The 72,089-nt window shown below is 33.3% G+C and overlaps 2 protein-coding genes across 4 annotated transcripts; one reads left to right on the top strand and one right to left on the bottom strand.

Moving 5' to 3' along the window:
• Positions 1–35,158: 35,158 nt before the first annotated feature.
• On the bottom strand, positions 35,159–67,550 carry LOC133174242 (serine/threonine-protein kinase fray2-like). 3 transcript variants are annotated; one of them, XM_061309321.1, is made up of 6 exons: positions 45,790–45,895; positions 42,108–42,161; positions 40,105–40,168; positions 35,833–35,933; positions 35,456–35,535; positions 35,159–35,267 (listed from the first exon to the last, which is right to left on the bottom strand). In XM_061309321.1, exons 1-6 carry the CDS (start codon positions 45,862–45,864, stop codon positions 35,237–35,239), a joined length of 405 nt encoding a protein of 134 aa, XP_061165305.1. In that variant the 5' UTR covers positions 45,865–45,895; the 3' UTR covers positions 35,159–35,236. The 3 variants fall into 3 exon arrangements, 2 of the variants coding, with proteins under 2 accessions (XP_061165305.1, XP_061165306.1); XM_061309322.1 differs by lacking the exons at positions 40,105–40,168; positions 42,108–42,161; positions 45,790–45,895 and adding exons at positions 65,582–65,645; positions 67,422–67,550; XR_009719098.1 differs by lacking the exons at positions 35,159–35,267; positions 35,456–35,535; positions 35,833–35,933; ... (1 more) ...; positions 42,108–42,161; positions 45,790–45,895 and adding exons at positions 63,731–63,810; positions 64,094–64,194; positions 65,582–65,645; positions 67,422–67,550.
• On the top strand, positions 51,315–53,336 carry LOC133174020 (uncharacterized). Its single transcript, XM_061309062.1, has 2 exons — positions 51,315–52,881; positions 53,074–53,336. The coding sequence occupies exons 1-2, from the start codon at positions 51,315–51,317 to the stop codon at positions 53,334–53,336; spliced, it is 1,830 nt and encodes a 609-aa protein (XP_061165046.1).
• Positions 67,551–72,089: the final 4,539 nt, after the last annotated feature.

Below are 72,089 nucleotides of genomic sequence, written 5' to 3'. Positions count from 1 at the left end.
AACTGGATGTAAGAAATCAATGATTATCAGATAAGCATATTGCACTTGCCCATTTGTTGATTCACTTAAAAATTCAGAGTGTGTAGAAAACTTTTAAACATAAATTTTTGACAAAACCACGCCAGCATATGTCCATTACTGCCTACTCGTCCTCCTCTATAGATTCCTGTAGTACTGGCATAAATTTGGCTCTGGGGATCACTGGAGACAATGAGGGAGACCTCTGTCCTGGAGTCACATTAGATTTTAAACTGTCCATCCACGTTGTAACATCGTTTTCATCTTTTGTCTGAAACCCAAGCGACCTTCCGTCGACACTGTCACTATACACAATGATCTCATTACTGTTTTTGCCACCTTGTTGTACGCATGAATGTTTTAAATTAATAAATACGGATTGTGTAGAGATTTTCCGTCTGTTTTGAAGTATAGCATAATGTTCGAAGCTATTTCTATACACCTTTACAGACACTGGTATCCTATAATTCTTGTCACCGATTTTCTGTATCAACACTAAAGATCCAGATTTCACCAAGTGATCCTTGTTATCAAATTCATTTAAAGTATCCTTGCCAAGGCTGTCCTTGTTAAACATTTTCATATCCACACAAATCAGTCTGAGTATTTACAATGTGAAGCAATTTATAGAGCGAGGAAAAGTGACGTATGCTGTCAGACCAATGATAGCGAAGTAGGCGTTTCTTTGTAAGTCTTAGTTTGTTTTGAAAATGCCATGCTGATTTTTTTTCTTTTCAATTAATACAAAATGCATTAAGTCAGTTCTTGTGATTTAAAGGGTTTCATTAAAACGTAATATTTGTTTATTCTTTTCATTTCTTTTTATTTTGTCGTTTTAAATCGGAGAACTTTCATAAAGAAGACAAAACCTAATATTATACTATATTGTAGATATATTTAATTAAAAATAATTCGGTAGTTTATTAACGTCCTTTTATGGGGATAAAACCTGAAAATTATTTGTTGATTTCTTACATATTAATTTAACAAATTACTCTTTACAGTAGTTATGTCTTTTACTGATTCATTCTGTCAATTTATTTTAGAACGTTTTCTTATACATTATATAATGGATACACAATTATATACTTTTAATATATATATATATATATATATATATATATATATATATATATATATATATATATATATATATATATATATATATATATATATATATATATATATATATATATATATATATATATATATATATATATATATATATATATATATATATATATATATATATATACTTTATATCTTTTTTAATAAGCTTACATTTCTTTTTTCAATAACTAATTAAATAATCAATAAGAAATTAAAAATTGTTTGTATGCTTGTCCTTATATCCTTTGAAACAGATCAGTCAAAATACGACTAAATGATAGGTTATATTCCTTTTCTAAATCTTATCTTATCTATCACAATATAGGTCAATCAATTATAAAAAAAAAAAAAAAAAAAAAAAAAAAAAAAAAAAAAAAGACCACTGCAAAGAATATACTGAAAAGGGAGGAAACCAAAATATTCCATTACACAAAGCACAGTAAAGACTGGATCATTAAAATATCAACAGAAAAAAATCAAGTTTGCGGTCTATAATTAATACAATTCAGTTACAATTTTTCATTTATATGAAGGAAGTGAAAGGAACCTAAACACGAATCAGAACAATGATCGACCCGCAATGGTGTTAAACTACGACCTGGAATCAAAGAACTGCATACTCAGTTCAGAATTATAAAATATTTAAATCATCGATTAATATGTTGGTGAGACAAATTTTGATATGATGTTTTTATGGTTTCTTCCTGTCATTTGTGTATAAATAATATTGTAGTAAATGTACTTTTAACATTAACAATCAATGCTAATTAAATACGACTGTTACTTTCTTATTTATGGCTTTATCCATCTTAATCATTTTATATTTCCACAAGAAATATTTCTTGGCTTTTATAATATCTGGAGACATTACTCTTAATATCGACATTTACAATCATTGAAGACTACTAAATTATTAAAGATTTCGAGAATCTCGATATTATGTGAATTTGCCTTGCTTACGGAGATCCATTCATTTCTTGAGAACAAACACTCATCTAAGACATCACAAAAGGCTTATTTTTATTATTGATTGAAAATACGAACACATATTTAATTGCTGTGGTAAAATTTAGAAATCTATTTCAAAATTAAGGATTACATGTATCTCCCCCATGCATAACTCTGATCCTTAGACATATTTTGCTCCAGTGTTTGGTCCCCCTTTTTCAGTCTTCAAAGTTTTTTTTTTATTTAAATATTTCGGATTTACAACGTTTAGGCATGAGCATCACTAAAGAGACATAATTTGTCGAAATCTGGTGCATCAAAATTGGTACCGTATATGATTTACATTGAATAGATAGGAATATCAGCCAACATATGCAATGAGTTTTTTTGAAAACCGCATTGATTTTTTGCACTATTTAAAATTGCGATTGTAGAAATAAACACACTAAATATGAGGAATTTCTCCACAATTGAAAATCTGTTCTAAGGTACTATGAGTTGAAATAAAGAATGATCAATCCCGTACGTTCTGTGAATAAAACAAGTCGTGAACAGGGCAATGCCACAGATCCTGAAAACAGGCACCTATCCCTTGTCGACCGGTAACATCGCTATAGACCCTCTGTATTGATGTAAAAAGTAAAGATAACGAACAGGGATCGATAACAAAAATATCTAAGCAATACAATTCTTGAAGAGGGCTTAAAACACGGACCCCTGGAAATTCCAGAGGTGGGATCAGGTGCCTAGGAGGAGCCTCTCCTGTCGACAGGTCACACCCGCCGTGAGCAATTTACACAAATCAGGTAGACGGAACATTGTGCAGTCAAATTCAGTATAAAAACAAAGGTCTATTAATTTGTTTGAAACAAGTCAGCCAAAATACAACCCAAAGATATCTTATATTTGCTAAAATGGTCATTATAACGACCTTAAAATTTACGAAATGTTTACATTAAACGAGGTTTTTGAAATTCCTGTAACATCAACTTATCTTTCAGTAGCCTGCGTCGGTTTAAAATTGATACTCGGAACATGCTCTTGAGTATCGAATAAGTTGGGGATATAAAAACACCGTATGCAGGTGATAGCGGGATATTACTACTAAAATAAGGCAATTTGACGATGGAAAAGTTGAAGTCAACTCGTTTGTCATACAATTTAGTAGTTAGTTGACCCTTATCGTCTATAGTCAGTAAAACATCCAAATATAACAGAGATGAGGCAGAATCGTTTATTTCAAATTCACTGGGATATATCGAATCGATATATGAATGAAAATAACTATTGTGAATTGATAATACACCTTCGATATATCTAAATGTCGAGTTGAAGGCCAAGCAAGTGTTTTCTACTTCTCATGTAGAGGTTTTTGAATAAAGTCTACTTCCTAGGGATATAAAAACAGATCGGCTAGAAAAGCGCACAATTAGTGCCCATCGCAATTCAAACAGTTTGTTGGAAGACCTGATATCCGAAGACTACATAAATGTTGTCAATGAAGAACTCCAGCATTCTTGAAAATAGGAACTTCAGCATCCTGGTGAACAGAGTAATCCAAAGTAAAAAATAATTGATAGACAAATATTGGCCGATCATCTGGTTTGAAACTTGTCAGTCAAAATCCATCCATAAGTAGGTTGTATTTGCAAAGAAAATGAATTTGTTTGCGAAATATTACCTTAAATGAGATTGTTTGAAGCCTTTGAAACAAATCATCTCCAATTCTAATTAAAAAAAATATCGTGTTGAAATGATAGGTTTAGAGTATATGCAATGAACTCGGACGTAAAGCATACAAATACTTCTTTAGTTACTATATATGTTAAAAGTGACAGGCAATGAACTCGAAATTATAACAGTCGCCCGCGTGGCGCAGTGGTTAGAGCGTCACTTGCCTCGGTTTAAAAATTGATTATGCTCGGAGCATGCTCTTGAGTATCGAATAAAATATCTACAAACAATAATCAGATCTTTGTGTTGAGTTTTATGACTATGGATGACTAACAAATAAAAAAAGACGTGGCTAATTGCCGAAACATTCAATCATTTTATGCTTACAACGATCGTTTTACCAGCTGTCATTAAGCATAGGATAGTTCTGTAAATTACATTGTATTTAAGTGTAATTAACATAACCAGCAAAGAAAGGATTTGCCCATTAATTCAAAATTGTTAGCAATAGTCTTTCTTAACACATCAGGTCATTTTGTTCAGATGAATTATGAAGGCTTTTTATCTTTACAGACTTGTCTTGTTTTTACACAGAAATAGTGAAGGGTATTACTATGAGATTGCCTATTAATGTCCATAGGTGAAATGCAGCAAATCCTTGTTCATCATATAAACTAAATGACTAGTATTTCAACCGTGGTAAACCGTCCTGTTAACCGCCCAATGGGTTACTAATCACCGAGTGTAGTTGCGCACGCAACATTCAAATGGATCATAAGTAGGGAAAAGGAGAAAGGTTTGGCCAAGGTGACATACGCTATTGCTTGCAATAGCAAAATTTCTAGTTCCCAATTACATTGAGTCTTAAATCATTATAGGAAAAATCGAGTTTATTTTAAATTTATTCATTAACTCCTTTATCATGCTTTTATGTATTTATTTAACAAACTTCCAGGGGCCAGAGGTGCATTAATATGAACTTCAGTATACCTAAGAGGTATTTTAAGTGAAGATAATGAACAGCGATCGATCTGAAAAAGCCTACAAACAATACAAGTCTGCGAACACGGAATAAAACAAGGACCCCCGTAAATTCCAGGGGTGAGATCAGTTGCAAATGATACAATAGAACATAATCAATATGATTGACAATTCATAAGAAAAGATTGCTCAACTAATTAAGGATTCAATCTCTTGGAAATACTGCTTTCTAATCTTGCTGGCAAATACAATCTGTCTTTCATAAAAATTATTAAGTGGTTATCTTCAAACTGACCGTACCAGTCATGGTAGCCTAGTGGTATGGCGTTTGCTTCAAGATGTGGAGACCGGGTTCGATTCTAGTCCGCCCATACCTAAGACGTAAATATATGAAGTGACTGTTCCTTTGCCAAGCGCCCAGCATTAGCAGTGAGAGTCAAGGGTCTTTCAGATGGAAAAGCTACATGAAGCAGGTAACAACAAATATTATACAACTTTTTGATTTTACTTTTGTAGTGTTTGTTACCCTTAACTTGTTCCAATCATAAACACCTCTGATACACGTCTTTGTTATATTACAGATATGTAGAATACGTCCATAAATTGCTTAACTATCTTACCATAGAATGGAAATTCTCCCATTCAAAAAATTATAAATTCTATGACCAAATCCTAAAAACATAATGATGTACGCATTTAGTTATAATGTAGAAATACTTCAATTGAAGGCATGGATTTAATTCATATTAATAAATATTTCAAATTGATGTACACGACTTTGATAAAATATGTTAAGATGACATGTGAATTATCATAGCTGACACTACATGTCTACATTTTAGATATTTGCATCATCGTTTTGACCGTCAATCAGAGAAAAGATCCTTTATGAATAAAATAAAAATAAAGAACAATAGATAGAAAATGATAGTTTTTTTTTTACTACGTTTTGACCTTGATACCTCTTTTTTCTAATTTACGAACCTGAGGATTGTTTTCCTCCTTGCAGAAGTGGCTGGAAATGTACATTGATTGATTGATTGTATATTGTTTTACGTCCCATTCGAGAATTTTTCACTCATATAGAGACGTCACCGTATACCGGTGAAGGGCTTCAAATTTTGACCTTTACTCGGCACTCAGGGCCATTGAGCAGTGAGGGATCTTTATCGTGCCAACGCCTGCCGTGACACGGGGCCTCGGTTTTTAAGGTCTCATCCGAAGGACCCGCAACTTTCACTTCAAAGTGCCGAGTGCGTGGCGAAGGAACAGTTGCTACCTATTTTTTATCGACTTAGGTCTGTCGCGGCCGAGATTCGAACTCACGACCTCCCGATCACGGAGCGAGCGCTCTACCGACTGAGCTACCGTGAACGGTGGGAAATGTACATGTAGAAAAACAAACAAAAATGCAATAAAGATATAAAACAACAAAAAGATGGAACTGAAATACAAAGATTAACAACGACATTTGGCATTTGGGGTCATTTTGACAATATATTCCAGGCTGCAAGTAACAGAAAGTTATTTTTTTCAATTTGTTCTTTTTTTCAGAATTATGATATGAATATAATATGCACATGATATTTACATAAAACTGACATGATAAGAATATGATATTGAGCAACCTTTAAAGCATTATGATAGACAAATGTTTGAAATCCACATGATTTCTTGAATAAAAGTCGTATGAACGATAATAATTAAATTTATCAAGAAAATGACGTCATACTTATTTCATAAGCAATGAAACTTTAGCTTAATTGGAACAATAGTAATATAAATATTACTTTGCTGTTTTTCATTCGTTTTGCGTCAATTTTACAACAATTATTTCTGGTGACAGACATTGACGTGTTTTTTTTAACTTATGCCACTCGTATTGGATTCACAAATTAAAAAAAAAAAGTTTTAAAAAAGTGCAATAACCACGTTTTTAGATAAATAATTAAACATGAATATTCTTAGAGTTAAAAGGGCTTCTGAAAGCGAATATTCCACTATAGATAACAAGTGTATATAAAATTTATATGATTCTATTGAAAGTTCAACTTCTACTATAGTGTAGATCACATCTGCCGTGTTAAACTTGTAAAGATTATGTCAACGGAGAAATTCGTAGGGAGTGAAATATGAAAATAATGCCCTAAACATTGTATGATGGATGTCAGTCAACATTCGACCTAACAATAGATTGTGTTTGCAAACAAAGTCATTATATCGACCATAGAAAGTGTTAAATGCTGACTTAAACGAGATTGTAGATACCCTTGTATTATCAAAGAATTTGTCAGTAGCCTTCTTTATTTGATAAATATTCTTAGGTAGAACATGCTCTTGCATATCGAATCAACTCGGAGACTAAACCCCATATGCTGTATGATCGCATTCTTCCTTGTTTTGCCCTCCTTCGAACTTTACGAATTAAGTAGCATTATATTTACTCTCGATTTCATATGTAATACTTAATACCAAATAAGTATGCCTATATCGGAAAAATCTGTTTTCAATATTAAAAGTGAAGGTGTTATAATACCTATTGTGGTCAAAAATTTGTCTGTAATAATTGTTGACCTGTATTTCATCTTTTTTACCTTATATTTAACTTGATTATATGAAATGGCTTTCATTTGCTTATCTGTGTCTGTTTGATTTGTCTCTTTCTTTTTTCGCTCAATAAAGAACAGCATATTTATTCAAAGCGGTTAACTATCTGCTACGTTACCGAGTTAATATCAACACACAACCTATATAAAATATTCCTTATTTAATCATTAATAATCCTAGGATTAATAAGATTGATTAAACACATCATCCCTTCATATCACACATATGTTCCCCCAAAATGTCCTAATTGATATGAAATTCGAGAGAGATTAATGTTCTAAATCCCAAAAGGATTCTATAGAAAAGTGATTCAAAGTGATATAGTATAAAAAATAATCAAGGAATTATTGTTTGTACCGTAGTTATTTTTTGTGGTTAACTATATTATCTACTATCGTAGTAAAATTTGTTAGGGGAAGCTTGGCAGACTTGTTAAAAAACAATTATCACAAACATGTAAAGGTAATTACATATCCTTGTTTATCTCTTACAGACATATTTTCTTGATTTAAGAAATAATGTATCATTTTTAAACATCTATCGGGATATAAATACGGGTTGGTCACGAGATCAAATTCCATAAAGCCCGAAGGATCTCGTACCAACCCGTATTTATATCCCGATAGATGTTTAAAAATGATACATTATTACTTATATTTACATTTATGACTTATTCATATCTTAAATTTTCCTGATTATAATCTTTAACGCTTGAAATGTTTTATTTTTTAAACTCAACGGCACGTATTTGATCCATTGATTGCGCGTCGACCCTTTATGACGTCAGTGAGAAATTACGTCGAACGTTTATGACGCGAGGAACCCGTGTTTATACGGATATAGATACGTGTTGCTTATAATAGTGTTATATAAAAGAAAACATTAGCAAATGTAAATATTTAAAAATAAAATCATATCTTTCCTGGGAGTTCCACAATAGTTTAGTCAATGATTGATAGAAAATTTGCCTCGCCAATTAAACATCAATGAATTTATAAATATTATTTATTATTATTTTCTTCAAAAGAAAAAGTATGAGCGTCTTAATATATTCAATTACTTATGAGTGAATTTTGTTAGTAACTGTGATTAAATTGTTTTTCAAACACACCTACAAGTGTCAGACATGCAGTCAGTTAGTGTTTAAAACTACTTATATTTAGGTCAATTAAACAACTCTCCAACCTGAAACTCAATGAGGTCTCCACGTATATAAAATAGGTCACTGATATACACGTAGGTAGGTAGGTAGGATATCAGTCTAATTTCCAATTATCTATGGCACCTAATCCCTCACGGTGTTTTGAAAGGTCCATATTTGCTCTGCTCCAAATTTGTATTGTACCTACGACCCGCATGTCACCTGTTTTAAACATCCTAATTTCATATGATAAGAAAGAATTTGAATGTTTTTCGTTGATGAAAATTTTCAGTGCAATGATTGTGCATGCACAAATAGAATAACCGATCAACTTGTAATTTGTCAAAAAAAATTACCAAAAGAGCTGCAAATCATGACAATATTTTAATCAGAGTATAGCAGCCGCTGTCAGCTGTCGTACTGTAAAGATACAAATAATCAGACTCAGTTAAAATTACAACGGACCTTATTTCATCAAAGAAACTCCAATTTATTATTGACTTGTCCAAAACTCACTTTTGCTTTTGACTTTCGACTCCAAAAAATAAATCTGAGTTGTATTGCCATGTACAATCTTATTTATTTTCCATGATTTAAAATTTTCGAACATATCGAGTTACGATGGGGTTAGAACTACACCTGCGCCATTTTGGTTTTTACGAGAAATATGGGACGCCTTTAGCTTAACCTCTCTTGAGCTTTAATCGTTCCCGCAAAATTGGTTAAAACACCTGACGAATTAATGCCAGCAAATTTTGCAATACCGTCCACTATTCTTCTGTGATTGTCAACTTTGTGATTTTCTCACAGCAGCGTCTTTTTTGCCCAATATTTTGCGCGAGATTCGCTATAACATGCTATGTTTGATACACTCTTAAACTACCTCAGAACTATAGGAGCTTCTGAATATAACTCCATATGATAGACTGTAGTCTATGTAAACATTCTTCCAACTGGCAGTTGTGTCCGATAGCGTGCATCCGAGTAATGAACAAAAGTTGACTTTAAAATTTTACTTCGCTGAAATTGTATCTCTTGTTACGTCATTTTTATGGTCAGTATGCTAGACATTCGAGATTCTGACGTCAGGGTTCATTTTCAGAGTTCTTACGTAATAAAATTTACAAAGTGACGTCCCAATATGTGTATATTTCTGTGATCTGTCCAATGATATCAAACTCAGTAATTTCCGTTGAACAATTTATATTTAATCAAACAGTTCTCAGAACTTTTCAAATGCCCCTCTTACTAGTTTGGTCTACTCAGTTGTCACAAAAATGATTAAAAGATTTTCTCATTAACATTTTGATATTATCAATAATATGAATTTGGGTCTTTCTGAGCCTGTTATATTTATTACAAATTACAGAGTTTAAAAAAGCAATGATCCAAATAGTGTAAGACTTGTCTAGTTAACATGTCATAAACTCGCCACTGACATGACTTTGTTTATTGATTTAGGTCAGCGAAAAAAGTAATATGTTTCAAACACCTAGAACCTCCCTTGTGGCCTAGTTTTGTCAAAACATGATTCTTTTCATTTATTAAGGTCACTAGGTAACAACATACCTCCAACTATCAATTTCAGTTAATGAGTTTTATTGTAATATTACCAATTATATTAAGCAAAATTCTATATAATTGTATTTCACGACCCGGGAGGTGTGATGATTGTGAAATAAACATACTTCGTGACATAAAATTACATAATTTGTCATTATATTATGAGAAACATATAATCATGAGTAAAACACATCATACAAATGTGAATGAACCTAACCTGATTTCTTAGACATATTTATGTACTTACACAAATGTTCTTATTCATCTTTGATAATTAAAATTACCCTGTGAGAAAAATTTATGTAAACATACATTTAATGCCAATGCATGGTTTCATTGACTCAGTATACTAGTTTAGATGATAATGGTAATCAAGAATGTAAATAACTTAATTAATAATTGGTTAATGTAGAAGGGGATGATAGCAGACAGTCGCATAAATTCAGTAAAGAACATGGGTTGTGGGTAGGATAAAAACACTGACCTCTGGATATACTAGAGCTAGGACCAGGTGTCGAGGAGAGGAAAAAATCGATCACTCACAACTGCCATGAGCCATTGATCAGGTCGATGGAATAAACTACAATTATTGTTTAAAAAATACATGCGATGTCCTGATTGTAAATCTAAAACTTCTGACAATTCAGTATGTAAATATTAGCTTGACAATTTTATGAAAAATGTCAGTCACCATTCGACTTAATGATAGATTGCATTTGCCGAGAAAGTAATCGTATCAATCATAGATTTCAATGTTGACTTTATCTGAGACAATGCTGTTGATAACATCAACTTTTTTGGCAATAGCTAGCCTTGTTTAAGAAATTATACGTACAGAGATTATAGAGCATACTCTTGTGTAACGAATCAACTCCAGACATAAGTACTGACGTGAATTAAGGAATCTAAAGTAATACATAAAAAATCATAGAATATTTTCCATTTTCATCAAATACGTTAAACAAGTAGTTTAAAGTAAGCCAGATAATAAAACATTTCCGTGCTTGAAACGTTCTTGAATCAGGTGCAAAACCTTACAAAATTTTCCGATTTGTAATATGTAACTCTCCATCAATTCAATGATATTGAGAAGCCTTTTTTCCAGCGTCAATAATTTAGTATTCTGTATGAAAATAATTGCAGGATAGATTCATTTAGAAATGTTATTTTAAAAAAATCTGTGAGAAGATTTTAGTTTAGTTTTTCCAAATTTATTTGTTCACAGAAATTAAGATGATTATATCCAACATTATGTGTTCTATGGAAGTACTTGTAACCTAAACCTATGATGAAGAATACACAATGAGTGCTCCATACCTGCATTTTATAAGTGTCTCTCTTATTAAATTGCAAAAATCTGGCAAAAGTATGCTTTCGTACTTTCTGAGAATAGTAAGCGTGATTACAGGCTTAATAGATATTATGTTGCAGCGATTGTAAAGAAGAAATACTGAAAAAAGTTTCTCATTTAAAAATTAATTTGAAGTCTTCAGTTTGGAGGCAAGGACTTCCTACATCTGTTGGAATTCCTATCGGTCTAATTGACCCTTATCTACCAACTCTTGTTTTAAATTCTTATGAAGAAGAATTTATTCCAGCATTTCTCTATAAATAGAATGTTACTTAGACGACAATATTTGAGGAACCTTTGAAATGAGATTTCTCAAATTTCTATACATAGAAAAAAATCTTGAAAAAAATCTTGGTTTGGACTTCAACTGTATTATACATTTAGATATATCTCTGATTTTTTCAAATTATTTATATTTATTTTCATTTATACGTTGACACTGTTAGGAAAACTTGAATATTTGAACGTTTTATCTCCACCTTCCCTTTTCCATTCTGTGGTCGGTATAATAATCTTGTACAAGTACAATTCGTCGTGAAGTTGATTTTTCACAAATATGTTGACTTATACAAACTGTATGGCCATTATTTTCATACTGTACTCGTAATGTCTGCCAATTGTTCCGTTTACCCGATCATGACAGCCGCTGAGACCGCCAGACAGGGGATGCTTACTCCTCTGTGGTACCTGATCCGACCTCTTATTTGTATGTCCGTGTTTTCTCTGCTCACTATTGTATTATTTCAATGGAATTTTGAGCTTTGTTGCTCTTCGTTATCTTCAGTTTTTGTGTGTTAAAGAAAATGTAGGATAAGAACTAAATCTTCTTAGCCTACGGAAAAATAGATAAATGTTTGTCGTTAAATTTCTCCACTTTATGTTTTGCAAGTGACAAAGGAAAGATTTGAACTATGGATTGAACTTTACACTGTTTTACGTTCACAAGTGAACATATTTCACAACTTTCAGGTAATCGTGAAAAAAATATTAAGAAAAATTGCATGCATTGTCTCTCAATTCAACTTATTTATTACTTTAGATTTGTTTCATATTAAAAGGTAAATTGTATATTTATTTTTCATCAATTAAAGAAATGTCACACTTTTCATCAATTTATCTGAGTAGTGAAAAGCTCATTCTTGTGCAGGATTAACGATTGAAACAATGACAGACTACTGTGCATCACAAATGTAAGTAACAGTGTAAGAATTTTATAACTTGTTGAGAAGCTGCATTATAGATTACTTTTAATCTGTACAAACTCTTCTGCATAATGAGAGATTTAAAATATTTTGAAAAGAAACGCCACTTTCGCAAAGCTTGAATATTTGTTTATTACACTATTCGATGTGTTTCTAAAATGAATAATATTTAAATCACTTCCTTTGTAGAGAGATATTTAGTCGCACCATACATAAAAGTCACCCAAATGTTTTAATAGACCTGCTAAGTAATAGGAACTAACAAAGTTCTTCATAGATTAAAAGCAAGTATAATGCATACGTTTTTCATTGTAAGTAAACAAAAGATTTTAAAATATGAATTTTGATATCCTTTCTCTGTAGAAAAAACTAAACTATTTGATATATGTTAAATCACAGTACATCGCAAATGTGAAATCATACTATTTATGAGTACTTTAAAGAATTTTACAATTTGGATTTCGAAGGATTTCAAAGAGCTACATTATCAAAAGACGATCATTTTCACACTATACGAAGATTTATATAATGGCACTGCTTGGTGTAAGGCAATAAGTATTTCATCGGAGTGACTTACAAGCAATAGATAAAATTTTGTTTGCTCTGAATGTTTTTGTTTTTCATCATTAAATTGTCCAAAGCATTAACAAATTAATTTTACAAATAAATGGGCAGTTTATACACAGTCTATATCGGGGAGTAGCAGGCTTGTTTCCTTGTAGCGTTGAATATAATATCAATAAACGTTTCATAACAAGGGTATTAACAAATATTCAGATGAAAGTATGTTGTCAATATTTCCGTAAAATTAATTTGGATACCACAGGAAGTCTGTAGGTGTACGAGGGGTTATCAAAAGGTTCGTGGACTAGCGCCACAATATTAAAACCACTTAAGGTATATCAATAAATTTTTAAGCATTTAATTAATATCATCTTTTCTATCTATATAATAGAGTTGAATCATAAAATTTATTTTTAAATAAATATATAATGTTTTTGTAAGCAATGGTATGTCCAAGCGGCGCAACCTCGAACATGACTTTTTTTCTACCGGAGCGTAACTGAGAAAAACTCTTTTGATATGAGCATTTGTCATCCAAAAATCTCTTTCATTCACGTATGTGGTATGACTATTCTTCCGTAAAATTTGCAATAATTGCCTCATTCTTTAAGTTCTATGAAATTTTATCGTAAATTTTATATGGAATGTCCAAACAAGTAAGGAGTTGAAAATGACGTCATAAGGGGGAGTGGTTTCTTTTTCCAACATTCTATAACGTTTCATCCCTGAAAAAAGTGTATAGACCTAGAAAATGTTTGAACTGGATATAGGGAAATAAAATGTATCCAGAGTACTTGTTTTTAATTGCCGAAAAAGATTCCGCGAGAGGTGAGATGTACAGTTAATGTCGATTTATAGTGAGGGTGTCCAAAGTCAGTCACGTCGAAATGTGACGTTGATCATGTGTTGTAGATATTAAATTCCGACGAGCAAATTATGTTGGCCTAATCGAGTGAGGATCTTTCCCTAAGTATAAATCCATTTACAATATTATATGCATTGAAATCAGCTGTTCATGACATTATTAAGTCATATAAACAAGGCATAAATCCGGGGAATATCATCAAGATAAATGTATTAGGTAAAGGGAGAGGACATTGAGAAACAATAAGATTTCCGGACGTCATGAAACTAAACGGCGACAGCGCCTGGTGATCATATAATGTCCTTTTTATTTAAAGATAATTTAGCAAAATATACGGGGTTTATATCTGTGACGAAGTTGATTTTTTGTATATATTGTTTTAATTTTGGTTTTAACGGGTTTCCTTACTATTGAGGTTGTTTTGTTACGAGTATATAAAGGGACCGGTTTTGTCAGAGTGGTCAGATCTAGTTTGGTGTCCGGTAGCGTGACCAGCCGGAGATGTGCCACGTTTGCTGTATCCCCTGCATGATTATACAAGTGGTGAATATATTTCGGTGAAATATAGCACTGAATTTAACGAGTAGCCATATAACTTGTTAGAAGGACTATTGCAGCGTGTGTATGCAGTTCTAGCCGGTAAGAGTGTTCGAATAATGTAAATAGTTGGTTTATTGTTATAATATCCGGTTTTCAGTTGTAATTTAGGTAGGTTTTGTAAAAGTAAATTCATTTCAGTGCGTAAGGTGCTGAGAGAATATTGTGCACATAGAAGACGAGCTGAGGGTCAGTTGACGACTTTTATAAGCGTTTGAGGTCAGTGGGGAGTGTTGGATCGAGGGCCAGTCGTGCCATGTCCAATCGTCGATGCTGAACAGGAACCGATGTTGGTAGGATAACCGCAGTGGGAGGCGATAGACCCGGGGCTACGGTTAAAGAAACTACCACGTGGTGACGAGAGAACGGTACAGGACGTAGACGTTCCTAGATGAGTGCTAATGGCGGATGCACGTGTGGTGTGACTTCCGATGAACGTTTATAAGCAGTTGTGATATAGTAACTATTGAGCAACTTTCAGCCGTTTAAGAAAAGGAAATTATTTTTTGAAGTATATATAATTATTAACTAAAATTATTTGAGCTTTTTCGAAATATTATTATTCAATTTTGATGAATTTTTCATTTGATATAATATCTGATACTTACTGAATCAGAATTGTAGAAGTTAATATTGAATTAATGTAAAGTATCGGAATTGCTGAAAACTGAGTTCACAGTTTACTGTTACATTTATTTCATTTTCGGTGTGTGAGCCTGTATGTGAGAGTGAGTGAGTGACATAGAATTTATCTGTTTTCTATTTTATTTATTTTGTGTAAATAAATTTATTTGTTTATTCTGATTGATATTGTTTTCCTTCTCAACTCTACATAATCCAAAAAGAACTCATTACAATATCTCTTAGTTGATTCTATACGCAAGAGCATGCTCTACGTATGTATAATTTCTAAAACGAGGTAAATTATTGACAAAAAAGTTGATGAAACAAGAATATCAGCTGTCTCGTTTAAAGTCATCATTTCGTAAGTTCTATGGTCGATACAATGACCTTGTCAGCAAATACAATTTGTCATTGAGTCAAATGCTGACTGACGTTTTTCATACTAATTGGTAGGCCATTATTTACTCACTGAATTGTCGACGGATTTTTCCGTTATTTCCCGATCATGACAAGGAGCACAAGGCGGGTGTGACCGGTAGGCAGGAGATGCTCACTCCTCCATGGCAACTGATCCCAAATCTAATGTTTTGGAGGCCCGTGTTTGCTCTGCTCCTATTTTGTATTGTTTAATGGACTTTTGAGCTTGAATACTGTTCGTTATCTGCACATATTTCATTTTGTTAAACCATTATTTAAATATATAAATATTTTTATATTATATAAGCATAACGAAATTGAAATTTGTTCAGAGTCTATGAAATTTAGGCCATGGGTCAGTTAAACTTAAAGGATTATCTGCGCACATATGAAGTGTAAAATTGGTGTATAATTAATATAAATCGTACTTGTAACTGTAAAATAAAAATAACCTGTATCGAAAGAAGATATTATTTTTCCTTTGTTAACTGAGAGTGTACTTGAAAGAAGTAAATAAATGATCTTTAAGTACTGAGGAAAAAGTGTTGTGTTCTTATCATATGAAAATAGCAGTTTCTGGGTACTTCAGCAAACACAGGAAGAAACAAGATTTTTCAGTTAAAATGAAAAGCTGCTTTTGAGTGACTTTCCAGTGGCCATTCAGACACTGAATGGCAGGTACATTTCAGTGACCTAGAAATATATGATAACATCTGTTACTTTTGTAAATTGTAAATCATCATGCATCTTCGAATAATACATGAAAGCCTGCAGTTTGATGGTACAAATTATAAAATGTTATAATCATATTGTACTTTTAATATTTTAACATCGATATTCGCTCAATGTAAATAACGACTTAAGCATATTATTATTGTACTAATAGTATGGCATGATTAATACGACTTAATGTACGTTTCTTGTCTGTAGGTCAGTCAGTTTTGTTCCAATGCTTTAATTTAGGATTCAAAGATTAGCTTATTTTATTCCCTTGAGTTTTCTTTTAACTTATCAATTGCGTTACTATGTTACTTCCCTCTCCTGACAATTTTATCACCCAGACGTTCCTGTTTGAATTGATCAGGCTGTCGTCTTACATGGTACTTTGTTTAAATATATTTGAGAATTGGATGCTGAAATTTGTTTATAATTGCAAGTCCACAATTGTTTTTTTCAACTGCTTGAAAAATTTCAAAAGATTTTAAATTTGTCAGTTATCTATCGAACTTTTCTTAAATAATCATCCACATACAATAAAACACATTATAGCAAATACGCTTATAATGAAGTGATGCTTACAGCAAAGTGATTCTCATTCACTGTGACTTTAAAATATATTGTAAACAAATAGGAATATAATGAATTACGCTTATGTTCGCCCTTGGCACTTCCTTATAAGTGTGTTTTACTGTATTCTATTTCATTTTTTTCCAGCAAGTTTATGAGCGATTGTACAAGAGTTCTTAATTACCATAGTAAAAGGTAATATTAAGTTCAAAATGATGTTAAAATCTAAACATTTTCTTCCTTTTTTACGTCCCTTAAAAAATTGTTCACTCATATTGAGACGCCATCAAGTGATATTCTTACAAACTAACTTGATATAATTAAGACTTGTATAGTACCTTGTTATAATATTGAATGCACATACACTGCTATCTTATTTCCGTTAAGGTTGTATTTCTTTTCCCTTTGTTGGAAACATGTGATGGTGGGTGATTTTTTCCTGGCTTTCAAAAGATGAAGTATAGTGTTACAGCAATTATAAGAGGAAGCATAAAAATAAAACGTCCCATCGATCTAAAGAGGATATTTAAGATGTATTTCATATCTTTTCCAATGCCACAAATAGAAGGTTAAAAATAACTCTTCAATGAGATGGTGAAAACATGTCTCGAATATTAACAAATTTTTTTTAAAAAAAATGTAATCGCTTGTACAGGGTACATATGTTGCTAAACATTTAGATATTATACTGGTTGTACTTTCTTCCATGAACAATAAACTGCTTATGTTTTTGAAACCTTTCAAAATAGTTTCCAATTTGATAAGTTGGAAAAAGGTACAGGTTGAAGTGAAATGTGAGATAACGAACAGTTATCATTCTCAAAGTCCAATCAAATAATGCAAATTCTGAGCAGAGCAAACAGGGTCCTCTGAAAATAGAGATAGGGTCAGGTGCCATGGATTAGTGAGCACTCCCTGTCGACCACCCCATCCGCCGTGTGCTATTAGTCATGATCAGAATAATTCGTAGACAATCATGTTTGAAACTAATGGCCTACATGTAACAAATCGTATGAAAGGTGTCAATCAATATTTGATTAAATGACAGATTGTAGTTGCAAACAAGGTCATTGTCTCCACCATATAATTTGCAAAATGTTAACTTTAATCAAAATTCTTGATATCCTTTTACATTGTATCAGCAACTTATTTGTCAAAAGCTGTCTTTCTTTTATAGATTAATCGTAAGTAGAACATGTTCTTGCGAATAAAATATGGAGATAACGAACAATATTAAAAATAGAAAGTCCATTGAAACAATAAAAATTAGGAGCAGAGCAAACACGGGCCTCTGAAAAACAGAGATGGGATCGGTGAGGAGCGAGCATCCCCTACCGATCGGTCACACGGATTTAATCAACTGCGAGATATAACCCAATATGCAGGTAATAACAGTATATTGCTATATAAATGAGGAAAGTTGACGATAGAAATATTAAAGTCATCACATTTATCATAAACTTTTGTTGTTAGTCTGTCATTAATATCTTTTTCTAGTAAAATAACTAAATATGAAACAACTTTGTCAGACTCTGTGGTGTCCTTTATTTCGAGTTTATAGGGATATATCAATTCAACGTAGGGATGAAAATGAATATTGATAATTAATACAACGTCGTCGATATATCTAAATGTCAAATTAAAGGCTACAGCAAGAAATTGTTCTTTCATATAGAAGGTTTTAAATAAATTTTGCTTCATATGAATATAAAAAGAGGTTTGCTATTATAAGATTTTTCACATCTTTTTAAAAAATATTTTAATATCATTTTTTAAAAGTAAAGTCAATTGTCCCTCCTTGTAATGTTTTATACGTAAATGGTTCGTAAACATTTATTTTTACAACCATTTTGTCACGAATGTCGTATGTTATGCTTACAAATGATAAAATTATTTTCCAGACAGACTTATGGGCCTTATTTTGTAGAGATTTCAGACAAACTATAAATAGTTGAATCAAGAATACCGGATATATTAATTTCTACCGAATAGACAAGAATCAATTTAAACTAAAAAGCACTACATAAATTTCATACATTCATAATACTTATTTCTATCTCCAAATATTTGTTTGTCAATAATTACTGATCATTAAATGGTCGACTTTATTCGTATTAAATGTTTTACTGCTGTCTGTATAAAACATTTTCTAAAATTGATGTTTGTTCTTTCTTTGATGAAATACGGAGATAAAGAACAGTAATAAAAATCAAAAGTCCATTGAAACAATACAGATCAGTACCAGAACAATCACGGACCTCTGAAAATCATCAGAGGTGGGATCAGGTGTCATGGAGGAGTAAACATAAGTCATGCGATTGATTAATCCTACTTAACTGTAATACATGTACCTCCGGGCATTTATATGCATTTTCGTGTCCTACCTGAGACAGCAAAAGTGGCAGAGTTGAGTTTAAAAGAAAAAAACTCATTAGATGTACCGGGATGTACTGGAACCTGAAAATTAAAATAACTAAAAGGTTTTGTGAAAGTAAGTGAAATTCTTCCTTAAATTTCTAGTAAAAAAATTAAAAATATTCTTTTTTGAAAATGATCTATACATTTGAAGCATTGAAAATCTCAGTGTGCGATTGGGTGTCATAAAAGATACCATTTGAAGAGCAATGATGCAATTGAAAACCATGTCAAAACAGGCTGACAGGAGAGCAATTATTATTTTTCAATTCTACCCACTTTAATCACCATATCATGCCAATAACCCGCATTATCATATAGTCTATAAATAGTCCCCATACAAACCCAAAACAAACGCAATACAATTGTTTAACGTCCCTCTCCAGAATTTTTCACTCATATGGAGACGCCACCACTTGCCGGTGGAGAGCGGCAAATTTTTGACGTATACTCAAGGCCATTGAGCAGTGAGAAGTGAGAGATCTTTTTCGTGCCATCATCTACTGCGACACGGGATCTCGGCTTATACAGTCCCATCCGAAGGACCGTTTGATGCATTGCAATAGGTAGGAATGTATTGTTTTATTACATTTTCAACATTGAAATACAGCCATTTATCCCTTGAATAAAAAGATATTTTTGAAAGTGGTGAGAAAGTATAAATATTGCATGTGACAAAACTCTCGTCTTAATTCCATTCACTGAGAGCGTTACAAAGAAACCATTCTCCGTTTTGGGTGTTAGATAGCTAGGGCAAATAAACCATTCTGATAATACTGTCAAAGTTTCTCCATATTGTTGTTAACATTCATGTTTACAATTTTCAACCTCGAAATTGATTACCTATGATTCCTCACAACCGCTCAACGATGACGTCACAGCTTACAAACTTTGTTACAAGAAAGAAAATCCAATATTATTAGGTTGGATATGAATCATTAGGTTTAACTCTTTACAACTTACTGAACTGTGACGCAACATACACTTAATCTTCACGTCATGAAAATATGACGTTACCTTTTCCCCGCAAGCACTTTATAGCGAGGTAAAAGTTTCTCTAAAGTTTAGCGTAAATAATTATGAGGTAATATTTTAATAAGATTATAACTTTTCTTATTTTATGAGATTTTAGCAAGTATAAATAAGAAGTGAATTGGCATTAAATTAAAGATTAAATTTACTTTTCAAAGTGCGTGAAAAATGCGTGATTGCGGGGAAACGGTATATGCGTGATTTTGCGTTAGAAATAGGAAATGGTATATGCGTTAAAATGCGTGACTGCGGGGAAGAGGGTTAAATAAATTTAAAAAAAAAGATTTTGAACAAATGGAGGATATTCAATGTTTTGGAATTTGATGTGGAGATTTTTACAAGTGGGACGAGATTTATTTTCATATTTTAACGAGTGCAAAACACGAGTGAAAAATAAAGAAAACTGTCTAACGATGACAATAAATTCCATATTCAGCTACAAAACATTGTATTTTCTGTTTATTATATTTCTATAAATTTCCCTTTTCCAGTATCTTTTTTGTATAGCATTGTCATCATAGTTGAACGATTGAGTTGGCATAGCTAAGCGATTTTTCGATTGAATGAATTTTAACAACAATTTAGAGAAATTTTGGCGGTTTTAATCTCTGCATGATGGTTTATTTAATCTCGCTATCTTATGACAGGCTTAAAAGTTTTTTTAACACTCTCCTTGAAGAGGATGAAAATCGAGCGTTTTGTCGCACATCTGATATTATTTTCAGTCTGTGAAAAAATATTATTTTAGCATTTTTTCAATTTTTGAAAAAGATATCAATTTTATTTGATTAAAAAATACATTATTTCACTATTGAAACTATATAAAATTGGTAATATGTGAAAAGGTTATGCTATTGAATACCGATAGATTGGAAGTTTTATTTGTTAATATTACAGGGATTTCTCAACCTCGTTTAAATCAGCATTTTGTAAATCCTATGGTCGTTATAATGACCTTGCTATCAAATACAACCATAATTGGGTCGTATTTTGGCTGACTTAGTGCATACGAATTGTAAGGTCTCTGTTTTTATATTAAGTTTCACCACAGTATATTCTGATCAATGCATAGAGCCCGTGGTGTGGCCGATCAACCGGTATGCTTATTCTTCTTAGGCACATAACCCCGTCTCTGGAATTTCCTGGAGTCTGTGTTTTATGCCCTGTTCGCAGATTTGTATTGTTTTGTTGTTGTTTTTTTTTTTTTTAGCTCCAACACTGTTTTATCTTCATCTATTTATCATTTCATGCTTGATACATAACAGTAAGTAAGAATAATTTTTAATTAAACACTATTCATTGCTACAGAGCATTAACGAAAATGATGATATACAAAAATATACCATTGAGAATATAGACAGGATATTCACGTTCATATTCATAAGAAGGGATAAAAAAAGGATAAAAACTTCTCCGACCAGAAAAAGCCGAAATCACAGGAAAAAAAGAAGTTTCTAACATATCTTTTTGGATAATATTCAGGAAGAAATAAATATTGAAAATAGTAGGAAAACAGTACAAATAGGAAAATCTGAAAATCTCTTCTCTTATGTACTTTTTATTTTATTTACTTTTTAATATATATATATATATATATATATATATATATATATATATATATATATATATATATATATATATATATATATATATATATATATATATGACGTAAAATGACTTAAATTTCTAAACATAAGGAAAAAAAAATTTGATAAAAATCTAATTCTGTATAGATAATTGTTTTTCTTTATTGAAGAAGACGTGACTGTCCATGAACCTTTTAGACAATCCAAGTCCCAAGTATTATCTTATTGCTGAACATAAAAACGAAATTCTTCCTTAGAAATTTCGTGATCTATAGGTACTAAAAAGTCTAAGAATAAATACATTTTAAGATAACTATTTTTAGAAATTTTGGTCACAAATAGTTTTCGGAAGTTTTATAAAAAGATATAGATAATGGTTTATTATTTGACTGGCAGTTTGGGGTTACATCACACATGCAGGAAGAATTTCATTCTTTAAGTTTATTTAAACGTTTAACTAATTGTATTTCTTAGCTTTCTCTCTTGAAGTGAAGAAGGTATGCTATAGACACGAGATATGGTTCACTGACTAAATGTTGCTTGAATTGAAAACTGTATTCATTTTTAGGTAAATTTTTTAAGGTATAAAATCTTTAGCTGAAACATGAAACTCTCTGAGTCATTATTTCGCTAGGTAAATGTTGACTTTTTTCGTAAATATCGGTATTTATCGATTTTAAAATTTTTAAAATTTCCTTCAAAGTATTATATAATATATTTAACTTTTTAAAAGTAAGAAGGTTTCCAATCCAGGTTGAAGCCACCCACATATTTATATGCTGTATTACTCTTAAATTGAAGTAGTACATGACATGTTAATCATAGACTTTATTTTCCCCAAGTGTTGTGTATTTAATAACTATTATATGAATATGTAATGCATATAATTTTTCAGATTTCATAATAGATGCAATGGTAGAGTACCGTTCACATCAAATGTAAGTTACAATTCAATAATTTTCGTAATTCGCTGTCGAGAGCCTTTCTTTCTTTTTTTAATTTTCGCGAAGTTTGTACGTTTGTAATGGATTGTTATGAATGAATACCGTACACAATTGCATAGCTTAGAACTCTGACAACGGGTGCTTATTAAAACTTAGCTGTCGATTTTCTTCTCATGTATTTTATTGTAAGGAATTGACCGAAATAGATATCGCCTTTAGCATTTCCTTCCATTTATGCCAAAATAAACTACTTAAGAATTGTTGATTGAGAGAATTAAATGAAACAATCTGATAGACAATTAAACAGTTTAATGCTGATTATTCAAATTTGTATTGTTTGTATGTTGTATTGTTTGTAGGGTTTTTTTAATCGATCAATGTTTGTTATCTTTAGCTATTACATATGTTCACAGATTCATGAAGTGTAACAACATATATCCATCTAACACTTTATAACAACAACTGCAATGTCTGAAATTGCACCTCAGCCACTTTATTTTCCCGCATTTGAACTTCCCAGGATTTTATCATTGCTACCTATGCAATAACCAATAAATACCTGGAACTAAAACAGACACCTTTAGTCCCTGGAAATCAAGTTATTGATTACTCATGTAGTCTCACAGTATCTTCAAAATTACCCTGACCACCGACCAATCAGCTAGAGTTTAACTTGGCGGTTGTCCTATCCACCGCTATCTAGTTTCCATCCATACATTTGACCCTAGGAACACAGCAGTTAACCATACACCTTTTGACACATACATGCATACCATAATTAAGCAAGTTGGAAAATGGGCCATCCAAACTAAAGCAAACTTAGAATTGACTCTAGGCTTATATCAGTATACCGAGGGGACTATGAGCTACCAGTGCTTTATTTTGGGAGGATTGTACTAAATAGACAAAAAGTCTATGTGGTGAACTGGGTATTTCCCTTAACCTGATAAAGCCCAGACATATCTAGGGTTCTTAGGTTTAGAAATCGCCACAATAAAAAAGGAAAGTCTCAGATGCTGAAAGAAACTCCTTATCATTTCATTGATAGCTTTGGGCTGCTTTGTTAAGATGTGGTTCCTACTTAAGGACAGTTGGCTTATCTTCAGTGGCCAAAATGTTTGACACCAATTCTTCTAGACTTTATATTGTTATAATAAATACCAATCATCCTGTCTTTCACATTTTGGGAATACGAACCACAGAACGAGCAAAAAATATTGCATATTGATAACCTAGCTCTACTTGACATTATTTATAATTCTACTACAGTTATTGTCGAGATCAAAGAAATGCCGCAGACATTATTCTCAAATAAATCACGAACGTCATCAAAAAATTATCAGATCAGAAATTAACACATGTCAAACCTGTACAGTTGAAATTAATATTTCACTGAAGAATCTAATACTTATTTAGACCATATCGATGTGTCGTCTTACGCAGTCTAAAAGGTGTTTTTTGCCAGAAACAGCTGATAAATGTCCGGGTTTTTTTTTTTTTTAGCTAGATTGGGCTGTTCCACGGACCTCTCCACAACATTTACACTCCGTGATTTTACTGATAAAGAAATGGAAAAGACTACTAGTTTGGTTATTTTACATTCATTAAAATTAATCAATATAAGTTACAAACAAATTTATAAATAATTGAAGGATATTTGCATTCTATACAATCGATACATAAGTAAACAAACAAATATTGGCCGTCTGGTGTTAAATGGAACAGCGAAATTGCGACATGGTGACCTAATTCTTTTCTCTTAGGAGGAAACGATCAGCCGTATTTTAGAGCTGTTAGTAGAATAAAAATAAAGTCCTTGTTGTCGTGAATGATGCAGGATAACCTTCTCGGTCTCAAAATGTTGTTTGAAACATAAAACAACAGACCAACAATTTGAGGCAATTCCAGTTTCCCTCTACAATGCACTTTTATAGATAAAATAGATCGATGTTTAAAAAAAACAAACTATTCAATATATATTAAACTTCATATACATATTGATGAGAACCATTCAATTGTATCAATATTTTCAACCTTAACATTCACTTAGACCTTGACCTTTTCTCAACTGTTTGTAAAGTAAAATTCTAAGAAACTTTTCTTAAGATATCTTTATCGAACTTCATATTCTGATTCATTTTTTGAGTGCTCTAGAACTGCAATTTAGAAAAAAGACTTTCCCTTAGACCCCACTTTTCTTTAATTTGTATTTAGTTCAGTTTCAAAGAAACTGTTCGAGATATTTTTAAGTAAGTTATGCACTGATACATAGTTGTTGGGTTTTTTTTTTTTGGGGGGGGGGGATTTTTCAACTGTGTCCATTCTTTTAAACCTTGACTTTCCAATGACTTTTGACTTTATTATTTAATGTGTATAAAACTCAATTTTAAGAAACTATTCGTTATTATCATCAATCCTTATACACTAATTAATACAAATTCACGTTGCTTTGTTCATGAACCATGGGCGGGGCATTCATTTCTTATGAACATATTTCTAGTTCAATATACCTCTGATGGTGCATCATTCATTGCTACACAAAGAATTATGTTGTTATATGTGTGAAAACCATTTAAAGAGAAATGTGTTATTTCTAAATCTGAAGACAATTACACATTTTGCATCGGTCCAGAACCTCTGGAGTTCCCTACAAGAGGTCTAGGAATTAAGCTGTTACACTTGAGTAAATAGAATGCACGTGTGACGTACACTTTGGTGAATATTCAATACATATTGAACATGTAACTTTCAAAATATAACTAACTTCATTTATAAAAGTCAGCAAAAGATTATATTTTATCTCAATTTTTGTGTTTGGCAGTGAAACAGGCATTCGACACCTCTCAGAGTCCGTATTCATGGGGATGTGTCGTTTATTTGGAACCTCGCAACAGGTGGCTATGAGAAGAGATATGACAGACTTCATTGAATTAATGTCACATGAATTAAATACAGGTAGTCAGCTCAGAAGGATGTTTAGTGGAAGTTATAGAGAAGGAATCAGAATGTTGGGATCTGATATGGACATCATGTTCTGGTACAAAAACGAGAGAGTGATTTGGGACTTGTCTCAGACTAGGTATTACAACAAGCCCAGTCAAACACTTCTTCTAACAGATACCTCTGAGAGCCCACCAGGATTTACTCTACTGCAGTTGTTAACACCAAGAACAGACTTACGTATTCAGGTATCGTGTGTCAAAATAAACGACAAGCTTTATTTATCCAGTTTTTTTTACAGAATGATCATGTTTTCGTCAGCACTTCCACGTTTTACAATACATGGACCATGTGTTAGTGGAAACATCTTTGGAATGGACATTGATAATGCACACAGTTTTGCCAGTGACTTTTGGCCAAAATCAGCCTCCTCGTGGATAGACAGATGTCATTCATGGCCCCATCCTCAAGTTGTTCGTGATGTAGTAAAAAATGGATGTCACTTTGTACCAATAGGACATAAACTGGGTAACCATGAATACAAGGAATGGAGAATTTCTTTTTCTCAGGCAGAACAAAAACTTGTGTACGCTATGAACCACTGCCAATTTTTAACTTACGTTTTATTTAAAGTGTACTTGAAAGAAGTATTTAACTATGGTATAAGTACTGAGGAAAAATTATTGTGTTCCTATCACATGAAAACGGCTGTATTCTGGGTACTTCAACAAAACATAATGCCTAACTGGTGTCCACAAAACTTCCTCTGGAGTTTCTGGATGTGTTTTAAACACATTCTTAAATGGGTGTATGAGGGAGTTTGTCCAAACTTTTTCATTCCGCAAAACAACATGTTTCTGACTAAGATTCATGGTGAAGCACAAACCATTTTATTTTTACGCTTGTATACATTATACGAGATGGGTATATCATGCCTCTTACAGAGCCCTTCTATCAGATCATGTGTTATCAATGTCCTTTGCAATCCAACAACCCAAATTTGTACAGATGAAAGGAGTCTGACGTCAGAAAATAGCTTTGATGCAGAAGTATTTCCTAAATTAGTAAGTATGAATTTAGGTCAGATAACTTGTCTAAAGGATATTGTGAAGGCCTTGCACACAGTTGAATTGGTGATAAGTTCACACCCATTAGTTCAGTACGACGTTGTCATTTTGCAGATACTAACAACATTGATACTGCGAAGAACTGCCTTAATAGTACACTGCATGTACACAGATATTGGTGCAAACAAACGGAAGTACATTGCTGACAAAATGTCTTGCTACATGCTGAAGTTAGCAGTTAAGTTTGGTTTTATTTCTGATATTTTGTACGTTGCTATGTATCATTACAAGACTCTTAGATATGAAGAAGCTTTATCTGTCATACAAACGGCAAAGGCAAAATTAGCATGTACATATCAGATGCGTTCAGTAGTTTTTACGTATGTAGCTTCCTGTCCAGAGGATGTAAGGCGTAGGTCCTGGTTTTCAAAGATAAGGCATGCAGTGTTAAATTTTATACCACTTGATACTGACATCTTTTATATCAACGAATTAATGATGGAACAACTGTGTTTAATTCAAACCAGGGGATGTGTGTTATTTATTCCAACATTTGTACTGCTTCCTGCACTTGAATTCTTGTGCTACTGTTATGTAGACAAAGAAAAAACACAAAAAGCTTTTTCTAATTTACAGGCTCTGGTGCATTCTGATGACTACAAATATTTACCGTATATATTCAGAGACATATCATGGCAGATCCTTGGGATCTGTCAACAGATCAGAGGGGACCTCCAGGCCGCTCTATATTCCTACCAACAATCACTCAGTCGATGTCCATCCCATGAAATACAAACTGCTACAATAATACGAATCATCATATTGTTTTACAGACTTTATTTTAGTTAATTGTTAAAAAAGATGGAAATATTAGGTCTTACAAGGATTCTAAGTTACATGTTGCTCAAGAACTACAAAGATATATATTGCTCACAACGCAGATGTTACCACTTTCCCTGCGGTTTTGAAGGATGTCTAAGTAGGTCAAATGTAGCTCTAGATACCACTACCACAAACAACAACAAATGCAGGAAAATCAAAATTCTCTAAAAACATACCCCTTACCAAACTGTCTGCAAGTTTGCAGCAAACAAAATTGTTTGCAGGAAGAAACTTTTCTTGTTCGCAGATGATTGCCGCTAGCTGCGATCTTGCGGCAAACATTGCAGCAATTGCTGCAAACTTGCAGCAAATTCGCAGGAACTCAGCATGTTTGCAGGAACATTGCAAGAAACATACACCCAAATCTGTTGTTCGCAGCAATTTCGCAGGAAACATTCAACAAATTGAATGTTTGCAGGAAGTCCGCAAGAACTGTAAACAAGTCAAATCAGCCAATGAAATGCAGGTTATACTGGGGTCGATACAGAATTCGCCATTTTGAACTGTTTGAATTGAAGTTGTAGATGTTTTAGTATTTTGTTAGGAATATATACCATTTTGAATTATTACAAAAGGATATTTCTGGATGTAGGTGTACATTGGCATACAAACATCTGATTGATAAGATCTTCATCACCTGCATACGGGGTATATATCTCTCAGTGTGATTCGATACGCAAGAGCATTCTCTACGTATGTACAATTTCTGAAACGAGGTAAATTATTGACAAACAAGTTGATGAAACAAGAATATCAGCTGTCTCGTTTAAAGTCATCATTTCGTAAGTTCTATGGTCGATACAATGACCTTGTCAGCAAATACAATTTATCATTGAGTCAAATGCTGACTGACGTTTTTCATACTAATTGTTAGGCCATTATTTACACACTGAATTGTCGACGGATTTTTTTGTTATTTCCCGATCATGACAAGGAGCACACGGCGGGTGTGACCGGTCGGCAGGGGATGCTCACTCCTCCATGGCACCTGATCCCACCTCTGATGTTTAGAGGTCCGTGTTTGCTCTGCTCCTATTTTGTATTGTTTGATGGACTTTTGAGCCTGAATAATGTTCGTTATCTTCATATATTTCATTTTATTTTAATATGAAACAATTATCTCTTTAAAGCATGTTTAAGTAACTGATATTCTTGCTAGATCTAAATCTATTATTGAATTTCAATCTTTATTTTAATATCACATTTGTATGTTTCTTTATTGTATTAAAGGTTACAAATCAATATTTATAAATGTTTATATGTTTTCAAATAAATTGGTATTAACTGTAAAATTTTATTTGTATGTATATTAAGGCATGTACAAAGGTTCTTAATTTTCTGTACATGTCAGAAAAATTATATTACATTTCAATTAAGAATAGTATGGGAACCTTGTCTAAGAACATGAAGAGAGACTACCAACACTTCAGAAACTTGCATCGTTTCAGACACATGTGGTGGATTTTCTCTATAATTAATAGATTAAGGTCCAGGGACAAAGGCTTTCTGAGAACTTGCTTCTTGTACGCAGGAATGTGCCAAAAACAATAACTATATTGCTTGCCGAAAGTCAGCGGCAATGTTTGCCGCAAGCTCTCAGCAATGTTTGCCGCAAGCTTGCAGCAAGGTTTCCATATTTGGAAAATCCAATGTTTGCTGCAGATTTGCTGCAAACCTCATTTGCATGGTAAAATGTTTGCTCCAAGCTTGCTGCATATCTGCCGCAAACTTGCTACAAACACAGAGGCTTTGTATAGGCTGTCATGGTTTCTTTAGCTTCATTGCAGCTAGCTTGCAGCAATGCCTGCAGCAAGTTTGCAGCAATGTTTGCTGCAGACTTGCAGCAAGTGTTTGCAGGAAGGCAATATTTTTGGTAAGAGACATCATTCATAAAATTTGATCATGATGTAACACACGCAGATATAAAGGTCTGCCTGATACTACAGATTATCAATTTGTTGATGCTTAACATAATACATATAGTTGTTTTGATTTTAATACATGTATGTCATATTGAATTAATTAAAATGAACTAAAATCTGCCAAGCGGATTAAAAGAACATAGGAGATTTGTTATTTTTCAGATGGCATGATACCATTAAAGCTATGACCTTTTTTATTTAGAGTATCCCTAACATATAGATCAATGAAATTGTCTACATTGTACATATGTGCACTGTATGTCTACATTGTACATATGTGCAATGTATATCTCTGGAAACATCGCTTACCACCAGCATTAATACTACTGGTAAAGAAAATTTATAACAATATCACAAGAGATTTTGATCAATTTAGCAAAATAGGAGTGAAAAATCAATAGCTAGACATTGACCTTCCATTTAACAATAAAATGCACCATCTTTTCTTCTCTTCTAAAAAATTATAGACAATACACAAATGGATTATTTGATTTTTTTTTCATCCGTACCAGACTAGGATGCTGGAGTCCTCATTGACAACATTAATGTAGTCTTCGGAGACCAGGTCTTTCAACAAATTGTTGGAATTTCGATAGACACTAATTATGCTCCTTTATTAGCCGACCTGATTCTATGAAGCAGAATTAATTTTAAAAAAAACTTCTACATAAGAAGAAGGAACTTGCCGTGGCCTTCAACTCGACTTTCAGATATATCAACGACATTTTATCAATTAACAATAGTAACTTCCATTCATATGTCGACTCGATATATCCCAGTGAACTTGTAATAAAGACATTACAGACTATGCCACTTACATGTTTCATATTTGGATGTTCTACCGATTAAAAATGATGAGGGCAAATTAAAAATTAAACTGTATGACAAACGAGATGACTTCAGCTTTTCCATTGTCAACTTTATGTAGTAATTTTCCGCTATCAAGTGTATAGTGTTTACGTCTCCCAATATATTTGATACTCAAGAGCATGCTTTGAGTAATCAGTTTTTAAACCGAGGCATGCTACTGACAGATAATTTATTGTTAGAGTCATTTCAAAAGCCTCGTTTAAAGTCAGCATTTTGTAAATTCTTTGGTCGTTATAATGATCTTCTTAACAATTATAGCCAATCACTGGGTCGTATTTTGGCTGACGTGTTTCATCCAATTGTAAGGCCCTTGTTTTATACTAAATTTGACTACGGAATGTTCCTTCTGTCTGGTCAATACATAGAGCTCACATCGGATGTGACAGGTCAACAGGGGATGCTTACTCTCCCTAGGCCCCTGATCCCAATTCTGGAATTTCTGGGGCTCCGTCTTTATGCCCTGTTCACAAATTTGCATTGTTAATAGATCTTTTTGGGAGATCAATCACTGTCCCTTATCCCGACTATCTTGTATCGTCATTTTTCAGCTAAATTTCAATTGCTGAGTATTGCCTAGAATTAAAACCGGACTCCTAATGATAATAAAAGTAAGAGATGTAGCGAATTTTTGCTGAGATATGGCAGACATCCGTGGCTTGATATTGAATCAAGCAAGGACAGGTAGCCAGACCTGCACGATAATGAGTGGAAGTAAAAGAGAGGGATTCGGGATCTGATTTAGATGCGATAGCCTGAAGTGTACCGAGTGATTGGGACTTGTCTCAGACTAGGCATTATATATAACGTACATGCCCCGGAGACAAGTACTGATTCTTACTGATAGCTCTGATAGTCCACCAGGATTTACTCTACTGCAGTTACTTACACCAAGAGCCGACATAGCTATTCAGTTAGCGTGTGTCAGAATGAATAACAGCCTTTATATATCTAGTTATTTTTAAAGACTGATCATTGGTTTGTTATCATGTCCAGATTCGATTATACATGGGCCGTGCAGTAGCGGAAATGTATCACTGCTAGAATTTGATCACGCCCACTGTTTTGTCAGTGACTTTTGGCCTCCATTAGCCTCCTCGTGGATCGACAGATGCCATTCATGGCCCCATTCTCCAGTTGTCCGTGCTATCGTCAAAAATGGATGTCACTTTTTAGCAATAGGACACAAGCTAGGTAATCATAAAGACAAAGAATGGAGAATTTCTTTTTCTCTGGCAGAACAAAATTTTGTGTACTCAATGAATCACTGTCAATTTTTAATTTACGCTTTATTGAAAGTGTACTTGAAAGAAGTAATTAACAATAGTGTAAGTGCTGAAGATAAATTACTTTGTTCTTATCATATGAAAACAGCAGTTTTCTGGGCACTTCAACAAAACCTATTGTCTAACTGGTGTCCACAAAATTTCCTTGAGGGTTTCTGGATCTGCTTTAAACTCATTCTTCAATGGGTGTATGAAGAGGTTTGTCCAAAATTTTTTCATTCCGCAAAACATGTTTTTGAGTAATATCCATGGTGAAGCACAATTGATTTTATTTTTACCACTGTATACATTATATGAAAAGGGTGTATCCTGTCTCCTGCAGAGTCCTTCTATCAAGTTCTTTATTATAAATATCCTTTATAATCCTACACTCTTTATTGGTATACTTGAAAGGAATGTTACTTCTAAAAATACCTTTCATGAGGAAATGCTCGTTGAGATATCCAATACTAATGCATCTTACATCAAAAACCGGCTAGACCTTATTTTACCGGTCCCCAGATCCGCAAGATCCGCGCGCTCATTGCACTATGACGTAAGATTTACGTCACTCAGCTGATTAGGGTTGATTTTGCACATTTTTCGACTGGTTAGGGTTAGTCTTGCACCCACCTGAAAAATTAGGGTGAGTCCTTGCATAAGTTTTCGACTGATTAGGGTTAGTCTCGCATCCATCCGAGAGATTAGGGTTAGTCCTCGCACATGGGTTAGTCTAGCATGGTTTAGCATCCGCCTTGGAGATTTGGGTAAGTCCTCGTATACCATCCGAGAGATTAGGGTCAGTGTCTTGTTCTTTTAGATTAATTAAGAAATTCATTTGCATCTGTATTTTTGCAAGTTCTTTGTTGAGCTTCAACGACATCTCGTTGGTTTGTTTACATGAAAAAAAATGGCTAAGTACGAAAGAAACGGCACTAAGCATGCGCCGCACGCGCTTCGTTCACAATTATTTTTTGTCTCCTTTTCACTGTATAAATAATATTTATTACTTTTTTCAGAGAACGAGGTTAAAAACTTCGTTTAAAAACGAAGTTTTAAACTAAACCTTTCACCGTAGAATTCGATTTTGGGGTCAAAAAGGCTTAAAACCTCATATTTTAATTTTTTTTCGATCGCTCACGCGATCTCATATATATACTGAAGTCGCCTACGGCGACACTATAGTTTAGCGCGTTTTTCTTGGGACCGGTAAAGTAAAGTCGTTCCCAAAAACCTAATCAACAGCGTGAAGGCCCTGCGCACAGTAGATCGATTTCTAAGTTCTCACTTGACAATGTATTATGTTGTGATCTGGCAAACTCTTACGGCATTGATCCTTCGGAGAACTGCTTATATATTGCACAGTATGCACAACAACACAGATGGAAACAAACGGAGGTACATTGCTGACAAAATGTCTTGCTACATGCTTAAATTGGCAGTCAAGTTTTATTTCATTTCATAATGTTTCATTACAAGACATTAAGATACATCGAGGCTCTATCTGTTATAGAAATGTTAAAGTCGAAATTAGCATATCCACATCAGATGTGTTTATTTTATACACATATAGCAGAGCGTCACAGTGACGTAAGGGTCCAGTCCTGTTCTTTAAAGATTAGACATGCAGTATTACTTTTTACATCACTTGAAACTGATCTCTGTTATATCAATGAATTAATGATTGAACAATTGTGCAATTTTCAAAATAGACAGGGTGCATTATACATTCCACTGTTTGTACTTATTCAGGCACTAGAATTTCTGTGCTACAGCCATGTAGACATAATGAAATCAAAAACAGTTTTATCTTCTTTACACGCCCTGGTGCACTCTGGCCATTACATATATTTACCTGTACTATTCAGAGACATATCATGGCAGTTTCTGGGAGTCTGTCAACAGTTCAATGGGAATTTCCAGGCTGCTCTATATTCCTATCAACAATCACTTGAACAATATCCACTCCATAAAATACATACTGCTACAATAATAAGAATCATTATATTGTTTTACAGACTTTATTTTAGTCAATTTTATGAAGACAATTTAGACACATATTCTAGTTCTTACGTTAAGTCTAACTTGCTATTTACTCAAAAACCATTATGATATCTGCTGTACATAATGCTAGAATCATCTCGTAACAGTTTCCTCTTGGTTAACAAGGATTTTGTTGTAGGTTAATTACATGCCCCTCTGTACTCCAAACTACCACCCACATATACAAGAACTGAACCATATACCTTTATGAAGTAAGTTATTTCTAAAAGGCCAATGCTTTTATGTGGAAAACAGAGGTGCCTACCCTTTTCATACAGAGGAGTAATCTATATCCTTATTTGGTGGAATCAAATAGACAGAGGCGTAATTCTTCGAATTTTCCTATTTCCGTGTTTCACTGTGATTTAATACAATCTAAATCAGACCCCTACGTTTCATATCATAAATAAAAACGTAAGGACTATTCTCGTATCATTTATTAACATATATTTTATGTTCTGCAATGCATCGGCATCCTTAAATCCAAACAATTTAATCTTGTAAATAAACAATTCCATTCTTATTGACGTTTGTTGTTAACTTAAAACTAATTCAATCTTTCCATTGTATTAATAGCATGTGTTTCTGCCTAATTTTATACCGTCACCATGGCTCAGTTTGTAAGAGTGATTATAAGGCCTTGGGTTCAAACCTCGGCCGCACAAACCCAACTCGATAAAAAAAAAATAGGTAGCAACTGTTCCTTCGCCAAGCGCTCGGCTCTTTGAAGTGAAAGTTGCGGGTCTTTCGGATGAGACCTTAAACATAGGTAATCAGATTACAGAGCTCACCTCAATGAATGTTGTCTTTAAGTAAGGCAAAGTCCCACACTAAGAGAAAGGCCAAAAACGAAAGGGTAGGCAGGTCTGAAGATTCATTACGATGTCATGGCAAATTGCAAAGAAACATAATAGACACTAAATATTCTTCTTCCCCATGAAAATTTATGATATTAAAATTCACTGAAACACCTCCGAAAACGACCTTATTTTTTTCATTAAGTTTTCGTAAGGATCAACCTTTATAAATAATGATGACACTCATAAATTATATGAAGACAAGAGCATTACTCTTATGTATGTATGTATGTTTTAATCAATGTTTACTGTACTTCATTCTACGAATAAAACAGAAGTTTCTAGACATATATCACTGAACATGATTTTTAAGTTTATAAAAATATGTTTCATCCTCCATCAATAAAACATTTCTGTATTTCAGAAAGAAAAAAAAGGATGACGTCATTTATCCGTCTTTGTGATATTGGAGTTCCCTCCATTTGTTTGTTCCATAGCACTTCTTGTACTTTATAAGCACATAAGTATCATTTCTTACTCTTCTTAGATGAACTTGATCTGCTGTTGGTTAAAGAAAACAAGATCACAATATATTAGATAGAAATAAAAAAGAATACAAAGTACCCATATAGTGAAAAAAGAAAACATTTTTATCTATTCATTTTCAATTTCGTTTTTAAAGTATTGAATGAACATTTTTGCAAACCAAAATTTCTGAACTTTGATCTAGTTGTAAAGAAGGATACGATTTGTCCCTTGTTTTTTCTTTGGTTTTACTTTTGTCTTTTGATTTTGACTTTTGTTGGGAATCATCTGTTGGTTCCTCCTGTTTAAAACAAAGTTAAAAATACAAGTTAAAACAACACCAATGTTTAATTCTCTTTTGCATTTTTCTATTTAGAGCAAGAACTTTTTTTAAAAAATTACAAATAGGAACATTTACTTTCTTTTATAATAGAAATGAACCTTTTTCTTTAACTTTAGAAATCGCAACAAGAAGCATGATTTATCGGCCGTTTCATTTGCATTGCACACAATTAGGAACTTTCAATGAAAATAAAGATTGATAATAATAATTAACAATATGTACTGGGTTGAATGGTTTTATAGATCTTCTGCTAACCTTGACCTTAATTTTAACATGGCCGTCTAGTCTATCCCTGGACTGGTCACGTTTGCTGTGATGTTTATCGGAATCTCCATTTATCTTTGAACTGGAATGAGCTACGAAAAACATGGCAGTTATATGAAAATTTAAGACAGCTATTAGAAGAATATACACATAAAAGAACTAAGAATAGGTTGCAAAGATAAAAAATTATTTTCTTTCTTTTTCCTGAAACATACAATGTTGCATGATATACATACTTACCGAGTCAATTTTCTTTTCAGTTTGATTTGACTTGCTGTGTTGTATTTTATTGCTATCTTGAAATTCTATACTTCAGTTCATTCTTTCTTACAGTGATTGGTTTCCTTACTTGAGTTTCTTTGACTTACTCCGTTGAGGTTCTACACTTCAGCTTATTTTACTTATCTATACTTCAGTTTATTTCGACTTATCTACACTTCAGTTTATTTTGACTTATCTATACTTCAGTTCATATTAGTCTGCCTGTTAGGGTTCTAGAATTTGACTTAATTTGACCGTGTTTGACTGCTTTCTTTGGTTGAGTTGAGATTCTACACCTCAGCTTATTTTGACTTATTGGGGTTCTTCACTTCAATTTAATTTGACCCTCTAAGTTGAGGATCAACACTTCTATTTATTTTCACCCAACTGTGTTGGGGGTTCCACCTTTTCAGTTTATATTGACTCTGTTGAAGTTCTTTACTTCAGTTTATTTTGACAGTGTGTTGTTCTACAATGCAGTTTACTTTGACATTGTTGGGGTCCTGTACTTCAGTTTACTTTGACTTACTTTGTTATACTTCAATTTATTTTGATTTACTCTGTTTGGGTTTCATACTCCAGCTTACTTTGATTGTATTTGGGGTTCTACACTTCTGTTTACTTTGTTGAGGTGCAACACTTTAGTTTACTTTTATTGTGTTGGAGCTCTACACTTCAGTTTACTTTGTGTTGAGGTTCTACACATCAGTTTACTTTGTATTGAGGTTCTACACATCAGTTTACTTTGTATTGAGGTTCTACACATCAGTTTTCTTTGTAGTTGAGGTTCAACACATCAGTTTACTTTGTTTTGGGATTCTACACTTCAGTTAACTTTGTGTTGAGGTTCTACACTTCAGTTTACTTTGTGTTGGGGTTCTACACTTCAGTTTACTTTGTGTTGAGGTTCTACACATCAGTTTACTTTGTAGTTGAGGTTCTACACATCAGTTTACTTTGTGTTGGGGTTCTACACTTCAGGGTATTTTGTGTTGGGGTTCTACACTTCAGTTTACTTTGTGTTGAGGTTCTACACATCAGTTTACTTTGAGTTGGGGTTCTACACTTCAGTTTATTTTGTGTTGGGGTTCTGCACATCAGTTTACTTTGTGTTCGGGTTATACACTTCAGTTTATTTTGTGTTGGGGTTCTACACATCAGTTTACTTTGTGTTGGGTTTTACACTTCAGTTTACTTTTTGTTGAGGTTCTACACAGCAGTTTACTTTGAGTAGGGGTTCTACACATCAGTTTATTTTGTGTTGGGGTTCTACACATCAGCTTACTTTGTGTTGAGGTTCCACAATTCACTTTTCTTTCTGTTGGGGTTCTACAATTCAGTTTACTTTGTGTTGAGGTTCTACACATCAGTTTACTTTGAGTTGGGGTTCTCACTTCAGTTTATTTTGTGTTGGGGTTCTACACTTCAGTTTACTTTGTGTTGAGGTTCTATACATCAGTTTACTTTGAGTTGGGGTTCTACACTTTAGTTTATTTTGTGTTGGGGTTCTACACATCAGTTTATTTTGTGTTGGGGTTCTACACATCAGTTTACTTTGTGTTGAGGTTCTACACAGCAGTTTACTTTGTGTTGGGGTTCTACAATTAATTTTACTTTGTGTTGGGGTTCTTCACTTCAGTTTACTTTGTGTTGGGGTTCTACAATTCAGTTTACTTTGTTGAGGTGCAACACTTTAGTTTACTTTTATTGTGTTGGAGCTCTACACTTCAGTTTACTTTGTGTTGAGGTTCTACACATCAGTTTACTTTGTATTGAGGTTCTACACATCAGTTTACTTCGTATTGAGGTTCTACACATCAGTTTACTTTGTAGTTGAGGTTCAACACATCAGTTTACTTTGTTTTGGGATTCTACACTTCAGTTTACTTTGTGTTGAGGTTCTACACATCAGTTAACTTTGTGTTGGGGTTCTACACTTCAGTTTACTTTGTGTTGAGGTTCTACACATCAGTTTACTTTGAGTAGGGGTTCTACACATCAGTTTATTTTGTGTTGGGGTTCTACACATCAGTTTACTTTGTGTTGAGGTTCCACAATTCACTTTTCTTTCTGTTGGGGTTCTACAATTCAGTTTACTTTGTGTTGAGGTTCTACACATCAGTTTACTTTGAGTTGGGGTTCTCACTTCAGTTTATTTTGTGTTGGGGTTCTAAACTTTAGTTTATTTTGTGTTGGGGTTCTACACATCAGTTTATTTTGTGTTGGGGTTCTACACATCAGTTTACTTTGTGTTGAGGTTCTACACAGCAGTTTACTTTGTGTTGGGGTTCTACAATTAATTTTACTTTGTGTTGGGGTTCTTCACTTCAGTTTACTTTGTGTTGGGGTTCTACAATTCAGTTTACTTTGTTGAGGTGCAACACTTTAGTTTACTTTTATTGTGTTGGAGCTCTACACTTCAGTTTACTTTGTGTTGAGGTTCTACACATCAGTTTACTTTGTATTGAGGTTCTACACATCAGTTTACTTTGTATTGAGGTTCTACACATCAGTTTACTTTGTAGTTGAGGTTCAACACATCAGTTTACTTTGTTTTGGGATTCTACACTTCAGTTTACTTTGTGTTGAGGTTCTACACATCAGTTAACTTTGTGTTGGGGTTCTACACTTCAGTTTACTTTGTGTTGAGGTTTTACACATCAGTTTACTTTGTAGTTGAGGTTCTACACATCAGTTTACTTTGTGTTGGGGTTCTACACTTCATGGTATTTTGTGTTGGGGTTCTACACTTCAGTTTACTTTGTGTTGAGGTTCTACACATCAGTTTACTTTGAGTTGGGGTTCTACACTTCAGTTTATTTTGTGTTGGGGTTCTGCACATCAGTTTACTTTGTGTTCGGGTTATACACTTCAGTTTATTTTGTGTTGGGGTTCTACACTTCAGTTTACTTTGTGTTGGGTTTTACACTTCAGTTTACTTTTTGTTGAGGTTCTACACAGCAGTTTACTTTGAGTAGGGGTTCTACACATCAGTTTATTTTGTGTTGGGGTTCTACACATCAGCTTACTTTGTGTTGAGGTTCCACAATTCACTTTTCTTTCTGTTGGGGTTCTACAATTCAGTTTACTTTGTGTTGAGGTTCTACACATCAGTTTACTTTGAGTTGGGGTTCTCACTTCAGTTTATTTTGTGTTGGGATTCTACACTTCAGTTTACTTTGTGTTGAGGTTCTATACATCAGTTTACTTTGAGTTGGGGTTCTACACTTTAGTTTATTTTGTGTTGGGGTTCTACACATCAGTTTATTTTGTGTTGGGGTTCTACACATCAGTTTACTTTGTGTTGAGGTTCTACACAGCAGTTTACTTTGTGTTGGGGTTCTACAATTTATTTTACTTTGTGTTGGGGTTCTGCACTTCAGTTTACTTTGTGTTGGGGTTCTACAATTCAGTTCAGTTTATTTTTTGTTGAGGTTCTACACTTCAGTTTTCTTTGTGTTTGGGGTTCTAAACTTCCATTTTCTTTGTGTTGAGGTTCTACACAGCAGTTTACTTTGTGTTGGGGTTCTACACTTTAGTTTATTTTGTGTTGGGGTTCTACACTTCAGTTTTCTTTGTGTTTGGGGTTCTTAACTTCCCTTGTCTTTGTGTTGAGGTTCTACACTTCTGTTTACTTTTTGTTGGGGTTCTACACTTCAGTTTATTTTGTATTGGGGTTCTACACATCAGTTTACTTTGTGTTGGGTTCTACACATCAGTTTACATTGTTGAAGTTCTACACTTCAGTTTATTTTGTGTTGGGGTTCTACAATTCAGTTTACTTTGTGTTGGGGTTTTACACTTCAGTTTAATTTGTGCTAAGGTTCTACACCAGTTTACTTTGTGCTGAGGTTCAACACTTCCGTTTACTTTGTGTTGGGGTTCTACACTTTAATTTACTTTGTGTATGTATCTACACCAGTTAATTTATACTTACTGCGTTGGGGTTCTACACTTCTGTGTACATTGTGTTTGTTTCTACATTAGTTAAGTTAAACTTACTATGCTGAGGTTCTACACTTCTACGTCTCTTTGTTTCTCCCTCACTTGCTCCGTCGGGATAATCCTGAAAAAATAAAAATTTGATAATGGATCTGCATTGATATATCAGAAAGATTCTAAGTTAGTACAAATGATTCACGGACACGCAAGTGTTATTTTTTTTAAAAATCAAAGCTTAACTTTAGATGACGTGATTAGTGAGAGAAAAGGCTACCTATGGGCGTTATACTCGTCTACTCCACGTAAATTTCAGTTTAAGTTAATCATTTGTCTGTTGATTTATAGAATAATTTATCATTCTTTAGAATTGAAATCTAAATTGTGAATCAAGCTTTCATTTCTGGCATCACTTCTCTTCAAATACGATGAGAGGTCATGAAAATGATGACATTTATATATCTACCTGGATTTTCAATTTGAAACGAAGTAAAACCTTGAGCAAAATTCTTACTACTCCCAAAAATGTGGCTGCTATGATAGATCTGGTTTAATAATTATGTAGAGATGTAGACGTACTAGAACTAAGTAATGTATATACTTTTTAATGAATTGAAAATCTATGCATTGCTATGGAGTGTATTTAAACATATGATTGGAGAAATGAGCGGTCCAATATACACTTGAGGAAGTATTTCACTTTGAGTCGAAGAAATCTTTCCTAAAATACTGTTAATATATCCTTGTCTGATGTGTTGATGTCCAAATAAAGTCAAGGTATTAAATGAAAAGGGTAAATATATCAAACTGTGAACATTGTCATAATTATTAAATAACGATTCGAAACAATATATATTGCTTAATATTTGTAATCATGTTTGGTGTGTGATTCGCACTGTTCGTAGAAAATGCACAGGAAACAGAATCAGTTTAAATTACGTCTACCATTTAAAATTACTTGCTAATTTACAAAATAATCTTAAGCTAAATTTATAGGAAAAAATAAAATATATCAAATCTGGTAATACTTAAATGGGTGAAAGTGTTTTATTAATATTAGGCTATCTTTTTAAATATATGCATTCTTTTGAATTTTAAGTCTTTGAATAAAAAAGTAATTCCCAGCAGGATCCTTTTTAACTGCAATTATATACAGTCTGAATACAAAAGCATCGAACAAAAGTATGAAGGAAACTTTTAAATTCACCCATTTAGTTTACAAAGTGGTAAATACGTCTTCCGGATTTTTAAACGTAACGTCTAAGTAGTCCTTGATATCTAGATCAGCACGTTACACCTCAAACTAAAAGACTCCAGACATGACAACATACAGACGGCGTTGGTGTAAAAAAGAAAAAAATCAAAATTTTGAAGATGCAATTAGTTTCTAGTAGTAGTTTAGATTTAATTTTTCCAGAGTTGTTTGTATGTTTATTGTTGTTTAACGTCCCTCTAGAGAATTTTTCACTCATATGGAGACGCCACCACTTGCCGGTGGAGAGCTGCACATTTTGACCTATATTCAGCACTCAGGGCCATTGAGCAGTGAGGGATCTTTTTCGCGCCAGCACCTACTGCGACACGGAACTTCAGTTTATCCGAAGGACCGGTCTCCACGTCCCACAGTGGGATACGAACCCGCGACGTAAGAATCAACTCCTTACTCAACGACTCTTAGGGCAAACGCTTCAAACACCTCGATATGCGGGCGAATTCCCAGCATGCCTAAAGTATGTAGTTTACACTTTCTTTGATCTTTCTGAACAAACACCTTGTGACAGGACAATATAAAAGCCCTAGACCAATTTTTTTATACTTCTGTTTAACATTTATCATATAAATACGAAGTACAATTCAACAAACGTTTAACAATGCCTTGCATTAGCTCTTTTATGCTACAAAATGATAAACTTCCCCGAATTAAAAAAAAGTTATTTTTGTTTGAAAAGATTGTCCTAGTATTACATAGAAAAAATGAAATCTGTTGATAAATAAGAAGCTCTAGTCATTAGTAAAAGCGTTCTAATTTTGAAATAGAAACCTGTCTCTAACTGTAAGGACCTTACCAGACTCATCCGTTTTCTGTCCTTACTCTCGCGTTCTCTCTCATTTGATGGACTCTGTACAATATACACAAGTTGTTAGGGTATGATTTTATACAGTATGAAAAACTCAACATGGGCGACTCTGCGCAATACGTTAGAGTTAGTATGCGACTACGCACAATACTTGGAAATTATCATATATACTCTACAAGGGGACCACCTTGCAATACCAGAAAAAGCTTTTATATGACAGTTCAACTTAATGTCGGTGACTGAAAATTTACGAATTGTCTTACATTTTCCTAAAATCAACTTTGGCAGCTCCATGTAATACAAGATAAAATGTAAAGATACAAACACTGATCAATCTCATAAATTCACTAAATCCAGTAAACAAAGCGAATCGTGATTAGGGCAAAAACATAGACCCCCGGAAACCACGCAGAAACAGAGATGGGATCAGGTACCTAAAAGAAGTAAGCATCCCCCGTCGACCGGAAGGGTTAAGGTTGACATACTGACATAATATATACCAGCAGATAAAGGCTATGGGCGACTCTGTACAATATAGATGTCACACAACATGGGTGACTCTGTCCAATAATAATTATAAATTGCTATACAATGTTAACTCTATATGGCCAATTCTATACAATAATTAAAACCTTTTTTATTCCTCAAGATGAACAGTTGGCAATATACTTGTTAAACTGAAATGGGAGATAATGCTACACAACTAGTTTTCCTGCACCTTTCGATGTTAATCAAAACAGTAACAGGGTCATATACCGGGTACCTGATGTACAGTTTAAACAATCTAATTTTACTTTCGACAATAAGGAACTGTGTAACAATACAAGAAATCAATGAAACCAATCAGAAAACGTCTGACTATATTTTAAAGAAATGAATGCTTACTTTTGCGTATACTGTATGTATATGTGTGAGAGGATGCTGCGCATTGCGGTGCCCTTTTTTGATTGGCGAACACTGTACTCGTAATTGAACCCAAACGGGTTACACTTGTGTGTTGATTTTGCTTTCTTCGACTTTTTCATATCTTCCATCAATACACCACAAATTTCTTACCGTTCGTTAATATTAATTATGAATTAAGAGTAAGGATATTTGCCAAACACGCCCATCTTTGTACCTTTTAAAATTATCAAATAAAAAGTTCTTAATCACACTTTTATATCAACCTGAAACGCTCTTGCAGCATGTAATGTATGAAGCTTTGCTCGATTTTTTTTTTTATGGATAAAAATATTAAAACCGTGTCCTGCCCTTTAAAGGCATCGTCAAAATCAAAAGCCTTCAATTACATTATTAAGTTATCTTAAGGATCATTTATTATTGAGATTATTAGAATTATCTTAGTCATCTTGTCTACATTTTTTTAAATCTTTTTTTTTTGGGGGGGGGAGGGGGGGCAAAATTGTAGGTAGAGTTGCAATTTGAATGACATTGACCTAAAAATAAACTAGTAAGCCATTTTTCCAAAGTTAAGTAAACATATAAGTATTGAAGTATATGAAACAAAGGGTTCTCAAGATATTGGTTGGGAATGATTTGATGGGAGAGAGAGAGAGAGAGAGAATCTCGTGATCTCAAACAAATACTATGTCAATTTGAAAATGAATTTAACACACTGGACACTGCCCATTAAAAATCTGAGTAGTCTGATCCCCCCCCCCCCCCTAATTTTTCTAGGGCTCGGACGATATCTTTTGTAAATCAATATGTTTCACGATAAACTTTGTCACGATACAAATCGAAATATTTTAAATTAGTAATAAAATTGTCGTTTTGTATTGAAATAAACAAATTATGTATTTACTAAAAGAATAATTAATCCACAGAAGCTGTATATCTAAAACAAAATTATTTCAAAAATGAGACGTTAATTGTAATGTAATTTATATGTAGCATATTTTTATATGATATATTTAAACGCAAAATGTTTACTAAAGAAAAAAAAAGAGTTAAGAATTTGCGATATGTCTACCTATGTATGTGAATTACACAGAATTTCTGACTATGAATCATATGAATTTTTGATAAAGACAAAATGGACCCACAGACATACTCTTGCATCATGATCAATTATATAATAGAACTTTTATGTGTTTGATATAAATATGAATGCATATAGATAATGCATATATATAACCAAATACTACTAGTTTTGCACAGAACTTATGTAATGTATAGATATTATATGATTTGTTATCCCTGTTTTCCCCATTCAATCATGTAACTCTTTCTCTCTTGTTTATTTGCAAATCGTATCACAAGTATATGACTATATACGAGTATTTACAATGCACTCTGTTTTTGGCCCTTGAAGGCCCTTAATTGGTCAATAACTTAAATAAATTAAATCGAATATACAACATCCAGGCACTGTTACCTATTCCTGGGTCAGAACATTATGTCAAACAGCAAATTTTATGCCCCTGTAGTCAAAGATTCGGGGGCATGTAGTTTTGCCCTGTCTGTCTGTCTTTTTTTCTGCCAAAACGTTAACCTTGCCTATAACATTTGATTGGTTGGAACTATGGCTTTCATATTTCACATATTTAATCTTGTGACAAGACTTTTTTTGGGGGTACCAACATATTTCACCTCTTGACCTTGGAGTTTGACCCACTTCTGCAAAAATTTACCAAACTTTAGTCTTGGACACAACATTCTTCACATGTGTATTCATTATGACCTTTCCATAGGAATAGCTATTTCTAATCTCCTTACCTTGACCTTAGAGTTTTACCTACTTTTAAAAAACTTGTATCTTGGCCTTAACTTTTGAACAGTTAGAACTAGGGCGTTTGTTTCACAGATGTATTCCTTGTGACAAGACCTTCCATTGGATACCAATAATTTTTTACCTTGACACTTGACCTACTTTTGAAAATCTTCACCTTTGACCTTAACTTTTGAACATTTAGTACTAGGGTTTTAACATTTCACAGGTGTTTACCTATAAGACCATCCATTGGATACCAACAATTTTCGCCTTTTGACCTTGACCTAAGAGCTTGACCTACTTTTGATAAACTTTTAACCATGGTCAAAACTTTTGAACAGTTGGTCTAGGGCTTTTATATTGTCCTGTCACACCTAGGAAATACGAAAACCCTTCTACTAACTGTTCAAAAGTTATGTCCAAGGTTAATTTTTTTTAAAAGTTGCTCAAACTCTAAGGTCAAGGTCAAAATTTTAATACCTGTGGAAAAGTCTTGTCACTGAAGTATGAAATTGTTTGCTAAAATGGGTCAATTCCAAGGTCAAAAAGTTAAATATGTTGGTAACCAAAGGAAGATCTTTCCACACGGAATGCACAAGAAATATGAAAGCAATAGCTCCACAAAATCAAAAGTTATGGACAAAGTTAAATGTTTTTGGGACAGATATACATGCCAAGAAAACTATACCCCCCCCCCCCCCAATCTTCAATTACAGGGGCATAAAAACACGTGAACACCCCAACCCCCTTCACAAAATAAGAATAGGCTAAGAAAACAAATGATTTAGAAACAAAAATGCTGACAGATATACATGATAGATGGCCAATTAAATTACTTTGTACAAGTTCAAATTGTACCAGACAAGTAGTTAGGTGCATTGCCCTATAAGACTGAAGAACCAGTTGTATTCAAATTATTATCTATCTTTTTTGACTCACAAAATTTTGACTCACCTTTCTGTGACGATCCCGAGTTTCACTGTGGTCCCGGTCCTGACGAAAAAGGAAAAAGAAATGAAAAACAAACATCCAGGTGGTCTCTGGCACCACTGGTCACCTGTGGGCTCTGCTGATTCCTCATGCATCTAAAAATTCACCCTAATACCTCTCACGCCTCAGCCAGGTGTTCAGCACTTTTACTAAATTTTTAAAAGCTTCTTGCAATTTTCTACTGTGATTAGAAAGTGATGTAGGTGTAAATTTCAGAAAATCAACCATCTCTAATGTCTAAAACTTAAATCAAGAGAAAATTGTAAAAGGTTATGTTTATCATCTCTTTGTTTCACGTTTGTCTTAAATTTATTTAAACCCCTCACTTAATATGGAGTGGGAAAAATGTATGAGGATATCCAGAAATAACATATATAATCATTATCTCCCTTTACACAAGCATTAGCTTCCTTAACTGCTGTAAAAAAATTACATAGGGACAATTCAACTTGTCTTTCTCATTTTTAAATAAAAAACGTTAATGCACAAGATGCAACATTTATAATCAACATAATGATTTTTTCCTAACAAAGCTGTTCACTGACATTTCAACTTGAACACATGATATAATACTCATTATAAAAACAGTTTCCTTGTTTTACAAAATAAAATTAATTAGAAACAGTTTTATAAATAAATTCTTCCATTCAAGTACATTCAAGCTGAATTAAGCATTAAGATATGATAGCACAATGGCTTGTCACTTTTAACAAGAACCTACCAATTAACCAGTTCATTTCAATAAAAATGCCAATTAACAAGGTTAAAAGTTGATATGCATCATGTTATTAATAAAATCCTATACTAACCTTGTATCATTATTTCTGATTTTGTCGTTTGTTAAATGCTGCCTGTTCTTTCATATGAAGGCATAAAATAATGCTAAAACTTGACACAAAAAATACAAAAAAAAAAAATGCTGTTGGAATTGTAGAGCTCAATAGTTAAAATAATCATATACACTTTTCAGTGTAACAACAAAATCTACAACATATAATAATATAAACTGATTGAAAGGGATTTCCCTTGTAAGCTTTGAGACAAATTTTGTATACCTTAATCAAAATTAGCATGAGTCACTCAAACATTGCAAAAAAAAATATTTACATGGAGTGTACAGCACTTTTACTTGATGATTTCAACAATGGCTTTCAATTAACTGAGCTCCTTAATGGCATATGGCATCTTCAGTGAAGAACAACGGTTTATCTCACAATACTTTCTTCTTCTTTGTTTCTTCATAGAATTAAATTCGCAAGAAACACAAATCTCACAAAATATTAAACCAAAGAAACATCACAATCATCTCCAGGTTGTTTCCATGGTATTTGAAATTTTTGGTCTCCCCAAATATTCTACAGGAAATCTGGTATTATAGTTCAATATTCTGGTGACTTCTACAATAGTGGGCCGGTACATCATCTTTATCATGAAATATATGGAGATAACGAACAGTATTCAAGCTCAAAAGTCCATTGAACAATACAAAATAGGAGCAGAGCAAGCACGGCGGACCTCCAAATCATCAGAGGTGGGATCAGGTGCCATGGAGAAGTGAGCATCCCCTGCCGACCGGTCACACCCGCCGTGTGCTCCTTGTCATGATCGGAAAATAACGGAAAAAATCCGTCGACAATTCACTGTGTAAATAATGGCGTAACAATTAGTATGAAATGATAAATTGTATTTGATGACAAGTTCATTGTATCGACCATAGAACTTACGCAATGATGACTTTAAACGAGACAGCTGATTTTCTTGTTTCTTCAACTTGTTTGTCAATAATTTACCTCGTTTTAGATATTGTACATACGTAGAGCATTCTCTTGCGGATCGAATCAACCGAGAGATATAAACCCCGTAGGCAGGTGATGAAGGTATATTGCTGCATCAGTACGGGAAGTTGACGATTGAAAAGTTAAAGTCAACACGTTTATCATAAAGTTTGGTTGTTAGATTACCATTAACGTCTTTTTCTGGTAAAATGTCCAAATATTAAACAGATGTTTCAGACTCTGTGGTATCTTTTATTTCAAGCTCACTGGGATATATATATATATATATATATATATATATATATATATATATATATATATATATATATATATATATATATATATATATATATATATATATATATATATATATATATGTCGACGTTTTATCAATTAACAATATTCATTTTTATTCTTACATTGATTCGATATATCCCTTTGAACTCGAAATAAGACACAACAGAGTCAGAAACTTCCGTTTCATATTCGGATATTTTACTAGAAAGAACAATAATCACAAAATAACAAAGTCGCCCGCGTGGCGCAGTGGTTAATGCGTTTCTCTAGAGTCGCTGAGTAAGGAGTTGATCTTTACATCGCAGGTTAGAATCCCACTGCGGGACGTGGAGACCGATCCTTCGGATGAGCTCATATAAACCAAGGTCCCGTGTCGTAGTAGGTGCTGGCACGATAATGATTCCTCACTACCCAATGGCCCTGAGTGCCTAGCATAGGTCTATATTTGCAGCCCCCCAACGGCAAGTGGTGACATCTCAATATGAGTGAAAATTTCTAGAAAAGGACAAACAAAATAACAAAAGTTTATGATAAACGGACTGACTTTAACATTCCTCTCGTCACCTTCTCTTATTTATGTAGCAATATATCACTATCATCTGCATATGGAGTTTGTGTCTCCCAGTTGATTTGATGCTCAAGAGTATGTTCTACGTAAAAACTATTTAACGAGGCAAGCTATTAACAAATAAGCTGATGATAAAAGGATATCTACAGTCTTGTTTAGAGTCCTCAGTTCGCAAATTCTATGGTTTATACAATGACCTTGTCTGCAAATACAATCTATCGTTAAGTCGAATATTGACCGATGTTTTTTCATTTAAAGTGCTAAGTCATTATTTTCACACTGAATTGTCTAAGGAATTTATTTTTTGCTCGATCATGACAAAGAGCACACGGCGGGTGTGACCGATCACCAGCACGATGCTTACTCCGCCATGGCACCTGATCCCATCTCTTATATTTTTGGAATTCTGTGTTTACTCTGCTCAGAACTTGTATTGTTTCAATGGAATTTTGACATTGAATACTGGTCGTTATCTTCATATTTCATGTGTAAAAAATATTTATTATATTGTGGAAAAGGATATCGAGACTCATTATTGATGATTGATATGCACTAAAATTGATCGTTGTAACTCTATATTTTTTTTTACTTGTAGGTCAGAAAAACATTCTAAGCCTAAGTAAAAAATAAAAATGTCGTTTCGCTGGCTGTTTATGAAATATCATACAGGAAGGATGTCAATCCTTTAGTCAGTATAAAATTCCAACACACTATTTTTCTCAACTTTTTCTTTTGCAAGTGATGAAGGTAAGATCTAAACTATGGAAAGACTTCTATACTGTTTTTAGCGGAAAAGTGGTCATAATTTAATACTTTTGTGTCTAATCGTGATTTAGCATCATCTAAAAAATGTTTTGTTTAAATAATATGAAAAAAAAAGTATACCAAGGCTGCATAAATTAGAAGGAATTGAACAAATAATTATTCTCATTGAAGTTAGTTCACATTTTGTCATAATTACCATGATAAAGCCAAATTATGATTAGGTATTGATTATCTGCATTTAACTATCACTACACAAAACTTTACGACTTTATTTTGAGTGAGTTTCGATTAAAGTACTCCTTAAATTATCTCTAAATGGAGTGCACTGAAGTAAAATATGCATGGTTTCTCAATTTAGGCCATCTATTACTTCAGATTTTAAATTTCATAGTAAAAGGAACATCGTACTTTTTTTAATCACTCTTATCAATTTAACAAATGTCACACTTTAAATAAAGTTATCTGAGAAATGGAATGCTTATTCTATATTTACAGAATTCCCCATTGATAGAATGACAGAACACCGTGCATCACAAATGTAAGTTGTTGCCGAGAGGCTGAATTACTGTTTACTTTGTTTAATTTGTTCAAACTCTCGTCTCTAAAGAGAAAAACTGAAATATACTGTAAAGAAATGCCAAAAGCAGAGAATATATGGAAACATGCGCTTTAGCTTTTTAAAAATTGATAAGATTAAAAACACTTCATAAACAGTGAGTTTTTTCAGGATACATAAAAAATCATCGTCATTCTTTCAGCTATATAAAACACTCATTCACTCTGTTATTTGGATACCTGTTAAATAGTGAGGGCTAGCAATGTTCTTCAAAGAAAAAATCACAAGTATTACATTTGAAGAAAGCAACAAGAATAAATATGAATTCAGTCTTTTTCTGTAGATAAACAAAGCTACTTAATATATATTACACCGTACACCACAAATACAAATATGAATTCAGACGATTTTTGAGTATTCTTAACAATTTTACAACTGGATTGCGAAGGATACCCAAAAACTGGGAAGCTTAAGTAAACATTGTCAAAAGACGATCTTTGTCACAACATACTAAGATTTACCCAATGAATTGCTTAATGTAATGCAATAAGTTTTCTATCGGAGCGATTTATAGGCAATATTTAAAATTTTGGCTAGCTCTGTAGTTCTAGTTTTTCATCATTAAATTCTCCACAGCTCAAGCAATTTCATTTTACTAATAATTGGAAGTCAGTGGCGGATCCAGGAATTTCGTAACAGGGAGGCGCAGTAGGAGGCATGGGGTCTGGGGGCTGCATTGAAACCCCCAGTGGGTCTAAGGCAAAGCCCTGGTGGGGTTTTCCGGGGGGAAGCCCCCGGAAGCTGACAAATTCTTACAAATAAGAGATGTTTTTCCTTTATTTTAGGAAAATGAACATATAAGTTCTACATACAAAATATTCAAAAGGGGGGGGGGGGCACACGCCCGGCGCGCCGACCCTGGATCCGCCTTTGACAGTAATCTATATCGAGGAGAAGCAACCTTATTTCGTTACAGAGTTGAAGAAAATATCTATAAGCGTAACATAGCAGGGGGTAAGAACTCATACATGTACGTATTCACACTTATTGATATGAAAAAAACTTTGTCAATATTTACGGCTTGACATCTGAAAAGTAGCAAATACTGACTGGAGCAAATATTCTCTGTACAATTTACTTGGATTTCACAAGTACCTGTGATTTACTACTGGTGCTGACACTTTTTCAATATTTCCTGTATTTTTAAACGATTGTGTTAAATGCCTCGGACCGAGAACCATTTTATTCAAATGATTCAAAAGTAATGTTTTCCCTTTAATTTGTTAAACCATTATTATAAAAATTATTTCTTTTTACATTATAAGCATTAAAAAAATTTAACTTAGTTCAATTTTAAGGTTTCTGATATTGCGAGCCAGGGGTTAGTTTTAAACTTAAGAGATTAGTTACGCAAATACTAAGTATAAAATTGGTGTATAATCAATGCAAATACAACTGTAATATAACATTAACCAGTATCAAAAGAATAAATCATATACGATATGTTATTTTTGGCAGTACGGCAGGTATGCGACACATGTCAGAGTCTGTGTTTGTGGGACTGTGTCGTATAGTTGGAACATCACAACAGGTGGCCATGAGACGGGATATTGCGGACATCCGTGAAATGATGTCACAGAAAATAAGTAGTCAGTCCATTGTGATTTTGAGCGGAAGTAAAAGAGAGGGTTTCAGACTGTTGGGGTCTGATGAGGATAGGATGACCTGGAGTGAAAACAATCGAGTGATTTGGGACTTTTCACAGTCTAGGCATTATAACTTGTCCAGAGTAGTACTGATTCTTACTGATAGCTCTGATAGCCCACCAGGATTTACTCTTCTCCGGTTACTTACACCAAGAGCTGACAAAAATATTAGGTGTGCATGTGTCAAAATGAATGACAGACTTTATATATCTAGCTCGTTTTACAGATTGATCATGTTTACGTTGAAATACTCCGATTACACTACACATATACATGGACCATGCAGAAGTGGGAACTTTTTTGGAAAGGAATATGATCTTGCCGACTGTTTTGTCAGTGACTTTTGGCCTCCCTTAGCCTCCTCTTGGATCGACAGATGTCATGCATGGCCTCATCTTCGAGTTGTCCGTGACGTAGTTAGAAATGGATGTCATTTCGTAGCAATAGGACACAAACTAGGTAATCATGAAGATAAAGAATGGAGAATTTCTTTTTCTGTGGCAGAACAAAAACTTGCTTACTCAATGAACCACTCTCAATTTTTAACTTATGGTTTATTGAAAGTGTATTTGAAAGAAGTAATTAACAATGATGTAAGTAGTGAGGAAAAATTACTTTGTTCCTATCACATGAAAACAGCAGTTTTCTGGGTACTTCAGCAAAACTTATTGTCTAACTGGTGTCCACAAACTTTCCTTGAGGGCTTCTGGATCTGCTTTAAAATAATTCTTAAATGGGTGTATGAGGGGGTTTGTCCAAACTTTTTCATTCCACAGAACAACATGTTTCTGAGTAAAATCCATGGAGAAGCACAATTGATTTTATTTTTACGCTTGTATACATTATATGAGAGAGGTATTGCATGCCTTTTACAGAGTCCTTCTATCAGATCCTGTGTTGTAAATGCCCTTTGTAATCCAACAATATTTATTTGTACAAATGAAATGACTTTAATTCCTGAATATACAATTGATGCAGAAATATTTACTGAGCTAATTAAAATTAATTTATGTTACACCACAACCCTAAGGCAGAGTGTAAAAGCCCTGAAAGCAGTAGAGCGGTTGATGATAAAATCACACCTTACGCAGTATCACGTTCCATATTTACAAAGACTTGTAGCCTTGGTACTGAGAAAAACTGCTTTTGTATTGCACGGCATGTACACTAATACGGGTTCTAACAAAAGGAGGTACATTGCTGACAAATTGTCTTGCCACATGCTTAAGTTAGCAGTAAAGTTTAATTTTATTTCTGATATGTTGTTTGCTGCAATGTATCATTGTAAGACACTTAGATATAAAAAAGCTTTATCTATTATAGAATTGGTAATTGCAAAGTTAACACATCCACAACAGATGTTTTTATATTTTACATACATCGTTAAAGGGCCTGAGGATGTAAGATGTCAGTCCTGGTCTTCAAAGATGAGAAATACAATTTTTAATTTTATACCACTTGAAAATGACGTCTACTGTATCAATGAATTAGTGATAGAACAGCTGTGTAGCTTTAAAAACAATAAAACAGCATTATTTATCCCAACGGTTGTACTTATCCACGCTCTTGAATTTTTGTGCCATTCTTATTTAAGCACGGTAAAAGCACAAATAATTCTGTCTAAATTACAAACCCTAGTGCACTCTGATCACTTAATATATCTACCTGAAGCTTACAAAGACATATCATGGCAGATCCTGGGTATCTGTCAACAGATTACAGGTGACCTCCAGGCTGCTTTTTATTCCTACCAACAATCACTCAAACAATATCCACTCCATGGCATACAAACTGCTACAATCATCAGAATTATAATACTGACCTACAGACTTTACTTCAGTTAATTGTTCACAGACACATTTAGATGAATATTTTAGGCCTTTCAACGATTTTAAGTTGTTTTTTTTTCTCAAACCGCTCAGAATGTACTGCATGTATTATACCCAATAACACGTTATTGATTCGTTAGAGTTACCTCTTGCACTGCAGTATGTTAGTTCATTATATACTGCTCTGTATGTCTATTACCGTCAACATAAACAAGAATCGAACAATACAGTCCTAACAACTCCTTCAACAACTAGCAGACATCCCTACATGGTGCCAATACTGTAAGACGAAGATTTGAAGTGCTCAGAACTGTCTGAATTAATATCATGTAATGTACAATCAAAGTTAAATAAGACCTTGACAATTATTTGGATGTTAGATATAATTGCTGTTTTAAATTTAATACATTGATATTAGATTTACTTGTGAAAAATTAGTCTTTCCTGTGGATTTAAAGAAAAGAACAGTTTTGTTTTATATTTTCACACGTCATGTTTGTCATTTAAGTTATGGACTTGATTGTATTTAAAGTATATATCATTGAAATAGTTTTATTGGATATATGAGAAATGCATTTTCTATTCTCCAGGTTTCATGCTGTTTATGGGAAATACATATTTATAAGGGAAAGTTTATTAGCAGTTTTAGAAAAATGGGAATATAAAATAAAACAGCAAAGACGATTACTTTCTATGTTACATGAAAAAGTAGAATTATTTCCTTTTCTTTCCTGTGTTCACAATTAAATATTAATTAACGCTTTTTAACTGAAACATTTCTTCTTCAGATTAAAAACCCCTCTTCCTAAAAGCTCTTTATTTTTTAATGGTATAAAAATACAAATTTTGTATTTTGTTTCATTTTGACATTGGATGTCAATTATTTATTAGATGTATGAGACTTTAAAAAATGTAATATACCTAAGCTCCTGAATAATTTTTAAAGACCAAATTCTTTGATTGAGATCAAATCTACGATTCTAAATGATTTGTGCATAATAATAAAAGACTGGCATTAATTCTAATTTCTTTTGAACTCTTCATTTTTATTAGCTAATATTCAAACCACATCCGTCCTGTTTTTTGTTCTATTTTTTAACTGATAGAGAAGGATCCCAGATATGTATTCATTTTACGTGCTTTGTTTATTTTAATTGCTATGAAATATGAAGATAAGAAACAGTAATCAAGCTCAAGCGTCCATTGAAACAATACAAACAGAGAGCAGAGCAAACAGGGACCTCTCATCATAAAGTCTGATTGTTAGGTTACCATTAGCGTCCTTTTCTAGTAAAATATCCAAATATGAAACAGATGTGTCTGACTCTGTAGTATATTTTATTTAAGGAATGAATTTAATAGCTACCCATTTTATACGATATAAACTGGGTTGGGGCAGTTTACGCTTTATAAACCGCGAAGCGGTTTATAAAAAAGCGTAAACTGTTCCAACCCAGTTTATATCGTATAAAATGGGTATCTATTAAATTCATTACTTATAATTTAATTTTCATTCATTTGGTGTAAGAAAAAAGATGACTGTCCTTAAAAAATGACTTCAATTTGTACAAAATTTGAATGTAACGTCAGGCGGATCGATACGTTTTTAACGCAAGTCATTGTGACGTAGGCAAACCATTTTATACGATATAAAGTAAATTTTTTATCCAATCAAATACAGCGTTGCAATCAGAATTAAATTATTTCGAGTTGAAACGGATATATCGAATCAATGTGGGAATGAAAATGAATATTGTTTATTGATAATCTAATTGTTGAATTGAAGACCACAACAAAAGACCTTTTTTCCATGTAGAAGTTTTATGAATAAATTCTATTTCATATGAATACAAAAATGATCAGTAATAACGGGGCGCAATTAGTGCCCATGGGAATTCCGACAGATCGTTGAAAGACTTGATATCCAAAAAGTACATAAATATTGTCAAGGCAAAAACTCAAGCATCTTTATGCGCCAACTTTGGACTACTTGTGTTTAGAATCAGAACGCTTTTTAACAAAATAATTTTGGAAATAACTATTGACAAGGTAACTAGACTTAGAAGTTCCATTTTTATTGAAAATGTATAAATTGTTGAAGGGTCGCGCTGGTATGTTAAGGCTGCACTCAGATATCCTACTTGCCTATACAGTATGACGTCATAGTTAGCTGTAGGACGTGAACTTTAGAGATATTGATTTCTTAATATCCATATCTAAAGTTTACTTTCATGTCCAAGAGGAGTGAATGGAATCATTCAAAAACATAATATAAACTGAATCTTGCCGTTTTTGGGTGGTATAAATAGCTACGTATTTATCACAGGGGTTAAATACCAAACCCATGACGTCATAGCTATTGATCAAATGTTTGCCGAGTGAAAATAAATGTGACAAGAATTTATGTAATCAAATATATGAAATGAGAGTTTTGAAGCTCTACAGTGAATGTCATATGTGATTCATAAGGACTTAAAGATTAATAATCAGGTATGCTGATTTATACTTATCAAGTTTTCTTATAATGAACATAGGCAGTGTTTTGAAATCCCGATCAGCCTTTCCTCTGTCAAAAGTTCCAAAATTTTTGTTTGTATCTAAAGCTTGTATTCTATAGTACTTGGAAAGTGCTGCTAGAATCGTGTGGTTACATGAATTGATGACAATTCCTTGATCGTATGTACAAAATGTGAAAATTTTGGAAAGGTTTCATGCGAAACTTTGGATTTCTTTTTCTGTTTCGGGAGAGTAGGATTCTAGCGGCACTTTTCATGGCCTAATGATGTTTCTACACAATTTTTTTCACAAAAAGAAATAAATTATCCCCGGGGTAGTGTTAAACTTTTCAATTTTTTTACTTAAGGCAATTTTTCTATTTATATACATCACGTGATGACGTCGTAGTGGATTGCTTCTTTTAGCCTAAGACTCAATCACGTCTATACAATGGATAATAATAGTAAATGCTTTATCTATGGCTTTTCCGATTTATGAATGTTACATTTTACGAAAAAAGTATAAATTCGCCAAAAAATTATCTGGGTACAGCCTTAATATACCTGCGCGTGCTTTTTGATGCTATTGATTTTGGTAAAATTTTCTGAAAGTTTCGTCAGTAAAACTGATTAACACCACTTCTCGAATATATTGTTGTATAATACTTCTGAAGTTTCTCCCTCACTGCTGTTAATATTTTAGCGAGAAGTAAGGAGAGAGGCTTGGTAGAAGATTTACTAGAACCCACTATCCATCTTTGTAAGGATTTTATGCGAATTACCCTATCTACTTGTATACTTAATTCCAAAACTTCATATAAATCCTTAACATCTACGATAGGGGATTCCAGTAAATGATCTACCAAGCCTATTTCTTTACTCCCCACGAAAATATTTACAACATTAAAGGGGGAAAAATCATTTTTTTTATCAGCAAAACATATATGGTTACAATATCTTTTTTTTCCGATGAGTGGCTTTGCTTATTTCCTTGCTGCCTTGAAAAAATATCTGTAAATATGAGATAACGGAGGAACCCTTATATACATGCACGTTTAGACACTTGTTCGGATGAATATAGAATATCAATGTTTCCGGTCTGCTTCTAAAATATTTTTAAAAGTTCAACGAAATAAAAATAATTTTTCTTTAGTGAACTCAAAATATTGATTGTACATATATGACTTCTCAAAACCAATCAATTATGACATCATAGATAACTACACTGCGACAGGGACAAGATAAAAATCAAACAAAATTTACCTTTTTTTTTCTGAAAAAAGGAATATTCAATATTTTTTGTTGTATGTGAATGAAGACGTTTAAATAATGAATATAGAATCTTGAAAAGTACTAGATTAAATAGAAGATATTCAATATTTTGTAGTTGGATATGGATTTCACTAGTGCGACAAAATTCATTCTTACATATTCACGAGTGCAAACCACGATTGAAAATTTGAAGAAGAAAAAAATGGCTCACGAGTTAAATAAATTTTATATCCAACAACAAAACAATGAATTTTCTGTTTCGGACAATTCAGTGTAAATAATGGTCTAACAATTAGTATAAAAAACGTCAATTAGCTTTCAACTCTCTGATAGTTGTATTTGCTGATAAGGTCATTAAATTGACCATAGAACTTGCGAAATGCTGACTTTAAACTAGACCATTAATATCCTCGTTTCATCAACTTCTTTGTCAATAGCTTACCTCATTTTAGAAATTGTTCGTATGTAGAGCATGCTCTTTGCCTATCAAATCAATTGGGAGACAAACTCCATGTGCAGGTGATATGGGTACTGTAAACGTATATTCTTCCACGGGGTCATAATTCCCCGCAAACGCCTTTTTTTCAATTCAGGGGTATAAAATTATGCGGATTTCTCAGATTGCCACTGCCGGTCACTATAGCCTAGTGGTAGGGCACTAGCTTCTGATCGGGAGGCCCGGGTTCGATCCTCGTTCGCTGCGCCGCGTCAAACCTAAGTCGTAAACATAGGTAGTGTCTGTTCCTTCGCCTAGCGCCCGGTGTGTAGAAAAAGAGCCTTAGGTGTCAATTTTCTACATGTGCAACCTATAAAAACTTTTTTTGACCCCGTTGAAAAATGATCATCATCCCAACAGAGTGATATAAAGTTTAAAAGAGGTGATCGATGACAAGGTTTGGTTCCCAACGTTTAATTCTCTTGTGTTTTTCTGACGAACACTGGAAGAGCACGCAATCAAAATGTACATGTAATATAAGAGCATTATATGTGTTTAGATATATTACAACTTTTTGGATATTTTACTAGAGAAAGACAACTATGGCAAACTAACAAAAATCTTTGACAAACGTTATGACTTCCTCTTTTCTCTCGTCCACTTCCCTTATATACCATTATCACCTGCAAATAGAGTTTACGTCTTCCAGTTGATTCGATACATGAGAGCATGTTCTATTTACGAACAGTTTCTAAAACGAGGTAAGCTATTGACATATAAGATGATAATGAAATGTATGGAGATAACAAAGAGTATTTAAGCTCAAAAGTCCATTAAACAATAAAATTTTGGAGCAGAGCAAACACGGACCTCTAAAACATCAGAGGTGGGATCAGGTGCCATGGAGGAGTGAGCATCCCCTGCCGACCGGTCACACCAGCCGTGTGCCCCTTGTCATGATTGGGTAATAACGGAAAAATCCTTCGGCAATTCGGTGTGCAAATGATAGCCTAACAAATAGTATGAAAAACGTCAGTCAGCATTTGACTTAATGATAAATTGTATTTGCTGACAAGGTCATTGTATAGACCATAGAACTTACGAAATGATGACTTTAAACGAGACTGCTGATATTCTTGTTTCATCAACTTGTTTGTTAATAATTTACCTCGTTTTATTAATTGTACATACGTAGAGCTTAATTTTTCTTTTTCATCTGTTTCATAATTTGATAATTTACTAATTATAAACGTTTATTGCAAACTAACAATTAAACTACTGAGTATTGACAAACGGGATGACTTCCAAATCGACCACTTCTTACATGTATTTATGTAGTAAAATTCTAGAACCACCTGTATATTGTGTGTAAGTCTCCAACTTATTCTGTACGCAAGAGCATGCTCTGTATACGATCTACTTTTAAACAGGCAAGATACTGACAAATAAAATGATGCATCAGTGCTGTCAACAGTCTCAATCAAAGTCAGCATTTCGAAAATTCCTGGGTCATTATAATGTCCTTTTAAGCAAATACATTTATTTTTCCATTTTTTAATTTTCCAAGGTTATACTCTTTTTAATTTTAGAATCGTAATAACCTAATCAAATATACAATAATCCATGAAGGCCATAACTTTTTATAAATATGGAATATGATTCAGTAGTATGGTGCCGTTGAAGGCCAGAAAAAAGTATATCATTGTTTGGGAATATAAAGACAACTAAGGTTATGGTTCTGATGTTTGTTTTTCGTTCGGACGAACAAGATATATTTGGGTGAACAAATAAGTCTTTCCTTCGTACAAAATAAATACACTCAGAAGAAAGTAGATTAAATTGTTTTTGAATTGTTCACACTAAATAGGAATGTGCTTGGACAACTTAAGGTGCGGTCCCGCAATGCGATTTTTCATTCGATTTTCATTCGACTTGCTCAGGTAAGTCGATTGGTGGGGTGGTTACAGATACGATTTTACATACGATTTACAATCGATTTTGATAAGAAATGAACAGGTACTTATTTTTCAGTTTGAAGTAGTTCTGATTAATAAACTTAAACACCATAATGAAAATGATTTTTTCCCTACATTCAATTTAATATTACGTTATAAAATCCCAACATGACGTTGATATTGACGTTATATACAGGTTATGTCAGCGGTCACTTTGCTTAAAAAAACAAACTGAATGTTTAAGGACTAGTCCAAAATATCTGATGTTTTCCACGTTTTTTAACTAACCAATGAAATACAAATGTATTTTTTTTTCTATTTTGGCTTAAAAAGATTTTTAAAAGAATCTCCTCTAGACGTACTCTTGCTTACCAAGAAAAGTGAAATAGGTACGCCGCAATAGTTTAACTTTGCAAGTTGACCAGCAGTTAACGAAACAATATAAATGAATGAATACAAGAGATATAACCTTTTTATTTTTGCACTTTTCTGTGGATGAAATATTTACAGTCAATATTCAATAAACTCTGTACATGTGTATTGCTTGACTGGGTTAATACTGTAAATCAAGTTCACCAGACGCTCCAATAATGAAGTTAATCATTGGATATATCGAGTTGATATATACATGGAATTAACTATTGTTGATTGATAATACATCTCAGTATATTCTTCGTGAAGTGGAACGTTTTGCTGCACTTTTGATATTTTCTTACACATGCAGTGAAAAAAATTACTTTGGTATTTTTCACACTATGAAAAATTACCACTTTTATTCAATAAAAAATTTCAGTCTTTCACTATTGAAAATACAATAAAATCTGTTATTTGTGTAAAAACTTACGACAGTGAGTGTCGATTGGTTGATGGCGTCATATCCGGCTGGATACGTTACGGCAAGTAGGAAAAAATTGTATTTGAACAAGATGTATTGATTCAGATCATTGCAAGTTCAGGAAATGATGATTTACCATTGCCATTTAAAATAGATAAAAAAAAAAATGTTGATGTCTGCGTTCTTAACTAATGAAGGATAAAAAGCTAAGTCATCTCCGATGAAGACAGAGACAAAGTGACAAGTTTCTAACATTTTTTTGGAAAGCCATTAAGGAATTGAAATAAACATTGAAAAACATACGTCCACAAGAGAGAACATTTAAAACAGAAGGTGCGTATAAAAATTGTACGAATTGGGACATTTTTTCACATATAAATGTAAATATAAGGAATCACTGTCTAGTTTATTGCATATGCCAGGGACATTAACGACAGTTGGAAGCGTGAGATAATTTGCACAACGGGCAAAGTAAATTATCCCACGTTTCCAACTGTCGTTAATGCCCTAACATACCCAACAAACTAGAAAGCGATTCGTTGATGTCACTACCCAAAAATTAACGGATCGATTTTGAGCAAGTTCTTTCAATTGAACCCCTAAAAAACCTTAATATTAATTTCATAAAAAAAATCATGACAGGTGTGTGATTCTCTTCTCTCTGAGAAATGCAGTGTTAATTAATGATTTAGAATTGTTATCTTATAATTAGTGCAAGAAGAATTTGAAGATGTTACATTTCAACTATTTTTTATATATATCCAATACAATTATTTATATTGATTAAATTTAACAACATGCATAATGTCCGAGTGAAAGTATATTCAGTCTGATCCATATGTAAAAAATATTGACTTTTTCATAAAAATTTCGGCATGTTGACTAGTTTTTTTCTATATAAATTTCGGCATTTATCAATTTCAGTATGCAAAACTTCCTTCGATGTACTCTGGCACATATCACTGTATTAAATATAAGTAGGTATCTGATTCAGATTGAAGCCACCCTATATATATATATTATTATTATTAAGTTGAAGTAGTACATTAAATGTAAATCGCAGATTTCATTTTCCCAGTGTTGCATATTCCTTCTATCACACCATGTTCTCTTAATCTGTAATGCTTCTTATTTTGCAGAATTCATAATTGATAGAATGACAGAGCACCGTTTATCACAAATGTAAGTTATAATTGAATATTTGTTGAATAGTTTTTTTTTTCTACATAAATTTCGGTATTTATAAATTTCAGAATGCAAAACTTCCTAAGAAGTACTCTGACATTTATCATTGTATTAAATATTTTATACTTATATTAATTTACGCATTAGCAAAGTTAATTATGACGTCATGACTTGTAAAAGGGAAAACGGTAAAATTACAAATTTTGTATGCTATATTAAAGAGTATGTTTTGTGATACAAATCTGTGAACAGGGCAATAAACACGTCACCTTGGAAATTTCAGATGTGGGATCAGGTGCCTGGGAGAAGTAAGCATCCCCCGTCGACCGGTCACATCTGCCGTGAGCCCCATGTATTGATCAGTTCAAGCAATTGATATGAAATATGTCAGTCAAAATATTTTTCTTATGTTTGCTTACATTGTCATAATAACGACTACAGCATTTACGAAATACTGCCTTAAAACTAGGTTGTTGGAATCCCTGGAACATCAGCTTGTTTTTAGTAGCTTGTCTAAGAGTTAAATACTGATCATATTCAGAATATACTCCTGCGTATTGAATCAGTTGAGACATATACACCATATGCAGTTATGTTGGAATATTACTACAGAAATAAGGATCGTTAACAACAGGAAAAGCTGAAGTCATTCCGTTTGTAATACTGCTAAGTTATTAGTTGGTCCTTATCGTCTTTAGTCAGTAAAACATTCAAATATGAAACAGATGTGGCAGACTCTGTAGTGTCTTTTATTCCGAATTAACTGAGGTATATCGAGTTAACATATAAATGGAAGTAACTGATGTCAATTAATAAAACCGCGTAGATATATCTGAAGTCTAGTGGAAGGCCACATCAAGATTTTCTTCTTTTCATGTAGAAGTTTTTGAAAAAATTCTGTTTCAAAGAAATATAAAAACAGGTCGGCTGATAAAGGAACAAAGTTGGTGTCAATCGAAATTCCAACAGTTATTTTAATGGTTCTGAAAGAATATATATTTCAATTTTTTTTTTTTTTGGTTTTTGGCAGTGAGACAAGTATGCGGCACATGTCGGAGTCTGTGTTTGAGGGGATGTATCGTATTGTAGGAACTTCGATTCAGGTGGCCATGAGAAGAGATATGGCAGACATCTGTGACTTGATGATAAACCAAGCAAGGACCGATGACCAGACACGTATGATAATGAGTGGAAGTAATAGAGAGGGAATGAGACTGTTAGGGTCTGATTTAGATACCATGGCCTGGAGTGAAAACTATCGAGTGATCTGGGACTTGTCTCAGACTAGGAATTATAACGTACATGCCCCGGAGAATAGCTTGAGTAGCTTACATCAGTATGTATCAACATATGAAGTTTGATTACATTTATCTTGAATGTATGTATCTTTAAAACTGAGCTGAAACCTAATTTAAGAAAAGTGAGGTCAATGTCAAATGAAAGGTCAAGGTCAAAAAATGTTCATGCAGTTGCATACCTCTCATCAATATCTATCAGTATATGAAGTTTGATAAAAATATCTTGGATAGTTTCTTTAAAACTGAGCTTTGAATAGAGCTAAACGCAAAGCGCGACAGAAAGACAGACAGAAGGACGGAAGGAGGACATGACACTATATTCCCCGGCCATATTCATGACGGGGAATAAGAATGTTGATATAATTGAGATTTTATTTTTCACTTCATGTTTGTCGCACTATAGGCACTTCGCCCGCCTTGTTCACCCATCATCTTGTATGAAAACAAACGCATTATTCTGATGTTTGTATGTTTTAATCAACATGTTTACTGTACTTCATTCTACAAATAAAACAGAAGTTTCTAGACATAAATCACTGAACATGATTTTTAAGTTTATAAAAATATGTTTCATCCTCCATCAATAAAACATTTCTGTATTTCAGAAAGACAACAAAATATGACGTCATTTATCTGTCTTTGGGATAATGGAGTCCCCTCCATTTGTTTGTTCCATAGCACTTCTTGTACTTTATAAGCACATAAGTATCATTTCTTACTCTTCTTAGATGAACTTGATCTGCTGTTGGTTAAAGAAAACAAGATCACAATATATTAGATAGAAATAAAAAAGAATACAAAGTACCCATATAGTAAAAAAAGAAAACATTTTCATCTTCATCTATTCATTTTCAATTTCGTTTTTAAAGTATTGAATGAACATTTTTGCAAACCAAAATTTCTGAACTTTGCTCTACTTGTAAAGAAGGATACGATTTATCCCTTGTTTTTTCTTCGTTTTTACTTTTGTCTTTTGATTTTTACTTTTGTTGGGAATCATCTGTTGGTTCCTCCTGTTTAAAACAAAGTTCAAAATACAAGTTAAAACAACATCAATGTTTAATTCTCTTTTGCATATTTTTTTATTTACAGGAATGAACTTTTTTTTAAATTTACAAATAGTAACATTTATTTTCTTTTATAATAGGAATGAACCTTTTCTTTAAGAAATTGCAACAAGAAGCATGACTTATCGGCCAATTGCACACAATTAGGAAGTTTTAATGAAAACAAAGATTGATAATAATAATTAACAATATGTACTGGGTTTAATGCTTTTATAGATCTTCTACTAACCTTGACTTTAATTTTAACATGACCGTCTAGTCTATCCCTGGACTGGTCTCGTTTGCTGTGATGTTTATCGGAATCTCCATTTATCTTTGAACTGGAATGACCTACAAAAAATAGTTATATGAAAATTAGAGATAACTATTAGAGGAATATCCACATAAAAGAACTAAGAATAGATTGCAAAGATAAAAAAAGTATTTTCTTTCTTTTTCCTGAAACATACAGTGCTGCATAATATACATATTTACCAAGTCAAGTTCCTTTATAATTTGATTTGGCTTGCTGTGTTGTATTTTATTACTATCTTGAAATTCTATACTTAGTTTATTCTTACTTACATTACTTGGTTTCCTTACTCAAGTTTCTTAGCCTTACTCTGTAGAGGTTCTACACTCAAGCTTTGACTTTATGTTGAGCTTCTACACTTCAGTTTATAATTACTTTGTTATGGTTCTACAATTTAATTTAATTTGACTGTGTTTGACGGCGTGCTTTGGTTGTGTTGATATTCTACATTTCAGTCTATTTTGGCTGAGTTGGTTTTCTATACCTCAGCTTATTTTGACTTTATTGGGGTTCTACACTTCAATTTAATTTGACTCTCTAAGTTGAGGATCAACACTTCTATTTATTTTCACCCAACTGTGTTGGGGGTTCCACCTTTCCAGTTCATATTGACTCTGTTGAGGTTCTTTGCTTCAGTTTATTTTGACAGTGTGTTGTTCTACAATTCAGTTTACTTTGACTTTGTTGAGGTCCTATACTTCAGTTTACTTTGACATTGTTGAGGTCCTATACTTCAGTTTACTTTGACTTACTGTGTTGGGGTATTATACTTCAATCTATTTTGATTTACTGTGTTTGGGTTTCATATTCCAGCTAACTTCGACTGTATTTGGGGTTCTATACTTCTGTTTACTTTGTTGAGGTGCAACACTTTAGTTTACTTTTATTGTGTTGGAGCTCTACACTTCAGTTTACTTTGTGTTGGGTTCTACACTTCAGTTTACTTTGTGTTGAGGTTCTACACATCAGTTTACTTTGTGTAGGGGTTTTACACTTCAGTGTACTTTGTGCTGAGGTTCTACACTTCAGTTTACTTTGTGTTGGGGTTCTACAATTGAGTTTACTTTGTGTTGGGGTTCTACACTTCAGTGTACTTTGTGTAGGGGTTCTACACTTCAGTGTACTTTGTGTAGGGGTTCTACACTTCAGTGTACTTTGTGTTGGGGTTCTACACTTCTGATTACTTTGTGTTGAGGTTCTACAATTCAGTTTACTTTGTGTTGGGGTTCTACACTTCAGTTTACTTTGTGTTGGGGTTCTACAATTCAGTTTACTTTGTGTTGTTTCTACAATTCAGCTTACTTTGTGTTGGGTTCTAGTTTACTTTGTGTATGTATCTACACCAGTTAATTTATACTTACTGTGTTGGGGTTCTACATTTCTGTGTACCTTGTGTTTGTATCTACATTGAAGTATTAAACTTACTATGCTGAGGTTCTACACTTCTACGTCTTTTTGTTTCTCCCTCACTTGCTCCGTCGGGATAATCCTGAAAAAATAAAAATTTGATAATGAATCTGCATTAATATATCAGAAAGATTTTAAGTTAGTACAAATGATTCACGGACACACAAGTGTTTTTTTTAAATCAAAGCTTAACCCTGGATGATGTGATTAGTGGGAGAATAGGCCATCTATGGGCGTTTTACTCGTCTACTCCAGGTAAATTTTAGTTTAAGTTAATCATTTGTCTGTTGATTTATAGAATAATTTCTTCTTCTTTAGAATTGAAATCTAAATTATGAATCAAGCTTTCATTTCTGGCATCATTTCTCTTCAAATACGATGAACGGTCATGAAATTGATGACATTTGTATATATCGAATTTTCAATTTATATCGAAGTAATCCCTTGAGCTTTAGCAATATTCTTGCTACTCCCAAAAATTTGGCTGCTATGATAGAACTAGTTTATGTAGAGATGTAGACGTACTAGAACTAAGTAATGTATATACTTTTTAATGAATTGAAAATCTATCCATTGCTATGGAGTGCATTAAAAACATATGATTGGAGAAATGAGCGGTCCAATGGACACTTGAGGAAGTATTTCACTTTGAATCGAAGAAATTTTTCGGAAAATAGCGTTAATATTTCCTTTCCTGATGTGTTGATGTCCAAATAAAGTTAAATTATCAATTGAAAAGGGTAAATATATCAAACTGGGAACATTGTCATAATTCCTAAATAATGATTCGATCTATATTGCTTAATACTTGTAGTCATGTTTGTTATGTGATTAGCACTTTCATAGAAAATGCACAGGAAACGGAATCAGTTTAAATTACGTCTACCATTTAAAATTTTAAGTCTTTGAATGAAAAAAAAGTAATTCCCAGCAGGATCCTTTTTAACTGCAGTTATATACAATCTGAATATAAAAGCATCGAACAAAAGTATCAAGGAAACTTCTTTCTTCACCCATTTGGTTTTTAAAGTGGTAAATACGTCTTTCGGAGTTTTAAACGGAACGCCTACGAAGTAGTCCTCGATATCTAGATCAGGATGTTACACCTCAAACTAAAAGACTCTAGATATGTCAAAATAGAGACGGCGTTGGTGTAAAAAAGAAAATCAAAATTTTGAAGATGCAATTAATTAATAGTAGTTAAGATATAATTTTCCCAGATTTGTTTGTTTATTGATGTTTAACGTCCCCCTCGAGAAGTTTTAACTCATATAGTGACGCCACCACTTGCCGGTGGAGAGCTGCAAATTTTGACCTATATTCGGCACTCAGGGGATCTCTGAGGGATCTTTTTCGTGCCAGCACCTACTGCGACACGGGACCTCCGTTTATACGGTCTCATCCAAAGGACCGGTCTCCATGTCCCACAGCGAGATTCGAACCCGCGACGTAAGGATCAACTCCTTACTCCGCGACGCTAGAGCAAACGCTCTAACCACTGCGCCACGCAGCCGACTTCCCAGATTTGTACAGCATGCCTAAAGTATGTAGTTCACATTTTCTTTTATCTTTCTGAACAAACACCTTTCAATTTTTAATACTTCTGTTTCACATTTATCATATAAATACGAAGTATGATTCAACAAACGTTTAACAATGCCTTGCCTTAGCTCTTTTATGCTACAAAATTATAAACTTCCCTGAATTAAAAAAAAGAAGAAGTTATTTTTGTTTGAAAAAGAGATTGTCCTAGTATTACACAGAAAAAGAAATATGTTGATAAATAAGAAGCTCTAATCATAAGTAAAAGCGTTCTTATTCTGAAATAGAAACCTGTCTCTAACTGCGAGGACCTTACCAGACTCATCCGTTTTCTGTCCTTCCTCTCGCGTTCTCTCTCATTTGATGGACTCTGTACAATATACACAAGTTGTTAGGGTAAGATTTTATAAAGTATGAAAAACTCAACATGAGCGACTCTGCAAAAACATTCTTTTTTCACGGAGTTATAATTAGGCGGAATCACTATATCTGATTAACCCGCGAATAGAAAATTCCGTGGATAGCTTGGATTGCCACTGTATGTCTTACTTGTAATTTAAGTATGCTGTGACCGCGTACATTGCACAAATTAGTAACACGCAGACAAATAACCAAACTACTGTCCAGGGTATAATGACGGTTAGTGACAACTAAAGAATTTAACAGTTTTAGTAAATTAATCAAATCACGTACAGGTAAAAAAAAATGTCTTTCTAAGAAATGTTCCCTTAAGATGTATAAGTATTTAAATATGTAATTCGTCAAGTCTTTTATCATGTTTATGGGTTTATTCGTGTACGAGGCACTTGAAAAGAAAAATGAATCCCGATTTTCCAAAAATATCGAGATCAAAGTCAAACTTGTTTTTTTTTCATCTATATGTATCAAAAAAGGTGTTGGGTAAAATAATGATGTACAATAGTCGAAAATGAGCCAAATCCAGAAAGTGTAGGTAAATGTCATAGGGGAGGTCAAAATAACAGAATTTTTGGACATCTGTTACGTTCTAGATTTGATCGTACGGGAAGTTGAATGAACCAGAAGTCTGACAAGACTTTCCTTCTATTTTGTACCCAGAACAAGGTTAGGTTAGGGATGTAACCTAAAGTGTGAAACTAGCCAGCATCAATTATTAGTACTATGGCGCTTGGTTTCGTCTTTTCATGTAGCAATTTCAATTAAAATCGGTCAAAAATTAAGGGTGGTACTCTTTTCAAAGAATTTCAAGGATACTTTTTTCAATAATCGTGGCAAAACTGCTTTTTGTAAAATGTTTTATTGAAATCGAAACAAAACTATGGGAAGAATTACAATATAAAGAGGCTAGGACAAGGTTGAATTGTCGCTTTGTTTACAATTTTGAATTACTTCAGTAACTTAAGAAGGGGGACCAGTCAACATGGGATGTGTTCTTCTCCTATGCACCTTATCCCACCTATCGAATGTGTTTTATAATCTGATTCACAGATTGTTTTTTTTTTTTAGATCGATCGCTGTTCGTTATCTTCACCCATTTCTTCAAATAAATGGACACGCTTTACTTATTGTTTTGTTTATGGTTTTACCTGGTTTATTATCACCCCGCAACGGAATTGCAAAGCGTTTGTGTGTGTATGTTAGTTTGTCCTTTGTGCCAAATGGAGGTGACGTAATTTGCATTGATTCATAAATATGCTCTTTGCGAGGGGATGCTCCGCTTTGCGGTGCCCTTGTTTGAGTCTTCGGCTCACGTGAGCTAAAAACTGTTGCCACAGATTTTAAAAAATCTAGGAAGTCATTTTTCGTAAGTTAACCTGCTTATGAGAATTGAGAATTTGTAGTTTTTGTAGACCAGGTCTATCAAAATCTGATGGAATTCCTAATTGTTCCTCTTCACTAGCAAACCTGGTTTTTAATTCTTAGGAAGCATCATTCATTTAAAAGCTTTTGTATGAAAGGAAAGAATATTATTTTGAACTTCAACTTGCAATTAGCTAATTTTGCTAAAAATATTCTTATAGTACACACAAATACTCTGAAGTTGATATTGGACAGATGCTTGAGTTTCTGATTGACAATATCTATGCATTTTTTGAGATCAAGTCCTCCAATAATCTGTTGGAATTTCCATGAGTACTAATTGCGAGCATATTATTAGCAGATTATTATGCTGTTATAAGCAGACCTATTTTTGTATTCATATGAAGCAGAATTTATTAAAAACCTCGATATATATATATATATATATATATATATATAGAGAGAGAGAGAGAGAGAGAGAGAGGCTATATCAATTAACAATATTCATTTTTATTCTTACATTGATTCGATATATCCCTTTGAACTCGAAATAAGACACAACAGAGTCAGAAACTTTCGTTTCATATTCGAATCTTTTACTAGAAAAAAAAACAATTATCACAAAATAACAAAGTCGCCCAGTGGTAAGTACGTTTCTCTAGAGTCGCTGAGTAAGGAGTTGATCTTTACGTCGCAGGTTAGAATCCCACTGCGGGACGTGGAGACCGATCCTTCGGATGAGATTGTATAAACCGAGGTCCCGTGTCGTAGTAGGTGCTGGCACGAAAATGATCCCTCACTACCCAATGGTCCTGAGTGCTGAGCATAGGTCTATATTTGCAGTCCTCCAACGGCAAGTGGTGACATCTCAATATGAGTGAAAAATTCTCGAAAAGGACAAACAAAATAACAAAAGTTTATGATAAACGTACTGACTTTAACATTCCTCTCGTCACCTTCTCTTATTTATGTAGCAATATATCACTATCACCTGCATATGGAGTTTGTGTCTCCCAGTTGATTTGATGCTCAAGAGTATGTTCTACGTAAAAACTATTCAATGAGGCAAGCTATTGAGGAATAAGCTGATGAAAAAAGGATATCTACAGTCTTGTTTAAAGTCCTCAGTTCGCAAATTCTATTGTTTATTCAATGGCCTTGTATGCAAATACAATCTATCGTCAAGCCGAATATTGACCGATGTTTTTTCATTCAAATTGCTAGGTCATTATTTTCACATTGAATTGTCTAAGGAATTTTCTCTTTGCTCGATCATGACGTGGAGGACACGGCGGGTATGAACGATCAACAGGAGATGCTTACTCCTCCATGGCACCTGATCCCACCTCTTATGTTTTTGGAATTCTGTGTTTACTCTGCTCAGAACTTGTATTTTTTCAATGGAATTTTGACATTGAATACTGGTTGTTATCTTCATATTTCATGTGTAAAAATATTTATTATATTGTGGCAAAGAATATCGAAACTCATTGTTGTGAATACAATAATCGATATGTGCTAAAATTGTTCGTTGTAACCATGAAAAATATTCTAAGCCTAAGAAAAAATATATCATACAGGAAGGATGTCAATCCTTTAATCAATATAAAATTTCAACCTACTATATTTCTCAACTTTCCCTTTTGCAGGCGATGAAGGTAAGATCTAAACTATGGAAAGACATTTATACTGTTTTTAGCGGAAAAGTGATCATAATTTACTACTTTTGTGTCTAATCGTGATTTAGCATCATCTAAAATGTTTTGTTTAAATAATATAAACAAAGTATACCGAGGCTGTATACATTAGAAAAAAATTGAACAAATAATTAATTCCCATTGAAGTTAGTTCACATTTCGTCACAATTACCATGATAAAGCCAAATTATGATTCGGTATTGATTATCTGCATTTAACTATCACTACACAAAACTTTACAACTTTATTTTGAGGGAGTTTCGATTAAAGTACTCCTTACATTATCTCTAAATGGACTGCACTGAAGTAAAATATGCATAGTTTCTCAATTTAAGCCATCTATTACTTTAAATTTCATAGTAAAAGGAACATCGTACTTTTTTTATCACTCTAATCAATTGAACAAATGTCACACTTTAAATAAAGTTATGTGAGAAATGGAATGCTCATTTTATATTTACAGAATTCCCAATTGATAGAATGACAGATTACCATGCATCACAAATGTAAGTTGTTGCCGAGAGGCTGAATTACGCAGTACAGTTAAGGTGCCAAATGGAAATATCGGCGAATTTTTTAGATAGAAAATACATTCTTTACAAGGATGGGCGTTTCTTTTTAGGACTTTACTATTATCGGACAAATGCAATGTAGCTGAAAACGACATGTTGAGGACGTTTATATTTCTTATTTAGACTTGTCACGTGACGTGGCAGTCACGTGATTTTAGCAAATATACCTGATTGAGGTCATCTATAAATTCTAAAATTGCAAGGGCATAACCAAGTTAAAAATCTAAGTTTAACATATGATTATTTTCAACACTCTTTGTAGTGTGTGAAAAATGCTGCGAACCTATATAGATTCTACTATCTAATTGCCAAAATTACATTTGTTAGACCGTATGTTGAATATTTTGCTGGTCAAGTACATTAAATATAGATATAATTAATTCATTTGCAAGATTTCAACAGGTTCGCAGCACTTTTCAAATATCTTCATACTTCTTGAGTTTATGTGTAAAAACTTGTCATAATTCATTGAGGGTATGCCCTTGCAATAAATCGATTTATTACGACCCTTCTATTACCCTTCAATGCATCTGCATACAATATACGACAGTATCGCTCGTCTAGGGAATGTACGGGAAGTATATGAATAAATATACCTTGATCCGCCTCTCACTGCAAACTGCGTCAAATTTTACGATATGACGTCACATCGACAAGTGCATTGTGATCAGTGAATTGTTTATATATTGCTGTGTGGGATTTAACCAACGGCAATAATGCAAGCACTAGTTAGTGTTGATGTAGTTTAAAGCTATTTAATAGTTTAAAATAGCAAATCATTTCATTTTGTGGTAATTTGAAGAAATTATATTTTTGTGTGATGTCATAGTAAGCATTTCCCATATAATTTAGGCCCCGCCTCCTTACTGCAGCCTTAAGTGTGCTGCGTACTGTTTACCTTGAATTTGTTAAAACTCTCGTCTCTGTAAAGAAATG

Source organism: Saccostrea echinata, unplaced genomic scaffold (assembly GCF_033153115.1).
Source record: "Saccostrea echinata isolate AGI-Se365-2 ecotype Australia unplaced genomic scaffold, CSIRO_AGI_Sech_v1 ptg000057l, whole genome shotgun sequence".
Classification (NCBI taxonomy): Eukaryota; Metazoa; Mollusca; class Bivalvia; order Ostreida; family Ostreidae; genus Saccostrea; species Saccostrea echinata.
This window is presented reverse-complemented; position numbering and strand designations above follow the sequence as displayed.

Bases quoted from the DNA above. Each gene is read 5' to 3' on its own strand.
- LOC133174242 (XM_061309321.1), bottom strand. From the start codon at position 45,864: ATGTTTGTTTTTCATTTCTTTTTCCTTTTTCGTCAGGACCGGGACCAC. The intron at 42,162-45,789 runs GTGAGTCAAAAT...TATATTGTACAG, and splicing joins CTCGGGATCGTCACAGAAAG to AGTCCATCAAATGAGAGAGA. The intron at 35,536-35,832 runs GTTAGCAGAAGA...TGTTTTAAACAG, and splicing joins ATGTTAAAATTAAGGTCAAG to GAGGAACCAACAGATGATTC.
- LOC133174020 (XM_061309062.1), top strand. From the start codon at position 51,315: ATGCGACACATGTCAGAGTCTGTGTTTGTGGGACTGTGTCGTATAGTT. The intron at 52,882-53,073 runs GGCCTGAGGATG...AATTTTTGTGCC, and splicing joins TTTTACATACATCGTTAAAG to ATTCTTATTTAAGCACGGTA.